At 40.0% G+C, this 72,089-nt stretch overlaps 1 pseudogene; it reads left to right on the top strand.

Moving 5' to 3' along the window:
- The first annotated feature begins 34,644 nt into the window (after positions 1 to 34,644).
- LOC131422937 (cytochrome P450 3A12-like) lies at positions 34,645 to 68,392 on the top strand (annotated as a pseudogene).
- The last annotated feature ends 3,697 nt before the right edge of the window (positions 68,393 to 72,089 follow it).

Below are 72,089 nucleotides of genomic sequence, written 5' to 3'. Positions count from 1 at the left end.
GAATGTTAAAATTGAGGAGGCATTCAGGATAGAATAAGGCAAGGAGAGTACTCTGGGCAAAGGTGTGGAGGTGTGAGCTAGAACGGGGTGTGCAAGAACCTGTAAAGAGTCCAGTCTGAGGCAGCATGAGGTTGAGGATGGGGGCTGGGAACTCAGCTGGGGTGGTCATCTCTCTCTGCATAAAGCACAGGCAGTGCCTGACCTTGGGATGGTCTCGCCTGGGAGGTTCCTGATTAGATGTGCAAACGTGGTCCTCTGATAGGAGATCAGCCAGGAGGCTGTGGGTATTGTCTAGGTCAAAGACCATAAGTGCGTGCCTAGGGCAGTGGCAGTGTGGAGTGAAGTAAAGTCTATTTTGTCTGATATGAGTGTAGCCACCCCTGTTCCCTGTTGGTTTTCATTTGCATGGATAACTTTTTCCATCTTTTCACTTTCAACCAAGTCATGTCCTTAGATATGAAGCAAATCTCCTGTAGACACAACATAGTTGCATTCTGTTTGTTTTCCCCAATCTCACAATCTACGTCTTTTGATTGGGTCATTTAATCCATTTATATTTATATTTAAGGTAGTAAGAGATAGAGAAGGACTTGCTATTACCATTTGATGTCTTCTGTGTGTCTTACAGCTGTTTGCCCCTCAGTTCCTCCCTTACAGCATTCTTTTGAATTTAGTGGACATTTTGTAGTGACATGTTTTGATTCCCTTCTCATTTCCTATTGTCCATATTCTATAGAGATTTCTTTCTGGTTACCATGGGGATTGCATCAAACATCCTAAAGTTTTAACAATCTAGTTTAAGCTAACTTTAGTTGCAAAAAAATCTCTACTTTTTTACAGCTCTAAAACCCCTACTTTTAGTTATTGATGTCATAAATTACATCTTTGTATAGTGTGTACCCATTAACAGAGATTTAGTTACCTTTAATACTTTTGTCTTTTAAAACCTATAACAGAATGAAAAGGGGAGTTCCAAACTAAAATTAAGATAACGCAGGTTTTTATATTTGTCTATATATTTACCTTTACTGGAGATCTATGTATTTTTATATGGTTTTGAGTTATTTGGTAGCGTACACAATAAAAGAAAAAAAGGATAATCCATTTCAACGAGACTGTCAGAGCCCTAAGGGAATGGTACACAGTCCCTGCCTCCTTTCCAAGAGGTATTTGAAATATTTTGGCTCCTGTCATTGCTAAAGTAACTTCCCCAGCTTTGCGTTTTGTGGATGAAAATCCTACAGATAATTGAATGGGTATGAACCTGTTATGTTTCAGTCAGCTTCTGTACAGACTTTTCTTTGGTGATTATAATGTCTGGGCAGGCAAGTAACTGCCTTTTCAGTTCTAAATCAATGGCTACATTCTGTGAGAACTGAAACTGTCAACAAAATCTTGACTTTTAGTGGCAGGCACTAGAGTTGTCCCATACTAGTGTGTTCCTGGGGTAAGCTGAGTTCATATTCTCAACCTGCCTGAACTAGTCTGATTATAGGTGAACTTCTTAAGGTTTCTGTGCCATGTTGAGGCCATTGTTTGGTATTCAACAAGGATTATGCCAGTGAGGCAGCGCTGCAGGAAAACATGAGATGTGTGCCATCACTGGTGACTTGATCTGAGTGCACCTATTCCATCTGGCTGCTGATCTCAGCCACCACCCCTGCCTCCTCCTCTGTCTGCCTCTGCAAACCTTGGACGTTTTGAACTTAGCTCATGGAATCCTAGTACCTGGGCACTGAGAGCATAAAGTACAACCTCCTATGTGACAGACGGAGAGCTGAGAGTGGAAGGATCTTACCTATGGTCAAGTGAGTGAATGACACGTTGTAGTGGGACCCTGGGGTCAAAACTCCCGGGATGGCTTCTTCCCAACAAGACTGTTCCAGTTGTCCCTTCGTTTCCTCCATAATCGCATATCTGGTCTTATCTGGCTGTTTCCTGCTTTCCACTCCCTGCCTTCTCCAATGCCCCCGTCCATAGGTCACTCTGTGACTCAGAGACCCTCTGTGCCCCTTGACCATATTCATAGAAGCAATGCTTAGCCTTAATTTACAAAGCTGTTCTGGGTGAAGCTGGTGGGAGTCCTGGGCTCGTCCACTTGGTAGCATCATCTTCTGACATCTATTTCCACCTCCAGAGGTGGTTCCTGCTTGAAAAGAGCTGATCCAGAAGGTCTGACTTGACCTTCTGGCTGACCTTGAACTGCTCACTCCAGCTGCTGCACCGTTCCTACTTGTTCCATCTTTCATCCCTCTAGACATGTCCTCTGTTCCAACCCAGCAATTCTGTGTGTCATCTCCCTGCATGGACTTTGCCTTACAGGACTGTGCTGGGCTTAGTGGAGAGAGCTGCAGGCCCTCGGCAGTGGCTTGTAGAAGGCTCTGGAACAGGAGGTGAGAACAGCATCAGAAGTTGGCAGGCCAAGTGGGAAGGCTGAGAATAAGAAGACCCACACTGTCATTCAGTTGGACAAGCAAGTCTTCCTAAGCTCTCTTGGCAGGCATGGTGCTGGTGGAGAAATGGAAACAACTTTACTTGTATCAAGTTTTCCAACCTGTTATCTATGAATTTCATTCTCCTGAAAACTTTGAGGATATATGCTTCAGGCAAAAAGGAGAAAGGGGAAGGAAAACTAACATTCAGTTTTGCATGTATTGGAGTAGATACTTTGGTGCCCTCGCATATGCCTGCAGAGTTTCCATGCTGAGTGCTTCCTGTGCTTCAGGGACTGGGGATGCTCTGTGCCCACCGGCATGTGCTTGGCTCACTGAGGGAGATGCAGGAAGTACTGGGTGGTTAATGCTGAAAGGAGCGTGCTGCTGAGCACACAGTAGGCCTTCAGTAAAAATATCTCATGGCCTTCAGTAAAAACATCACGTGGAATCCCACTGGCACCACTCATCTTCCTGTCATGTGGGGATTTCCCAGCACCTGCTGTCACGAGGTTCCTCCAAAACTGAAGTACCCCTGGGAGGTCAGCAGGAAGGTTCTTGTCTGGTCTTCTGTTTTTATCCACTGACATTTCCTGAGCCCCAGTCTGGGTCAGACAAGAGACATCCTAGTTTGCTGGGGGAAAAGTCAGACCTGCCATTCAATATGGCAGGAGGTCAGCCCCAGTGCTGTGGGAGCATGGAGAAGGAGCACTTGTCCCCAAAGTGGGTTGGGAGGAGCTGACACCTGTCTGGGGCTTTTAAAAATTTATTTAAAAACATCAAATTTATTGATGGATATGCTTTATAACATCGAATGGTCCTAGAAGGTTTATAACAAAACTAGGAGTGCCTTGCCTGACCTGATCCCCACTCTGATTTTTTTCTCCGGAATCCACTTTCAACCTGCTTAGCAGTTTCTTCTGGTGTACATTGATGTGTCTTTAAATGACATGCTTATGCTATTGTTTCTTGATTGCTCTGGAAAAGGACAGTTTAGGTTTCTGATTGTCCTCCTTGCGTGTATCCGCTTCCCACCTTCACAAAACCAGGATAGGAGTTAGATTCCTATTCAATGTCTGCAGCAATATGACTGAAGTACTTGTTATTTACAGTTGAGCCAGGCACATTTGTCTGCTTCTGCTTTTGTTGTTGACAACTTCTCATTTCTTTTGGAGTCTGTAATCCAGTTTGTAATTTGATGAATTTTCTATTCGCCATCATACATTTTCCACCAGAAGTGTAACTCTACTCTCTGCAAGGTCAAACCCTCCCTGGCTCTCTCTTTGCTTCAGTCCAGGCTGCTCGCTCTGGTGGCATCTCCAGGGCCATCCTCCCTGGCATTCCTCTTGCTTCTCTGCTTTGTTGAATTACATTTTCTGAATCCTGTGGGTTTTTCCTTTTTGGTTTTCTCCTGGTTTTAGGAGAGGGCATCTTCTTGTAGCTTTCAGAAACGAGGCAGATTTGACTGAAGAACTGCATTTCTGATTTTATCTAATTTTAATTAATTTGTATTTAAATTTAACTAGTCACATGTATCTAGGGTGCTGCCATATTGGACGATGCAGTGTATTGACCTTTGGTTCTCAGAAATTTTCTTGAATTACATCTTTCATTTTTTTCTGTTCTGTGTTCTGAAACCCTATTGGTCAGATGATGGAACTCCTGGGATGATTGTCTAATTTTCTTATTTTTTCTTTCCCATTTTACATTTCTTAATTTTTCTTTTGGCTTGAATTACTTAACTTCACCTTCCTACTACAGAATAATGTATGTCTTCTGTGATATATATTTTTTTATTTCCAAGAGTTCCTTTCTGCTCTCTGTTCTGTTTTCACATGAGCACAGCTCTCTGGCTGTTGTGACTGTTTTCAAAGATTCCTTCCTCCTCCCACATTGCTACTGTTCCTTTGAGCTCCTTTCTCTGTTTGTTTTGATCTTTCCCTTGAATGCAGGCTGGTCCTTGCATTCTGCTTATATTTGAGAGTGTGTTGGATTTGTCAATGGTGGGCTTCAGCATAGAGCCACCTGGCTGGAGTCCCCCTACATATCACAATCTGCAAATCATTTGGACTACTCAGCTTCCCAAGGAGGAATTCTCTGGTTTTCTGCCCAGAAGGTGGAGGTTGATGGACATCTCATGGTTTCTGCTGCTTTCAGTCCAACATCCAGTCCTGCTCTCTGCCAGGAGTCCCCAAGTCCAGAGTTTGTCCAGTTCAACAAGTGCAGAGAATTGTCCCCCAGCCTTCTGTCGGGTACATGATGTGGCCATGATATAATAGTGTACCACAGACTGAGTGGCTTAAAACCACAGAAATTTATTGCCTCACTGTTCTGGAGGACAGAAGACAGAGATGAAGGCGTTGGCAGAGTTGGTTCCTATTGGAGTTTCTGGGGAGAATCTGCTCCATGCCTCTCCCAAGCTTCTAGTGGTTACCAGCAATCGTTGGTGTTCCTTGGCTTATGACAGCATCAGTCCAGTCTCTGTCTCTATCTTTACACAGCTGCCTTCCTTCTGTGTGTCTCTGTGTGTCTTCTTATAAGGACACCAGTCATTGATTTAGGGCTGACTACTACAGTGTGACGACAACTTAACTACTTAGATCTGCAAAGACCGTATTTCCAAATAGGGCCACACTCTGAGATTGCTGGTGGACATGAATTTTAGAGGGAACACTATTCAATGCAGTGCAAGAGAGAATCTGGAAGTCTAACTCTTTCTTATACAGACTTAGAACAGCCCCCTGTTTTCAGCCTCACTTACGCCTTCTGATTTCAGACATACGTGGTTGATTAAGTTCCTGAGTCTTTCTGGGCCTTTGCCACTTGGTTCTGCTGGCTTCTGGTCTCTGCAGTGCTGCAGGCTTCAGCTTCAGCTCTCTCTGCTCTGCCAAGTGAGTGAGCTTTCACAGCAGAGATAAAGTTATTGGTGGCATAGACTTTGTGCGAAAGTCTGCATTGACATCCTGGCTCTGTGACCATGTGGACTTGTCTAAGTGACTTAACCTCTCTCTACCTCACTTTGCTCATTTGTAAAATGGGGTGATAATAAGAGCACCTACTGCATACAGTTATTCTGAGGACTAAGGAAAATGCCTAGACAGAAGTCTGTCATGAAGAGCTTGTGATGACTCTTGGCTCCTTCTACTTCCTAGGTTTAAACTTTTGGTTGCTCTTGTCTCCTCTCTGGTTGCTTTTGTCCCGGTTGATTTATGAGTTTAAAGAAAGTCTTTTAGTGCATTTTACTGTGACTTCTGGTCGCTTCAGAGGTAAAAGCATGTGTTGAATCCACCATGTTTAAGTTTCTGAAGGAATCTTAAAGTTGAGTAGGCGTTCAGGGGAGATTAAGACAAGCGGAGCAGTCTGAGCAAAGGTGCAGAGCACTGGGTGTGCAGGGCCCTGCATGGACTCCAGTCTGATGCAGTATGAGGTTGAAGAGGGGCACTGGGAACCCTACTGGGTGTGGCCGCCTCTCTCCTGTAGGAGTCACAGACAGTATGGGGCTGAGGGAGGGTTCAAATTCGGGAGCACCCTGATCAGATGTGCAAAGGTGGCCCTTGGAAAGGAGATCAGCCAGGAGGCTGTGGTTATTGTTTAGGTCAGAGAAGATGAGGGTCTGACTAGGGCAGGGTGAAGGGGAGTGAGGAGAAGGGGAAAGTTTGAAAGAGGTTTAAGCTCTTAAAAGATACTGCTAGTTATCGCTTCCAAAATTTTTTATAATGGCTATTCTTTGAATACACAAAATTTGAACAAAAAGATGCAAATAATTGTTTTGTTACAACCACGTGCCCACCACCTAGATTGAACCATTATTATTTTTCTTTATGTTTTATCACCTATCTATCCACCCCTCTATCCAACCATTGACCCATTTTACTTTTGATTGATTTTGGTGTACGTTGCAGAATGATAACACTTTGCTCCTAAACATTGCAGCTCGTGTGTCATTAACTGAGTGAATCCCAGTGTGTAAGTGAAAATAACCTACTGATCCCATATTTATTTAAAATTTTGAGGGCCGGCCCCGTGGCTTAGCGGTTAAGTGTGCACGATCCACTACTGGCGTCCCAGGTTCTGATGTCAGGCGTGCACTGATGCACCGCTTTTCCGGCTACATTGAGGCCGTGTCCCACATACAGCAACTAGAAGGATGTGCAACTATGACATACAACTATCTACTGGGGCTTTAGGGAAAAAAAGGAGGAGGATTGGCAATAGATGTTAGCTCAGAGCCAGTCTTCCTCAGCAAAAAGAGAAGGATTAGCATGGATGTTAGCTCAGGGCTGATCTTCCTCACCAAAAAAAAAAAAAAATTGATATTTAGTTCCTCATGATTGTTTTGCCTTAATATTGATTTTTAAAACTATTGGTTAGAGTATAATTTATCCTGATTACTGAGATTTTTGTCAATTTCACCCTCAAGTGGTATGCCTCACTGTCCTTGCTCAAGTCCTGGCCCTGTCTGGAGGTTCTGACTGAGTTTTATAATCACACTGTGTCTGTAAGGTGGGAATGAGTTCTCCCTATTCCTTTTTATGGTTTCTTTGAAATTTGCCTTTTTTCTGCCTGCAACTCACTCAACTTTGGGAACTGTGTAGAAACAGATTCTGCTCCAGTCTACGAGAAGGAGAGTGGGAGGGATTTCAATCAAGGGGGTCTTTGAGATCCTATAGGGGTGAGTAAAGGTGTTCTTACTCTGAGCCTTGTGCTCACACAGCTGGACATGCACCACCAGCCCCGACTAGAATCTAGGAAATTAAGTTTCTGGACATTTGTGACCTCAGTGCTCCTAAACAGCAAGGGGTAAAAAGAGCCATTTAAACACAATCAGTAAGAAAGAAAAAGGTAAATGTTCCACACAGCAAATTCCCAACCTTTTAGTTAGTTATTCAACTAAAACTTAAACTCACATTTCCTCTTCTTGCTAAAAAATCATTACACAATTTGTGGTTACTCTATGACTCTTGTCCTCTCTCAGCCACTAGTTGAACAGTTCATGAGTTCATATTGGGTGAACATTTTTGGAGGGCCTACTGAGGGTCAGTTATTTGGCTGAGCAACATCACATGTTCTCTTCAAAGCCACCAGGTGCCATACTTGGATATCTAGGCCTCAAGCTCCTGCAGATCATGTTCCAGGTTCTGGTCTGACCTAGGCTCCTTTGAGAAGGAAAGACATAATTAGTAACACTCAGTTTATAGATTAGGCAACTGAGGCTGAGAGTGTTTATAAAACTCACACAAGGCCTACATATCAGTCACATTCTGTGGATCCCTACCTGCCTGCTGTCTATACAACAGAGAGCACAGATATCCCTGGAGTCCATAGAGAGCTCAGGGGACACCTGGGCCAGGTTCTCAGCCACACCCTTTCTTTGTCCTTCTCTATCTCTGGCATGTTCTTACAGATTCTTACTCATTGTGGTTGCACAAAGTCAAATTCTCAGGCATTTTACTAATTCACAACCACTAAGATGGCTATTAAAAAGAAGCAGAAGAAGAAAATAGCAAGTGTTGGTGAGAATGTGGAGAAATTGGAGTACTCAAGAGATTGCTACTGGGAATGCAAAATGGTACACCCACTGTAGAAAACCGTTTGGCACTTCCTCAAAAAGTTAATCATAGAATTACCATATGACTGAGCAGTTCCACTGTTGGGAATATGCCTAAGAGAAGTGAACACAGTTTCACACACAAAAAAATACATCTATCTTCATGTTCACGACAACACTAATGGCAATAGTCAAAAAGCGGAAACAACACAAATCATTGGATGAATGGCTGTAGAAATTGTGGTATGGACTGTTAACCAAGAGCAGCGGCTTTACAAGGCAGAGATAAATTTTAAAGAAAGGAGAGGCTTTATTAAAATGTTTGCAAGCAGGGGCAGTACACCTCAATGCACGAGTAGGTAGGTGAACACCCCTCAGTGTTTTGGTGGCTAGTTTTCAACGGCAAAAAGTGGAGGGTTTGCAAGGCTAAGGCTAAGTCCAGTTCTGGTTGGTTCCCCTTCTCGGCTACAGTATATCTTGTCTCCGGGGCTTTCTAAATGTCCTAACTCTAGGGAAAGACTATTGCCAGACTCTCTGGCCGTTGGGTGACACTCAAGTTTAAAACGTAATTTTCTATTTCTGCCCATAGTTCAGATTTGTGATGTTCATAGTAACCATGACGTCAATTCTGGCCTCATTCTTATCTCTTTCTTTAATCATTTCCCCCTCTTGATCATAGGTTCATCAGGTTGGCGTCTTTGATAATTTGGGGAGTACTTAGGTCCCTCAATGCCCAAGTGCCTCCCTGGCTGTTAGGTTTCCATCCAGCCCCACATAGGAGGCATCAGAGCACAGCTTGGGCTGAACATAGGTGGAGGCTTGACCCAGCGTCATGTGGGTTGCCAGTGGTGGGGTGGCGTCCAGACAGCACTGTGCAATGTTTATTCAGGGTGGCAGGTGCTGTCAGCAAGTTGCTGTCTTGTCAAGGGTCCTCCTGTTGCTCTACAAAACAAGTTCAGAAACTTTGGTTACTTTGTTTCCCATGTCAACCTTCTGAATATGAGGCACAGTTTTACCCTAATCCAGGGAAAATTTTAATTGCTTCATTATCAGTTTAAATCCCATTGTCTTATGATCATTCCTCATTCTTGGAGAATGGGAACAAAGACTGTTCGAGCTACTTCCTGCTGTGAAAGGGTAAAGATCAGGGTGAGAGGAATGAAACTGTTCTGCCTTTATTTTAAAATATTTTGGGTACCAGGTGGGGAGAATGAGGAATGCTTTGTATGACTAATATTTTGGTACTGTGATCAATGATTTTGGAACAACACTTAAGTCCCTATTTCATAATGACATAGACAACCACATATATTAGCAAAATAGACAGCCCAAATTTTAGAATCCCCTCCATAATGGACCTCCATCCTTGGGGAATCCAGCAGAAGAGACCTGTAAAACAATCAATGTTAGGGCCTAGAGACTCAATGAAATCTGATGAAACAAAAAGAAAAGCAAGGTTAATGGTTGGAGCAAATTATAAAATAATTTTTGAGCCCAGATAATGGCCAATCAGGAAGATTTCTAGATGTTAGGATTGAAGCATCCTTTGCAGTTCAAAATGTCTTATGATGATGTCGTAGGGTGTTCAGGTAAATTTTCAAATGGCTTATACAGCAACAGGCATGAAGAGTGTCTAAACATGGGCCATCATGGTGATGTCTCTTAAGTTTACACCAAGCTATCCAGTTTCAGTTTGCAGGGCCTCAGGTACAAAGGGTGGCCTCAGTTCTCAATGATTCCAAATGAAAAGGATGGAAAATATTGAAAACATTAGTTTAGAGATCTGTACCAGATATTTGATGAAACCAGAAGAATTCAGGATCCAGTCTAGTTTACAGATGAGAAATAAAACCTCAAAGACAATTAACAGAACTCAAATTTTATATCAACAAATGTATATTTTCCTTTTTACTGAAACATAATTTTTTTGTCTAAAATCATCCTTTTTTTTTTGCGACGTGTATTTTTAATATTATTTTTACAAAGCATATTGCTATTTATACTCTATCCTAAAAATTAGCTCAAGTTGTCCTGGGGCAGATAGTGGCAGACAATTGGGCATAAATATTAACCATTCCAGTATTATATAAATGACAGTCTCTTCGCTCAAGTGGTAGAAATGTCTCTGGCAAAGAGAAAAAATTGCTTGGGTGGCACATTTTCTTCCGGTGTGTGTCTTCAACAGATTAAAAGGTGAAGGAAAAACAAACTCTCAATGATAGTCCTGTTCTTCATGTTATTTAGTGGATTTCTCGGATACCCAAGTCTAAAGACCCTCAGCTGTTTCTAATCTAGATGCAAAGCCAGTTGATTAAAATCCAATCTTCCTTACCAGGGCAATATTTCGGGCCTGTGGGAAATCAAACAGCTTCACACCTATTGCTGGGGTGTGGGTTCCCTACTGGAAAAGCATATGATTTGACATCAGAAAATCTTATTTCAAGTCCCAATTCTGCCACTTGCCAGTTGTGTGAATTTTGGAAATTCATTTAACTTTTCTGCACCTCAGTTTTCTCATCTGTAAATTGGGATAATAATGTCTATGCAGACCATAAAGCATGATGTTAATGTAAAGTTAGGTAAAGTGTAAGCTGGTCTCATTCCTATGTTCATGTGGTTGTCATTCTTGGCCGTATTTTTGTTCTTCTCCTCACACTTTCCTCAAACCTGTTTGAGGGAAGTCTCTGACTGTCATGTGCTCTTGCTGGGGGTTATCCTGGATATTTTTCAGTTGTCCCTTCTAAATCTTTTCAGTCTTCACCCTTCTCCACCCTGCACTGCCCCATCACAGTCTAACCTTCACTGGCTGCATTGAGGGATGCTGTTGCCCTCTGGCTTCTGATTGGGCTCGGCCAATGGGAGGCGTTGGTAGAGTTGGGAGCAGGAGAGTGAGGTCAGAGGATTCTTTTATGCCAGGAACAGGAGGACAAGCACCTGGGCCCCTGGCCACAGCTCTCTCTCAGGGGTCCAGTGATATACTTAGTATTTTAATATATGTCTGCTGCTTAATAAGAATTGGGTATCTATGTTGCTCCTTCATGACTATAGTAAGACTTAATAGAATCAAACCACAATTTAAGATTGAGTAATGACCAACAAGATATTTAACACGTGTAATCCCCAGGCAAATGACATGTATGTCCTGGAATTTCAATAGGTGACCTTCCTCATAGGTTGGAGAAGAAAGAAGTTTCCACAATGATGCTTCCATCAAAAGTACTACAAAATACCAATTATATTCATTTTCCTTCAAAAGAGCTTCTAATTAAGATTATATGGACTGATCACAAAGTGATAAACAAGTTCATTTCATATGAGTGTTTTCCTTATGACAAGGAACATGAGGGCTCCCTCCATTACTGTCAGGACTTTTCCTGGTGGCAGATGCCTGCTTCTTGTTTTCTGGGTCTCCCTAGTTCATGAGTACTCCTTTTGTGGAACTCTCCTGCGTTACCTGTGATCATGTCCCATCTTTCTAGACAGACGCTGATCCATTGAGAGAAAGGGCAGGGTGACCCTGCAGCTGTCTCCTTAGACTCCACAGGCATTGTACCTACAGAAAATCTGTTCTGATAGCTGTTCCAAATTCTCAAATTTAGTACAGAGTTGAACAGCCTAGAACTGTGGAGGAATCTGTTTTCTGAGATCTCAGTGAAGTTGCATAGATTTATTTATTTCTGGAAAGTTTGTCTAGAAATTTAATGAGAACATTTAATCTAACATTTAATTAAAAATTTAATCTATAACATTTTGTTACCAAGAAGTCAGTTATTAAAGGCAAAAACAACACAGAACCAGAACTGGTAGAAAAATGGAAGTGCCCTGATAAATTTTTGTATGTGACTGCCAAGATGGACAGCGATATATCTAATTCATTTATTTCAGTTGTCTTCTTGGAATATAGTAATTTTTATAGTAAAATGGATCACTTAGTAACCTTTACTTATCAACAAATATTCCTCCAGGTATTCCATTTATTATTCTGTACTTGGGCAATTTTGGTCACATGTATTAAATTCAATAATGAAGAAAATACACCCAAATTAATGAAATCTAAGAAACAAAGAGTTTTTTTACTGTTCAGTCCAAAACTCGCCTCTATCTACAACTGATTTAAAATTTAAATATTAACTGAGAGAAGTTACAAGTTCAATCCAAATATTTTGTCTCATCACACATCTGTTAGGTATTTTCAGAATATTTCATATTAAGATTAAAGTTAGTATATAGTTCCTGATAATACACCAACTAATGCTTATGGAATTGAGCAGCTAGTATGATACTAAAAACTTATCACTATTAATCCACCAAACACAAAGTCTTCACTGAACTGATTTTAATTATAGCAGAGTAAAAACTGATCCCCACTGAGTGTCGTGGCAGGGTGAAATTCTCTTCTCTTGAACCAACACTGGTTGTGCTTCTTACTAGCCCTCTGACCTTGGGCAAGTGACTCAAATTTTTAGGCCTCAGTTTCCTCATCTGCAAAATAGTGAAATGATAACCGGTTATGCTGTTCAGTTATATTGTACAGGGTTACTTTAAGATTTAACTGAGCTAGTGCTTTGAAAAGTATAGAATGTTAACCTTGAGGGCCTACATTTTTTTTTTAATTTTTTGTTTATTACAGTAACATTGGTTTACAACATTGTATAAATTTCAAGTGTACATCATTATACTTCTATTTCTGCATGGATTACATCATGTTCTCATGTTCACCATCCAAATCATCCTCATTTTTACCAAAGATAGCCAAATTAAGACTCATTGGTTTGTAAAATAAGTCTAGTTTTAATAAACTCGGCCCAGTTATTTACATAAGTACAGCAAGAATAGGAATTGATTATATGGGCTATTTTAAATCTGCTTGCTGGAACTTTTTATAAGGAATCTTAGATTGAACTATAAAAGCCTCTTGAGGCCAGGAAAGCCAAGCCAAGGACTTGTCATCAGACTCTGCCTGCAATACCTACAGATTTGGGTGAATTCCTCTCTTTTCAAGGTCCCCAAAATATCCTGAGGTTCTTGCACCTGCCAGGGAAGTGATCTTCTTTACTCACCTAGTAGAGTTGCTGGGGAACCCTGTAAGAAAAATACCAGGCCAATATTTTTAAATGGCTTTATTTGCTTCATAAAGTCAACCCTTGTTCCTCAAAGCTGTTTGGTCATATTGAGTGTATGTATGTTTTTCTCACACATGACATTCCTCACATACGACATTCAAAGCCTTGGTAACATAACCAGTGTTTCCAACTGTGTCCTGCTAAAAAGAGAACAGATTTTTATTGAACTTATGCAAACATCTATATGGTCATGAAAATTAGACTACTCATATATAAAGACTTTCTAAATTTTGGAGGGATCAGGTAGGGAGAAAAAGATAAATGCCCCAGTTTGGTTACAAATTGCTATAAGTCATAGTTGGCTGAAGAGAAAAGATTTCTTTAAATCTTGAAAGACAAAACATTAGAGCATCTTCCTCAGTTCATGAGTCCCATGTAATTTAATACTTTTTTGCTTGAATCCAGTTTTTCCATTAGTTTTCTTAACTTTGCCTGATGATTGTGGATGATAGGAACCAAGAAGTTTAAAAGTCTAAGAAGTTTAAGAGGTGTTCATTAAGGTTCATATGATTTGCCCAGTGATGTGGGTACCTCGATCACTGGAGACTGTGGAAGGTATACCCCAAGTGGAAAATACATTTTTTAATAATTTCTCTGCCATTATGAGATTATCAGCTTTGTGACAAGGGAGGGCTTTAACCCATCTGGAAAACACAAAATATAGTAACAGGAACATGATGACAACCCATACTAAGTAGCATTTGAATGACATCCACCTTCAGGAGTTCAAAGGACCCAGAGGGAGGAGTTCTGAGGTCTCTGGGAACAGAAAGAGTTTTTTTTTAAAGTACCATGGTGGCTGAAACAATGTAAAAACAAAAAATGGGGTTTACCAGGGAGCCAGGAATAACCAATCAGCTGTCTTGGGTTTTCCATAGCCCTGACTGTTTGTTTAAGTTCCCATAGCCCCAACTGTTTGTTTAATTTACAGCCACTGTTCACCCATCTTAATTTCTCCGATTTAGGAGCAGACTGTTGCTGTGTTACAAGGACATCAGGATGGCAAAATCTGGCAATGAGGGGTCAATTTATTTTTTGTTTTTTTGCAAGGAAAGCAGAATAGACTTCATCCACATGTGTCATAACCTTTATAGATATTTTTGTTGCTGCCTTTGCATGAAAGCAGCTATGGGCACTTGCCTGATGTTTAGTGTGAGCCTCAATTTTGATGACAGATAACATTTGTGGGAGATCAGGATTTGGCAACCCTGAAATCTATCTCTTTACCTTGGTTGTTTTCTCTGAGGGACATTTGACCTCCCTCACTACCTGCCTAAAGAATTTGACATAGTAACTCCTTCCTGGAACAGATCACCTTTCTGATGGCTGTAATATAGTGTAAAATAGATGTTACCATAGAAAAGGCATCAACAAGCCCATCTTATGTCTCTCTGGCCACATTCTCCAGATGGCCCTGCAAGGAGTTGCCAGACAGACATTTACATTTATAAGGGAAATCTCCATTTGTAAATGTATCTCCTTCTCTGTTTTGGGAAGAGGGGGGATGGCCTCACTTCTAGAGGCTTATCAATGTGGAAGGTGAGGCCTTAAATCTGCATAATAACCTTACTCTTGTTTACTGTGCTTTAGTGGTAATCTCCTGTAACTGACTCCCCCCACCCCCAACATCCTCCTTTGTCATTGGCTGAACATGGTATTTAAGATGAGAATTTCTGCTATTGTGTTGAGAAACGCAGTGTCCCTGCTTTCTCCCATGTATACATGTTATTAAACTTGGTATTATTTTCTCCTGCTAACCTGTCCTGTTAATTATTTGGCCAGCCATAAGAACCTTAAGGAAAAGGGCAGAGGGAGATTCTCCCCCTCTCCTGACAATGTCATACATGTGTTTTATTTTGCATTTTATGAAATTATTTTCTTTTATTTATATATATAAATTTTATAATAAATTTATCTATGTATTATAGATAAAATTGAAGATATATATTATTCATTTATCTATATTGATAAATGTAGCTGCCATGTACATTTTCTATTGACATAAATGTAACTCATACCTTATCAATGGTCTGTGACCATAATTTAAAAACTGAGAAGTTACAGTAAATCCTTCCATAGTAGGAGAAAGCTCCCATGAGGGTTCCATTGTTTCTTAACTTTCAAAGGCTCTCATGTTGCTTTGTCTACACTCTCACAGCATCAATACATTCAATTTGCATACAGTTAATTTACATTTATTACTCTAAGTGTTCTGACATTTTCTCTTTGATTCCTTTTGTATTTTCAGTTCTTTTTCCAACTTTTAAAAAAAATTATTTGTAATCTTTGCTTTCCAGTGAAAACTAGGACGCAGGCAATTGTGAACTGTCTATCATATATTAGCATCCTATAGTAGATTAGCAAAGCCATAAACACATTTCATAATTTCCAGAAGCATATTTCTCTTCACAGAAAACTTTTCAATGTGGCACAAAACATGTCTATTGATAGACTGAAATATTGTTTGTAAAAAAATATTAGAAAACCCAAACTAGGCAAAATTATGTTTAGCAATCAATGTCTCAGTATACCATCGTATCCAGAAATGATTTAGATATTTAATGAATATTCATTATTCAGTTCAACTTAGTATAAGCTTTTATCTTATTTATATTTATTTAAACATTTGTTTTCTAACAATTATGTTTGGATTAGACGTTAAATAGTTACCCATCATCCCAAGTCATTTTCCCTGCTGACAGATTCCACAATAGAAACAGCAGGAGCCCATCTGACCAGTAAACCCAGGGAGAAAAAGTTGTATGTTGCATTATATTCAATATTGATAACTCTGAAGACATGCCTGTTTCTATTAAACCAGCAAACTTAAATAAGCTCTTATTTACCAAAGATCATTTTTATATCATGTGAATTTGAAAGACATCTCGGCTAGTTTCTATTACTTTTAGAAATAATTTATATGAGCACTTACTTCGAGCCGATTAAATAGAGCTCCTTTAGAAATTTTACCATCCGTAGGCAGAGAAATATAGGTATATATATGTAGAGAGAGACTTGCATAAACATACACATACAGAGAGACACATATAGAGGTCTTTAAAAGTTTAGCCATGTCTCAGGCACAAAACTCAAAAGAATAGTTGGATCCAAATTGTTCCCTGGCACATGGACCTGCCAGATAGCCAAAGACTTCTACTAAAATGTCTTTTGTTTGTGCTGTAAGGATCCTTTTTAGAGCTGTTTTGAAGTCATTTTCTCTTTTATAAGCTTCTGCAGATTAGTCAAAGAATGTATTCCATTGTTTCTGATAGGTTTTGAATCCTCTCTTTTAAGAGTGACCCTTAAGTGGACTTATCTGAAACAGAGGTTTCCTTGAATGGCCATTAGCATTTTAAATTATCTCAAAAGTTTACCCATTTTCACCGCTTAATTTTAGAGCAGAGATTTCGAGGGACTTGAAGTAGGGGAGCTCAGTGAGAGAGGAGAGGAGCAGCGGATTCTGTTTTGTTTCGGAGGCGTGGTCACTGGTACAGCTGATACCATCCAATCTGGCAGGTTTCTTACCTAATTATTTTATTTTAAAGAGGCAATGAGAGATTCCTGATTTTGTTTAGAAGCCTCAAAAAAATGAAAATAGGCTTCCCATTGTCTTTGAGAGGTGCGATATCCTCTCTTTTCCAATTGAGTGTGCAAATAAACCAATTTGGGAAGATCACAGGAGCTCCACTGTGGCCAATGTAATTTTAGATCACCTCTAGTAATGTGGACCCAGGTGATAAGGAACTTGCAAGTATTTGGTTCATAATTTTTGTCCATAAAAGCTGCAGAAGTGGTGGCAAGTGGCTGGCCATTTGCTGTTTCTCTAGAGCAATCTTTAGAACAATAAGCGCTCATCCTGAATGGAGAAACCTCCCTGGATTGGAGAAGCTTCCCCATAGAAACCTCCCTGTAAACCAGCTGCAGCTGAACCTTATGAAGGATTGCCCTCCTTAGAAATGGAGGGATTCTCCTCCTTAAAGAGCCTTTAGATCTCTTCCAAAGCATGGGAGGTCAAGGATGTGAGAGGGCCTTACCTTGATCGTCCTCCTGAGGCCATTGGTGATGCGGAGGAGCAGTCAAGGGGCTCCAGGTTGTGCTGGCATGCAGTGTCCAGTCGACCCCCAGGAAGAGATCAGGCAGCTGCTTCACATTCCATCCTCATCACCGGAAATGTTAACTGAAATGATCAGCTTTATGAAGCAAAGATAAGTTTTAAAGAAAAGAGAGGCTTTATTAAAAGGTTTTCAATCAAGGGAAGTACACCTAACCCACAAGTTGATAGGTGAGCCTCCTCTCAGTCTTTGGGTGGCTGGCTTTTGTGCAGAGTGTGCAAGGCTAAGGCTGAGTCCAGTTCTGATTGATCGCCATTCCCAGCTACAGTGTATCTTGTGTCCGGGGCTTTCTAAATGTCCTAACTGCAGGGCAAGACTACTGCATTGTTCTCAGGCCATCTGGTGACAGTCGAGGTTAAAATGTAGTTTTTTATTTCTGCCCATAATGTGGCCTTGAGTAGCTGTCATGGTGACTCTGGCCTCATTCTTATCTCTTTCTTTTTATCAGTATATAAAGTAGAATTTTATTCAGCCATAAAAGGAATGAAGAACTGACACGTGCTCCAACATTGGCAAACCTATAAAGCATTAGCCTAAATGAAAGAACCCAGACACAAAGGCCATTTATTCCATGGTTCCATTTATATGAAACATCTAGAATGGGTAAATCCAAGAAGATAGAATGTAGACTGGGGGTTCCCAGAGGCTGGGGCGAGGAAAGGGAGGGGAGAAACTGCTTAATGCAGACGGGATTTTATTTGGTGGAATGGAAATGCTTTGGAACTAGACAGAGGTGTTGGTCGCACAGCATTGTGAATGTACTAAATGACACTGAATTGTTCACTTTGAAATGGTTAATTTTATGTTATGTGAATTTTACCTCAATAAATAGTTTACATCCCAGAAATGTACCCTAACAAGTACAAGACAGGCCACTCTGGTGCTTGCTAAGCCCAGTGTCTTGTTCTAGAGGCCCTGCACAGCATCCAGCCCAATTATGACTGGTTGAGGGCAGAGCCTTGGCTCTAGAAGCAGAGGACCCCAGCCTTGCCTGTGATCTGGTTACTTTTCATTAGCAGTTAAAAGTTGGCTCGATTTAGACATTGTGTTTGCAACCAAAAAATGACAAACCTACTCAGCAGTGATAATGATGGTAAGCTGGGCCACTCTCACAGCCTGAAACGCCCTCTCTCCTTGTCTTCTTCTGGCAGAACACTCCTGTTTCCATGGTGTGCAAGCAGAGTGTCTCTTCCTCTGAGAAGCTCACTCCCCACATGGTTCCAGATCCAACTCATCTCTGCCTTCCCCAAGCTCCTGATGCCTTTGGAGGTGTCTTCTCATAGTGGAGCACTCCACCTGGGTCCTCTGCATAAGCACCGTTTGTGATGATCTTGGTCACACTTTGCCCCCATTGGTGCGTCATAGCAGTGGGCACATTGAAGACTCAATTCACACTGACAGAGAGGGCCCCATGCCCCTGGGGATCACCGTGTGATGGGTCAGAACAGGGCATTCTGTGCTGGCGTTCAGAGTGGGCTGAACTTGGCTGCACTGGATCCCTGGAAAAGTCACTGGGCTTGGCAGTCACCAATGTGATATGTTGTCTTAGGAGCCGCTTGGGTCTGCATGCAGATGATGAGGGTTTATTTTCTGGGGAGATGGTTCATTACCTCCATCTGACTATCACAGGAGCTGGTGTTCTAACTAAAGGTCAAGAACTCCAGCCTCTGAACCTAGGCGATCTCGGCTGAGTGAATGGCTGTCCTCGCCTTTCCCCCTTGCCTCTTGCTGGTCAGTTCAAGCAGCCTCACAAGGGATGAAAATATTTAATGTTTTCAGTGAATTGTTCACCCTGAGATCCACAAGATGGATTCTTGATAATAACTAGTAATAACATTCTTTCCATTTATAAAAATGTTAAGTTAACTGATGGGATTTTCTTTATTTAAAAGAAGTTATTATTTTTGCAAAGGGTATATGTGCACATAGTAAAACATTAAAATGGAAGTATAAGAGGGTAATGCTTTTGTACCTTGGAGATTGATGTTTTCTTAAGTTTTCTGGTAGATACTTCGACCAGATTAAGCAACTTACCCACTACTGGTAGTTTAAGGTGATTTTGTATCATAATTTGGAGTTAAATATTATCAAATGCTTTCGCTGAAACTATTGAGATGATGTGACTTTTATTATTTTAATCAGTTAATGTGATAACTGATATTTATATTTTTTCTCTGTTAACCACACTTGAGTTCCAGGATCAAATCCACCTTGGACATGGTGTATCATCACTGCTGCATTTGGTTTGCTACTCATTTGTTTAGTTTTTTTTGTGTTGATGCTCATGAGTGAGACACACACACAATCGTCTCCTCTTGTCTTGTTTTCATCTGATTTGGAGCAAGTGGCTATGCCCTCATAGAATGAGCTTTGCATGGTGTGTTCTTTTGCAATTCTCTGGATTGATTTTACATGACACTTCAGGTTCTCTTGGCTTCACCTCTGTGGTCACAGCCTCTAAGACTGCTGTCAATGGTCCCTACTTCCTGGTAGCTATGTCCCTGTGTAAACCCGTCTCCTTGTGTGGGCTGGATCATGTGCTTTGAGTGAATAGAATATGGCAGAATAGATGGGATGCCATGTCTGAGATTAGGTTATAAAAATACTATGGCTTCGGGGCTGGTCCCGTGGCACAGTGGTTAAGTGCACACACTCTGCTTCGGCGGCCCGGGATTCACGTGTTTGGATTCTGGGCACAGACCTACGCCCTGCTCATCTGGCCACACTGTGGTGGCATCCCACGTGGAAAGCAGAGGATGAGTGGACTGATGTTAGCTCAGGACCAATCTCCCTCACACACACACACAAAAAAACACTGTGGCTTCTTTCTTGGGCGTCCCTCCTTACTCACTCTGAGGGAAGCCAGCTGCCATGTTGTGAGCTGCCCCATGGAGAAGCCCAGGTGGAGGGATAACTGAGGGAGGCACCTGGCCAACAGCCAGTGAGGAATTGAGTCCTGCCAATGACCACCTAAGTGGAATTGAAAGTAGATCCTTCTCCAGTCAAGACTTTGGATGGGACTGCAGCCCAGCTGGACACCAGGACTGTAACCTCACGAGAGCACTTGAGCCAGAGGTACCCAGCTAAGCCATACCTGGGTTCTTAGCCCAAGAAACTGTGACATAATAAATGTTTGTTGTTTTAAGTTGTTACATTTTGGGATAATTTGGTATCTAGCATTAATAACTAATTTACCTATCCTACTCTTTGGCCACTTATTTGGTTTCAGCCACCACAGTAGAGACTACCTTTGCATGGATCCAACTTAATGTATGTAGGTGTAGCCTGGAAGTGCCCAGCAACTTACTAAATCATCTGTAATACAAAAGTTTAGGAAAATTAATGCTCCAGGGAAATAACATGTGACCAAAGGGAAAATGAAACCAGTAGAACCTTCTTTCCCCTTCCTTTCCTTGTATGGACTGTCCTGGAAAGGAATGCTTGCTTTGGATATCAAATATTGGCTGGGTTGATAACGAATGCTCATATAGGTTCTCCTTCCTTCCATGCTTTCTTCCCATTTTCCTTCACTCTGGTCACGTGGGATCATATTTGAAAATAAATTAGTAGCACTAATGCCTGTCTCTTAGGCTCTGTTTTTGGAAACTGGGCTAAGACATGTTTGTCCTTGACATTTACTGTAAAACTCTCTGGACATGATGTTTTCTTTTTGGGAAGATTTTGACTTCTGCTTAATTTTTTAAGGAGTTTTTGGACTATTTAGCTTTCAATTTCTTCTTGGGTTGGTTTTGGCCAATTATGTTTTCCTAGGAACTAGCCTATTGATCTAATAATTCAACTAATGTTTTTCACAATTCTTAGCAACAATCAAATTAATAGATACGAGTTTTGTTGAGTTTAGGTCTTCATCCCACAAATTTAAAAAAATTACCAATATGTGCTACTAGTTAACTGCTAGTAAGTTCTTGCCTTTGAGAAAGTGAATGTGCAAGCAGCAAATGAATATTAACTGAACAACTGAGAAGTGGCTGATTATGCCTATTTCCTCATAGACATGTGCACTTGTGAATGTGACTTTATAATCCAAGTCATATGTCACAGTGATATAATTTGTTTAGTAGTATATCTCATATTCAGTAAGATAAAATTAAAAATATCAACATTTTGGGCCAGGCCCATTGGTCTAGTCATTAAGTTCGGCATGCCCCACTTTGGCAGCCTGTGTTTGGTTCCTGGGCATGGACCTACATCACTCTTCTGTCAGTGGCCATGCTGTGATGGCAGCTCACATACAAAAAAGAGGGAGATTGGCAACAGGTATTAGCTCAGGGCGAATCTTCCTCAGAAAAGAGGAAGATTTGCAATATCTGTTAGCTCAGGGTGAATCTTAGCCAAAAAAAAAAAAATATATATATATATATATATGTATGTGTGTGTATATATATATGTGTATGTATGTATGTATCTATATATATCAATATTTCATGAAAATAGACTCATGGCCTCTAGAAGCCTTTGCCTCCTAAGAAGGATCAAGCACTACTGCCTTTGCTCTGATAGTGGCCAGGATTGGAACTAGCCATGTCTTCCACCTTCTTTACAAGTCCCTGCTTTGAATCTGGTACACTGGGGAGCAGTGACAACAGACACCTCCAGAGACTCTCAAATGACAAGGATGATAAGTTTATTTCACATGGGAAACTGTTTGGTTTTTCCCACCTCTAAAGCAAACATCCCCTTAAATAAACCGTCTTCCCTAAGTGGTGTTTGCATTTATTTTACTGTAACTTAGTTGGCTGCTACATATGATCAGTCAGATCCTTCTTGGTCATTGTTCTCATTACTGGACTGTTTCTCAAATTTATCTCCCTTGGTTAGTAGCTTACTAGCTAGTGACCAGCTTTGGAGAGGTTCACTGTCTGGCTTGCTACTATTTCTTATTTGGGATTTCCAGGCTGTTCTTTGCTATCTCCTTGTTTCTTATTAACTTCATATGTTTATTCATTCAATAAATCATTCATTTATTTAGCAAACATTTGGAAAGTGTCCCTGATGTGCAGACAGTGTGCTGGGCTGGAGATTCAGAATCAATAAGACAAACTTCCTACCTTTAAATCTTAAGAAGAAAACCCACACGATGTGCACTTCATCTCCATCAGCGATTATCATCTGCATGTTAGCATGGCTTGGGAGAGAATGTCTGTAATTTTGTTGTTGTTTTGTTTTTTAATGCCGATTCTTTCCTCCTACTTCAAATTTTTGGGTGGGCTCAGGGTCCACATTTTTTAAAGCTCCCCATGGACACGGATTTTAAGGAGTATCCTGGGCTGAGAGTCACTATGTGTTCCTCCATAAGAATTGTGAACATGTTGTTTCCCATCATCTACCTGCTGGGGAGTGGACAAGGCTTGTTGGAGGTAATTGATGCTCTAGCTGTCTCTTGGAGGATGCCTAGGAATTCTCCAGTTGGAAAATAATTTGGGCCCATTCCAGGCACAAGAACAGCCTGTGCAGACATGAGGAGATAGAGATATATCTGACTTGGAGAGCTTGGAAAGTGGTGACTCATACCATTTGCTTAAAATATCTTGTACACATGGGGAAGTGAACCCAGACAAGACTGAAGATCAAGCCTTGGCCAGATGAACAAGACTCCTGCATTCCTACCCTGAGGTGTTTGGATTTTGTCCCGGGGATGATGGGAGTCGTTAGAGGAATTTGAGCAATGGAGGAATGTTACAAGATCTGTGTTTCCTAGACTCTGTCTGGTGGCTGAGTAGGGGATTCTCTGGATGTGGCAAGCCGAGGGTCAGGCCAAACATGTTAGGAGGTTACTGCAACAATTAGGAGAGACTGCCACGGCTTTGCTCCCTTTTGCAACATACCCTGTGACACTCATATTTCCTTCATCTTATGTTTCCTGTTTTGTTAATTCCCTTCCACATGGTCTTCGGAAATTTGCCTTGCATTCTCTGATTCCCCTTCTGCTCATCACTTGGTTCGTTGTCTTTTACTCTTTGCTTTCCTGGAAACCCAAATGATTCTGATTGTGACACATCAGAACTGTTTGCAACATCACCTATCTGCTGTCACCTCGAGATCAGTGAATATGTAATTCAGTAATGGGCAGAAGGGTGTGCAGTCATTTTTGTGGTCAGGTCCATCTCTAGCATTTTTGCAACTACAGTGGAAGTGTGCTGGGAGGTGTGGAAGGAAACGTTTATGTGGAGTGAGGCTGACACAACCTGACAAGTTATTTCAGGAGGACCCTTGTAATCCAAGCAAACATGCCACTGGCACAACCATGCATTGGATTTATTTAATTGCTTGGGCAAGACTCTTCCCCACCCTGACTTTCTGTTCCACATTTGTAAAGTAGGAATTAAGGTAATCCCAGCACTGCTTATCTCACACAGTTGTCTTGAGGATCAATTAAGTGAGACACGAAAGATCTTCATAAGCTGCGTAGTGCAGTAGATGTTAGTGGTTAGTTTATCAGGATTGAGACACTCTGGGTGGAGTAGAATGTGAGTACCCATGAGGAAGTCCTCCTCCTCCTCTTCCCTTTGATGTAAAGTCTACAGAAGTGCTTCTACTTCAGAGCAGGGGGGCTTTCTGCCTGGTGCAATGTGTGTGGATAAGAAAGGACATCCCCTTGTGTCACCTCATGCCTCATCGATAGGCTTGCTAGGGTGTCTCACCTTGTCTCTGTGTACGGGCAGAGCACTGGTCACTACCCTCTCTGAAGGCCTGGGCTCTAGTGCTAGTCGTCCCACTAATTCTCTGTGGTCTTGGGCAAGCCTGAACCTGGTTAAAGTTAAGACCTTGGGCTCTAAAGCTAGACGTTCTAAATTTGAATCCAAGCTCTGCTATGAATTAGTGGTGAGAACTTGGATTCTCACTTCACCTTTCTGTGCCTCCGTTTGATTGTCAATAAAGTAGGGATCATAACAATACCTATCTCATGGGGTTGTTGGCTGGATTGAATCAGCGCATGGAAGCCAAGTACTCAGAACAGTAAATATTAGCTCTCACTGCCTTAGTTTATGTCTTGCTCTGTGTGTGTGTATGCATGTGTGTGTATGTGTGTGTGGTGTGCTGTGCCTCTTTCTCTGCAGTCTCAGTTGAGAAGTCACTCTAGAATTTAGAGCTCAGAGCTTAAATGGGTGGTTGTCTTCTCCCAGGTCTATCCTATTTCATCTTTGCTCTTCATCTTGCCCTCAGGGCACTTGGTTCTGGACTGGGCTGGGGGATCTGGGGGACCTTAAATGACAATAAGGAGAATAAAGAAGGAGGAAGGAGGCTTTAGAAAATGCTCAAGAGACAGAGATGTTGAGAGAGTCAAGCAGTGAAGGGATCCTGTGGTTGGGTTAAGGTCCTCTTAGGTTGATTCTGGTCAATTTCCTTCACAGACAGAGGAGGAAACAAGCCCAGGCATGTCCAAGTTCCCATATGTACAATGCCTCAAGTCCTGTTGATTCCGTTTTCTTCATATCTTTCAAAGGAGGAGAGGGTTTAAGGAAAGATGAAAGGTCCACTGTGTCCAATACTGCTACTTCATAGCACGTGTCCAGATTTATAACTCAATATTTATTTGTGTGGTTATTTGTGTAGTATGTCTCTCCATTGTGCCTTCATGAAGGCAAAGATCCTGACTCTTTCATATACAGGTTTGACCCATAGCTGAGAACAGCAGGCATAGAACCCAACCAACATACAATGACACTTGGGATAGGTGCCCCCTCCTCCAATGCCAAGAGGCAATGTCCATGGACCTGCCACTTTGCTCACCACTCCTCCAACAAGAACGAGGCCCACCTATCAATACAAAGATTCCACCTGCTTACCTCAAGCTGGCAAGGTCAATGTTTGTCCTACTGAGAAGTGTCAGGGCTTGAGAGCTGAGTTACAGACATTCAATCTTGCTTTCATGTTTTCCACACTCTAGATTGTGACCTGAGAAATTGGAATCTAATGCACAAATACTTCCAGAGCAACACTGCCTCCCCATACCAGGAACAATTCTCTTGGCCAGTGGAAATCAGGACAGGCTTCCCAGAAGAGGAGCCACTTGGGCTAAGAGTATAAAAGATGAGGAATATCAGACTGATGGTTCTCCTTGTATCACTGAGTCCCTGACAACCTCCAACTGTCTTGATATCTGAGCCTAATGCTTCCCTGAATGTTATTTGAGATTCACCATTGACTGATTGCCAATGAGAACAGGAAAGCAGAAAAGCCACTCTCTGTTGATGAGAACACTATATTTCTCATACCTGTATGATTACTTTAACTTGACTCTTCTATACTTATCTATTAATTTTTCTCTATCTTCAACCTGAATAATGTCTGGGTCTTATTTATATTTGTACCCTAAGCATTTAGAACTGAGTTTTGAAAGTACATGATGAGCCCATTAGTACACAAACAAGTAGATGTGAGACAGGGTATGTGGGGTGTTCTTCCACCACACAGTGTCTTCCTTCACACATGAAGCACAACTGTTATCTGAGTCTCTTCATGTTACGTGTTCCCTTCTGTTGAATAAAGGGGCACAAAGATCATGCCTATTATTACCCCTTGCAGAGCAAGGTCATTTGCATGAGTTAGAACATGGTGCTGGCTACATTTTAGTCCCAAACAACGACTAGCCTATCACCCTTGGGATAGATCCCAACCAGCTGGACCAGGCCCTGAGGTGACTAGGGCAGGTAGATGGTCATATTATTCTTAGTTACTAAATCACTGTCTCTGAGTATGCATTTTGGAGGAAGATGAACACGTATTAGTTTCCACGAGGTTTTGTTTCCAAGAAAGATAAGACAGACTTTGCTTTTAGGTGAGAGAATTAAGTTGTCAATAGTTATCAGATGACACTCTAGTCTTTCCTTGTTTGGATGTATTCTGTGTCCCTCTCTGGTTGCAAGCATAGAGGAGAGATCCTACCCAACAATGCCCTTAATATCTTCCTGACTTGCATCTGTGTTTGTTCCTGCTGAGATGAGGTGGAATCTCTGTTCTGGAAGATCCATGGGATAGCTATTGTGAGGGTCTCCATGGAGATAGGCACCGGAATTTTAAACAGTTTGCTCTTTAAGCCTTGGGTCTGACTAGTTCCTGAAGTGGCCCTTACCTGGAAATGGCAAACACCGGATATTGGTGTTTCAGGGCAGCAGCAGCCTTTTCAGTCTCCCTTCCTTTTAGCTTATTTATTCTATGTTGTGATCAATTGCTGTTGGGAAGCCACTTGCTGTCACTGAGCCTCAGTTTCTACATCTGTAAACTGGGATGGTAGCATGACCCTATGTACCTGTGCCCAGAGAAGGCACAAAAAGGGGGCAGAAGCATATTGGAATTCCTGAGACTTTCTTTCTTTCTTTTTAATTTTTTTAAATTGATGTAATAATAGTTTATAACATTGTGAGATTCCAGTTGTACATTATTAATTGTCAGTCCCTATATAAACATATCCCTTCACCCCTCATGCCCACCCTCCATCTCCCTTGTCCCTGGTAACTACCAAATTATTATCTCTGTCTATGTGTTAGTGTATAGTCCACATAAGAGTGAAGTCATACAGTGTTTGCCTTTCTCTGTCTTGCTCATTTCACTTAACATAATACCCTCCTGGGCCATCCATGTTGTTGCAAATGGGACAATTTTGTCTTTTATTTTTTACGGCTGAGTAGTATTCCATTGTACATATATACCACATCTTCTTTATCCAATCATCTGTCGATGGACATTTGGGTTGCTCCACTTCTTGGCTATAGTGAATAATGCTGCAATAAACATAGGGATGCATAAGCCTCTTTGGCTTGTTGATTTCAAATTCCTTGGATAAATACCCAGAAGTGGGTTAGCTGATCATAAGGTATTTCTATTTTTAATTTTTTGTGGAATCTCCACACTGTTTTCCATAGAGGCTGCACCAGTTTGCATTCCAACTAGCAGTGAATGAGCGTTCCCTTTTCTCCACAACATCTCCAACATTTGTTATTTTTTGTCTTGTTGATTATAGCCATTCTCACTGTTGTAAGTTGATATCTTAGTGTTGTTTTGATTTGCATTTTCCTGATGGTTAGTGATGAACATCTCTTCATATCCCTATTGGCCATCTGTATATCTTCCTTGGAGAAATGTCTGTTCAAATCCTCTGCCCATTTTTTTGATCGGGTTGATTGTTTTTTTGTTGTTCAGTTGTGTGATTTATTTATATATTAAGGAGATTAACCCCTTGTCGGATATATGATTAGCAAATATTTTCTCCCAACTGGTGGGTTGTATTTTCAGTTTGATCTTGGTTTCCTTTGCTTTGCAGAAGCTCTTTAGTTTGATGAGGTCCCACTTGTTTATTTTTTCTTTTGTTTACCTTATCCAGGTAGACGTGGAATTCGAAAAGATCCCTCTAAGACCGATGTCAAAGAGCATTCTGCCTATATTTTCTTTTAGGAGTTTTATAGTTTCAGGTCTTACCTTCAAGTCTTTGATCTATTTTAAGTTCTGTGTATGGCAAAAGATAACGGTCTACTTCCATTTTTTGCATGTGGCTGTCCAGTTTCTCCAGCACCATTTATTGAAGAGACTTTTCTTTCTCCATTGTATGTTATTAGCTCTTTTGTTGAAGATTAGGCTGTCCATATATACGTGGTTTTATTCCTGGACTTTCAGTTCTGTTCCATTGATCTGTATGTCTTTTTTTGTACCAGTACCATGCTGTTTTGATTATTACAGCTTTGTAGTATATTTTGAAGTCAGGGATTGTGATGCCTCCAGCTTTGTTCTTTTGTTTCAGGATTGCTTTACCTATTTGGGGTCTTTTGTTGCCCCATATGAATTTTAGTATTCTTTGTTCTATTTCTGTGAAGAATGTCATTGGGATTCGGATTGGGATTGCATTGAATCTGTAGATTGCATTAGGTAGTATGGACATTTTAACTATGTTTATTCTTCCAATCCATGTGCATGGGATATCTTTCCGTTTCTCTATGTCATCATTGATTTCTTTCAATAATGTCCTACAGTTTTCATTGTATAGGTCTTACACTCCTTGGTTAAATTTATTCCTAGATATTTTATTCTTTTTGGTTCAATTGTAAATGGGATTGTATTGTTGAGTTCTCTTTCTGTTAGTTCGTTGTTAGAGTATAGACATGCAACTGATTTTTGTAAGTTGCTTTTGTACCCTGCAACTTTGCTGTAGCTGTTGATTGTTTCTAACTATTTCCCAATGACTTCTTTAGGGTTTTCTATATATAAATTCGCATCACTTGCAAACAGCAAGAGTTTCACTTGATTGCCTATTTGGATTACTTTTATTCCTTTTTCTTGCCTAATTTCTCTGGCCAGAACCTCCAGTAATATGATGAATAAGAGTAGCAAGAGTGGGCACCCTTGTCTTGTTCCTGTTCTCAGAGGGATGGTTTTCAGTTTTGCCTTGTTGAGTATGATGTTGGCTATGGGTTTGTCACATATGGCCTTTATTATGTTGAGGTACTTTCCTTCTATATCTATTTTGTTGAGAGTTTTTATCATAAATGGATGTTGGATCTTGTCAAATGCTTTCTCTGCATCTATTGAGACAATCATGTGGTTTTTATTCCTCATTTGGTTAATGTGGTGTATCACATTGATTGATTTGTGGATGTTGAACCATTCCTGTGTCCCTGGTATAAATCCTACTTGATCATGGTGTATGATCTTTTTAATGTATTGCTGTATTCAGTTTGCCTATATTTTGCTGAGGATTTTTGCATCTATGTTCATCAGCGATATTGTCCTGTAATATTCCTTCCTTGTATTGTCCTTGTCTTGTTTTGGTATCAGAGTGATGTTGGCCTCGTAGAATGTGTTAGGAAGAGTTACATCTTCCTCTATTTTTTGGAATAGTTTAAGAAGGATAGGTTTTAAATCTTCTTTGAATGTTTAATAAAATTCTCCAGAGAAGCCATCTGGTCCTGGGCTTTTATTTTTGGGGAGGCTTTTGATTACTGTTTCAGTCTCTTTACTTGTGATTGGTCTGTTCAGATTCTTTATTTTGTCTTTTTTTTTTTTTTGGTGCGGAAGATTAGCCCTGAGCTAACATTCGTGCTAATCCTCCTCTTTTTGCTGAGGAAGACCGGCTCTAAGCTAACATCTATTGCCAATCCTCCTCCTTTTTTTCCCCAAAGCCCCAGTAGATAGTTGTATGTCATAGTTGCACATTCTTCTAGTTGCTGTATGTGGGGCACGGCCTCAGTGTGGCCGGAGCAGCAGTGCGTCGGTGTGTGCCCAGAATCTGAACCCAGGCTGCCAGTAGTGGAGTGCACGCACTTAACCACTAAGCCACAGGGCCAGCCCCTCTCTATTTCTTCTTGATTCAGTTTTGTGAGGTTGTATGAGTCTAAGAACTTATCCTTGTATTTTAGATTGTCCAATTTGTTGGCATATAGTGTTTCATAGTATTCTCTTATAATCCTTTGTATTTCTGTGGTATCTGTTGTGATTTCTCCTTTTTCATGTCTTATTATTTGTTTGAGCCTTCTCTCTTTTTTCCTTGGTGAGTCTGGCTAAGTGTTTGTCAATTTTGTTTATCTTCTTGAAGAACCAGCTTTTTGTTTCATTGATCCTTTCTACTGTTTTTTTAGTTTCAATTTTGTTTATTTCTGCTCTAATTTTTATTATTTCCCTCCTTCTGCTGACTTTGGGTTTTGTTTTTTCTTCTTTTTCTAATTCTGTTAGGAGTAGTATGATGACTTATTTGCGATTTTTCTTGTTTGTTAAAGTAGGCCTGTGTTGCTATGAATTTCTCTCTCAGGACCACTTTTGCTGCATCCCATATGATTTGGTATGATGCATTTTCATTTGTCACCAGATATTCTTTGATTTCTTCTTTAATTTCTTCAATGATCTATTGGTTGTTCAGTAGCATGTTGTTTAATCTCCACATCTTTCTCACTTTCCCAGATTTTTTCTTATAGTTGATTTCTAGTTATATGGCATTATGGTCAGCAAAGTTGCTTGTTATGATTTCAATCTTCTTAAGTTTATAAAGGTTTGCCTTGTTTCCCAAAATATGGTCTATCCTTGAGAATGTTCCTTGTATGTTTGAGAAGAATGTGTAATCCGCTGTGTTTGGATGGAGTGCTCTATATATATCTATTAAGTCCATCTGGTCTAGTTTTTCATTTAAGTCCACTATTTCCTTATTGACTTTCTCTCTGGATGATCTATCTATTGATGTAAGTGGAGTGTTAAGGTCTCCTACTATTTTTGTGTTGTTGTTGATATCTCCTCTTAGGTTTGTTAATAGTTGCTATATGTACTTTGGTGTTCCTGTGTCGGGTGCATATATGTTTATAGATGACATGACTTTTGGTGGAGTGTCCCTTTCATCATTATATACTGCCCCTCTTTGTCTCTCATTACCATTTTTATCTTGAAGTCTACGTTGTCTGACACAAGTATGGCAACACCTGCTTTATTTTGTTTGCCATTAGCTTGCAGTATCATCTTCCATCCCTTCACTCTAAGCCTGTGTTTGTGTTTATATCTGAGATGTGTTTCCTGGAGGCAGTAAATTGTTAGGTCTTGTTTTTTAATCCATACAGCTACTCTGTGTCTTTTGATTGGGGAATTCAATCCATTTACATTTAGAGTGTTTATTCATATATAAGGGCTTAATGCTGCCATTTTATAGCTTGTTTTTCAGTTGTAATGTATTTGCCTTGTTTCTTGTCTTGTGTATTTTTGACTTGTAATTCAGTTTGGTGGCTCTCTAGGATGGTTTTCTCAGTTTTCTATTTTTTTATCATTTGTGTCTTTCTTCTGATTTTTTTTCTACTGGTTACTGTATGGTTTGTATAAAAGATCTTGTAGATGAGATAGTTCACTCCCTGATAGCCTCTTGTTCTCTTAGTCTAAGTACATTTCATCCCTTTCCTCTTCCCTTTCTAAGTTGTTGTTATCACAACTTACTCCATTATGTGTTGTGAATTTGTTGTTAAAATGAAGTGATGATATTTATTTTTGATGTTTTCCTTCCCTTTATGTTTAGAGTTATAATTGAGTGTTTGCTAATCTGTTCTGATAGAGAGTTGTAATTTTCTGATTTTCTCAGCCTATTTATCCCTGTGCTTTGTAAACCCTTTCTTTCTTTCTTTTTTTTTTTTTTCCAGGTATGAGGTTCTTCTTGATCAAATCTTGTAGGAGGGTCTTGTGCCAATGAACTCCCTCAGCTTTTGTTTATCTTGGAATGTTTTTATTTCTCCACCATATCTGAAGGATATTTTTGCTGGATATAGTATTCTTGGCTGAAAGTTTTTTCTTTCAAAATTTTGAATATATCATTCCATTCTCTCCTAGCCTGTAAGGCTTCTGTTGAAAAATCTGCTGAAAGCTGGATAGGGCTTCCTTTGTAGCTTATTTTCTTTTGTCTTGCTGCTCTTAATATTTTTTCTTTGTCATTGACTTTTGCCATCTTTATTACCGTATGTCCTGGAGAAAGTATTTTTACATTGATTTAATTAGGAGTTCTGTTGGCTTCTTTTACATGTAATTCTAGTTCCTTCTCCAGGGTTGGGACGTTCTCGGTTATCATTTCTTTCAACAAGCTCTCTGATTCTTTTCCCCTCACTTCTCCCTCTATAATCCTTACGTTGTATTTCCTAATTGAATTGGATATTTCTTGGAGAATTTCTTCACTTCTTTTTAGCCTAAGTTCTCTCTCCTCCTCGATGTGAAGCATTTCTGTGTTTCTATCCTCCAGATTGCTAATACTATCCTCCATATTGTCAGCTCTGTTGTTTAAGGACTCCAGATTTTTCTTCATCTCATCCATTGTGGTTTTCATCTCAACAATTCTGTTTGGTCTTTCTTTATAGTTTTGATCTCTTTTGTGAAGAATTCCCTCTGTTCAGTAATTTGATTCCTGATTTCATTGAACTATCTTTCAGAATTCTCTTGTAGCTCGTTGAGTTTTCTTATGATGGCTGTCTTGAATTCTTTGTCATTAAGATTGTAGATTACCGTGCCTTCAGGATTGATTTATGGGTGTTTGTCTTTTTCTTCTTCTCTGGAGTATTAATATATTTCTTTATACCATTTGACAGAGTGGATTTGTACTGGTGTGTTGTGATAGTTCCCAGATGCAGGTTCAACCTGCCACCACTTGGGGGGTGTGGTCAGGGGCTGTGTAATCTGAGTCTGCAGCCATGATCTCTGTCAGCTGTGCCTGTCCGAGCCAGGGTCACTCCTTGGCATCGCAGCAGTCCTGTGGGGTCTCCCACAGAATAAGGAAGTAGTCACACTGGGGGTTTAAGGCTGCTGTCACCTGCTGCCACAGTTCCAGGGACTTTCTACATTACTTTTCCAGGGGATCATCTTCCAGCTTCCCGTGTCTGTCCTTTGTTAGTATTCCAGCTTGCAGCCATTTCTTTCCTTAATTACCTCTCTGTAGGGCTCCATTATCCCACAGAATCCAGAGGTAATCCATATTCTGAGCACCGTCTTGTGTCTCTCTCCCTCCAGTGGGATGCTGCTCATGAAGAAGTGGACTGTATGTCATCTAGCCCACAGCCTGCAGGATACCTACACATAATATTAACCCACCTACCCTGGGGTCAATGCATGAATGAGTAGATGCATTCATGCAGTACACTTTCCAGTGGCAGCTATGGATCTTACCAGGTGCCTCCTTGAGAAAGCCTTAAGCCAAAGGTGACAAAGTGTGATGGTATAAATTTAAGGTTGCATGACAAGGTACCAAGTAAATAAAAGGAGGCCATGAGCTAGTTTAACAATGAGATGTCCACCTACTCAGGCCAGTGACAGGCAGCCCTGGGGACTTTCGGGTCAGAGAGTTGGAAAGAGTTGGTGAGGGGAGAGTATCACTTTCTGCAGAAGGGCTGAAGGTGAGAAAGAATAAAGAGAGAAGGAACTACACACACACGGGTTAAATGTGTCTGTTTCTGTCAAGTTTAGAATTTTGTTTTCCACACAACCCAAAGTTTTTTAGGCCAAGTAGACACAGAACATGGGTCAGAGTGATGATAATGAGCTCATGTAACTTCCAGATACTCAGCCCTTAGATCGTTCCCATCAGGTATATGGGGAGAGGGGCTCACAGGTGACAATGACTGCTACTACAGGCTTTCTCCTTACCAGCTCCTCACCACCAATTAGAAATTCCCCCACTGGTCAAAAAGCAGGAAGCCATCTTCTCTGACTCCTTTGCCCTGGAGAAAAACTCGTGTCATCTTTTTGGAGTCCTGGGTGCTATGTGTGCTGCCCCTGGTGTCATGTTTGGTGCCTAAAGTTGTTGGGGTCCACTTGGCCACCCAAGCTGCTTTCTCCTCTTCACTCCTGTCACACCCATTGTTCTTGGACATTGATCTTGGCAGACATAGGGGGCCATTCTTTGGTCAAGGATCTGTCTAACTGGCTGTCTACTACAGGACCCTTTGAGGGGCTGGACTGGAAGCAGCTTGAATTGCTACTGCTTTGTGCAGCCATAACCATCTTGTCCCTATCCTGATTCTCCTTCAGGTGCCCCCTTGAAGACAGAATGTGATGGATCAGCCTGAATGTGTAGTGATGGTGGTCCAGGCACAGCTAGGCCCTCCTATTGTATTAACTATCCAGGAAGATGGTGTGGTCACCCATGAGCCACAGGGAAAGGACGTGCAGGGGGCCCAGAAATTCTCACCTCTACCAATTCAACTCCAATAACCTTTCTGGATGTCCTCTCTGCATAAGGCACTCTGCTAGGAACTAGGGACATAACGGTGACTAATACCCAGACTGCCTTTGAGAAGGTCTCATTCTGATAAGGGAACTAGGTGTGGAAACCAACAATGGTTCTGGAGGGCAGAGAGGACAATAATCAAATTGGAGGGTGATAGAAGATGCCCAGAGGAAGAAGTGCTTATATCTTTTCAGGACGTTGGTGAGGAAAGACTCTAACAGAGGGAGTTCTGTCTGAGTTTGGTTTTGAAGGATGAGTACGAGCTTTCTAGGGGGCACAGGTATATTTCTGGGCAGAGGAAAGTGCATGGGTAAAGATCTGTAGACCTAGCCAGTTTGAAGGATCTCAAGTATTTTGGAGTGCATGCAGTCATGGAGTCAAGGGCAGGTTAGAGATTGAAGGTCAGTAGCTTTATTTGAGTTTCAGTTAGCTTTAGGCTTACTTGTAACACTGATTGAGTTGTTTATTGATTTACCACAGAATATGAACTCAAAGGAGGTCAAACTGGATTGTCCATGATGCTGTGCCAACTGTCAGAGGGGAGAGGGCACCCGCAGGTGGAGCACAGGTGTCCCTTCTACTGGCTGCAGCTGCTGCACCACCCCATTTCCCAGCACATAAACCATCCAGCATCACTGAATCTCTCCTGGCTGGAAGAGTCACTCTGCATCCACAGGTCTGCAAACAGTAGCACTGATTGCTGAAAGGAAAACTCAGAGTAGAGGGTCTCATAAGGAAAGTGGGCATGGACCTGATCCCAAGCTTTTCCACAGAAACCTGGGTTCTCCTGGCTGCCAGCCTGGTGCTCCTCTATCTGTGAGATCCAGGCTTATGTCCTCTGTAACCCTGGACTTGGGGTGCTAATCAGCCCCCATTTCCCTTATCTGTCCTGGGATTACAAGAATTAACAAAGGGGAAGTTGCTTAATCGTTGGGTAGTAGAAACATGTGAGAGGTTATTATGGATCTGACCCAGATGTGTTGAAGGAGCACCTCCCTCCTCCAAAAATTTCTATAGCTGGGAGAGTTTAGTGAATTTATTTGCTCCTGGGGTTGATCTTCTGATTGACTACCAGTGTGGACCTAGACTAACCAACCAGAGTTCATCAGAGGCTCTTTATTACTGACAGGACCCTTGGCAGTGGGGTTCTCACCCCCTTCCCAAACTTTGGGGATCCTGGAGGCAGGACGAAGTGGCCTGGGTTTTTGTCTCATTATCTTCACCTTCCAGGCTCTGTGTTTACTAGAAGAGACACGTGGAAGGACTGGCCCCTGTGTCACTCAGGTGGCTCCTGCTTCCCTCCCTCCTACCACCGGGCATCATTTACACAATTCTCCTTGTGCGCTTAGAATTTGCTAAGGCTAGAGACTGCTGTGCCCTTCTCCTCAGACTCAACTCATCTTCTTTGCTATTCCCCTCCTCTGTGTATCCCCTCCTAAGAATCAATTCCCCCATCATGTAACATGCAGAACTACTTATCCTTAAATGAGAAATCTTTAGAGCAGAGGAGACCTGGCAGAAATCTTGAAAATGTGTTATTTTCGTTCATATTTTCCTTCTTGTCTCTGGGAGGGTTAGCATCAGTATAGAGATTTCTTTTTCCCCTGATGAAATCTGCTAACAGCTTGCAAAGACACGAGCCCAAAAAGTGAATTTGGATTTTAAATATGTTTTCCCTTTAAGTTGAAGTACGGGAATATGAATCAAAACCATCCAGCAAAGGAATTCTTCAATGGTGGGATCCTGGTGTCATAGTGCAGGTTGCAAGAGGAGTGACTTAGACATGTGGGTAGTGAAGGCCCCTCCATGTCACAGTTGACCTCTGCTTCCATCTCACTTTTCTGAGAGTAGGAAATCATGAACACAGCTACAAACACAGGAAATAGAAATCTGGTTTTAATTCACTGGAAGACATGTTAGGATATCCGGGTATTTTGGCAACGTATTTCCTGACTGATGACATTTTAAAGTTAATTGTGTGGTTTAATTTCATTGTATTTAATACTACATTTTTTACTGAGATAAGACTCTTTTCAGCATGTACTTTCTGAAGGATAAGAGGGCTGTCGTTTCAGTATTTGTGGTTAGAAAAGTGCATAAATAACCTCACCTTTGTAGAATAAAGTGAGGAATATGAATCTAGGCTACACATATATGATGTAGATTGTATACGTGTTTTTAAATATCGCTGTCCAGCAGGTTCTTTTAATCTCTCAGTGCAGGTGAGTAAGGGAGACTGTGAGCCAGTGACGATATGAGAGGCATCCCGGTAGGAGTCAGGATGAAGAGGAAGAATATTCCTCATCCCTCGGAGCAGAGATCATCCTCAGTCCTGGTCCCAGGACTAGGGAAGCAGGGTTAGCATCTCATCTGCTTGAAGCCTGTAGATCAGGACACTATCTAAGTCATTCTGTGTGTGGTCTGTCTGGTAGAAGGATTGTCACTAGATAGTGTCACCACTGGGCAAGCAAACTGTAGCCTTACAGACACTCTTGGAGCCAAGAGTCAGTAGCTGTAGAGTAGAAAATGTCCTCCTTATGCCAAAACGATGTAAACATAATAAAAAAGATTGGCTTTATTGTTAGCACCCTCACTTGTACCTAAAGCCTCATTACTCTACCCAAAAGAGGGAAGCTGGAAAGAAACTGAGGAATTCACCCAGCCCACCGTCTGCCTTAATATGGAACCATGTAACTTTAGATACTAGACCAGATTTTTCCTTGTGGATCAGTGTTGCTGACACATTTACTCAATTGCTTGCCCTCACTTGAGAGTTCATGTAGCACATTGAAAATTCAGAAGCAGAAATTGGTTTAATTGATTTTCCGTGGTTGTGGTGGCAAAGGAAGGATCTGGGTGGGATTAACTGAGGCCAACTGTGTTTCTGGCAGTCAGTGCTCGTGCTTCCATCAACTGTTCTGGAGGAAGGATCCAAATGCCCAGCTGGGCCTGGTCAAGGGTCCTCTGCTGGGTCCTTCAAACACAGGTCCTTTCATGCAATTTTTTGGTTTTATTTTATCACATAAGATTTGCTGGATTTATACAGAATGTTTGTAACTAGTACAGCCTTAAAGGGTAACCTCCAAAGAGGAAGAGACAAGGTCTTAATTCCACTCTCTGGAACATTTAATGGTTACTAATTTTATTTTGCATTATGCATCAGTTGTCAAGTATGCACTCTAGGATTGGGACCATGGGGACTTCAGCTGCTTTTAACTACTCATCATTACTGTTTGTGGGTCTTACAGCGAAGCTGGGAAAGGAGATGATGAGTGAATGTAATTATTGCTGTTGGAGTTGCTGTTATTTATTGCCTCCACGTTACCTCCTTCTCTTGAGTGTTTCAGTTCTGAGTCAGGGACTGGCCAGCCCCAGCACCTATTCCACAATCCCTGTGACCTGATCTCTCTTTCACTTTATAGATATGGGAGCTACACTCAAGGACATTTTAAGAAGCTGGGAATTCCAGGGCCGACACCTCTGCATTTTTTTGGAAATGTTTTGAGCTACCATAAAGTGAGTGTCATTTGTGCTTCTTCTTTTTCATCTTCTTCTTTTTTTTATTTTTGGTGAAGAAGACTGGTCCTGAGCTAACATCTGTTTCCAATCTTCCTCTTTTTGCTTGAGGAAGATTGTCACTGAGTTAACATCTGTGGCAATCCTTCTCAATTTTGTATGTGGGACACTGCCACAGCATGGCTTGATGAGCAGTGAGTAGGTCCATGCCCGGGATCTGAACACGTGAACCCTAGGGCTGCCGAAGCAGGGTGTGCGAACTTAACTACTACAACACTGGTCAGCCCCCTCTTTTGTTTCTTATGGTTTCAAATCCCAGCTTATTTCCACAGTAACAATGCCACTGCTCAGGAAGAATTTTTGAGCTTTCCCTCTTTCCAGAAATGGTGTCATAGACCCCACCCAGCACATGGCCAGATTTATCACAGGGCTCTATTGTCAGCTGTTAGGAGTCTCAGGTTTTGCCTCAGTTGGACAGCCCAGCTCTCTGGCTTATTAAGCACAGGACTTGATGGTCCAACTTGTGAGCCTTGTGAAGAGGATTTTCTTTCTGCCAGGTGCAGACTCCCAGGAAGGCACAGTCGAACTTAGTATTAGGAGAAAATAATGAATGGAGTTCTCAGTAGTAGCTCATTAAGTGCGTACACTAGAGTCAGACTTCTCTGTTTGTAACATAAGGTAGCTTTTTTTTCTCCTTCCTCCTGGTTATTTATTTATTTATTTTTCTGAAGAGTATTCTCCCTGAGCTAACATCTATTACCAATCTTCCTCTTTTTGTATGTGAGTCACCACCACAGCATGGCCACTGACAGACGAGGGGTGTAGGTCCGCTCCTGGGAACTGATTCCGGGCCGCTGAAGTGGAGTGGACTGAATTTAACCACTAGGCCACCGGGACTCCCTGCTGGGTAGTTTTTAAACTTCAGTTCAAAGGTAGCCCAAGTATTCACTGTCAGGTATTTCACAAAAACTTGAATTCTCTCAGGAACTGCTAAAGCCCTGCAGTTATACCCATTGCTTTATTCCCCATTTTGCTACCCGTGACGTCTTTTGGGATTTGAGAGATGGAACAAGAGCTTTCTGCTTTACTTCTCTTCCTTCAGAGGAGGCGCCCTATGGGTGAGTCTGAGCAGTGAGTGCGTATGCTGAGACAAGATGGTGGCTGTCAATGGACTTCAGATATTTAACCACTAGTTGAGTTGTGTGTGTTTTTTTAAATAAATGCAGACTCACTTATACAACATCACTAGAAGGGAGGTGATTGGACAATATTATTAAAAATTAAATATAACTGAGCGGAATATACTAGGTGACACATGGACTGTGAGTTTCAGTGGAGACATTGTGGTTAACTCAGCTCTGATGTCTCTCAGCACCTGGTCCCTGAGTGGAAGGTTTCAAGTTCATGTCCAGACTCTTAACAGGCAGCACCTTGCATGCCAGCTGGTCTCTGTCTAGATTTCCTCTCCCACAGACCTGAGGCTTGTTTCTTAGAACCCAATTCTCCCAACTGAGGCCTTCAGTGCCTAACTACTGCCTCAGAACTTTTGTACATCTTTCCCTCTGAAAAAGCAATAATTTCCTTTCTAACTTTCTCAGATCAGTGCATTAGTGGATACACCACAAGATCCTCCTTTTGGGACCTTTTTTTCATAGTCAAATCATCACAACTCTTAGTGATGGGGAGATTTCTTTTTAAGTTATAGAAATGAAAACTCAGAGCAAGTGTTTTAAATTGCTCTGTCCTGTGTTGAGTGGTAGCTTCTCCCCTTCTTTTCCAGGTGGAGCTGGAAAATTGGAAGGCAGGTCCACTTTGTTATTCAATCATTCACTCACTCACTTTATCACTCAACAAACATGGCTTAGACTTACTTAAATCTGCTGGACTAAAAGAGGCCCCTGGTGTCTTAACTTCCTAATTCTGCTAGAATTCTAGAGAGGGCTCATGAGATAAATGAAAACATGCTTAACAAGTAGATGTAAGACTGTCCAGGGCACTCTCACTTTCCTTCAGCTTCAGTTTTATCATGTGTTTTTGGAGGTCATAATTTAGAGAATTATTTAATTTCAGAGACAAGCATGTACAAGGGAAAACACTTTAGAAAGAGAAGGAGTTACTTAGTTTTCATGACATGGGTAAGTCATTTAGCTTCTACGATACTTGGAGAACATTCAAACTTTAATTCTCCATTTCAGATATCTGCTCTATTTTCTCTTCTTTTCTCTAAGATGTCTCTGAATAAGAGCTCCCTCTCATTACCAGTGAAAGATAGTAAGACTGATTCATGGGATTCGAGTAATTTTTGTGCCAATTATAGGTAGGGTTCAATACATTTAGATTACTAATATAATTTTGATTCTCCTTACAGGGAGTTTGGGATTTTGACAAGAAATGTTTTAAAAAGTATAGAAAAATGTGGGGGTGAGTATTCTGGAAACTATCATCAGATAGACTTGTTGTTATGATGGTGCCCTCGCCGTATGGAAGGTAATCTCAGTCCAGAGCCTCTTTTAGAAATTTTAGAAATAGGGCAGTGAAATCATTCATAATCCTACTATCACTTTTTGAGAATTCCAAATCTTTCTCCATCTGTAGACACATTTTTACATATTTGTGATCAGTATTTCTACAGTTTTTATCTAATATTATGTCATATGCATTTGTCATGTTTTTGATATAATTTTTCATGACTGAGTGGGTGGGCTTTCCTAATTAATTATTGTTTTGGTTCTTAGACAATTTACTTACCTTCGGTTATTTACTAACCTAACTTTCTTTTTATAATGAAATACTTGAAACAGAAAAAAATTATAGAGAATGGTACAGGAAATACTCATGTACATACCACCTAGACTTCTCCAATGTTCTATTGTTATTTCCACCATCATCTCTAGGAGTATGGATTCTGTAACGTCAGGATGAAAGTCTGGACTTTCAGGTTTGGCTCCAGCTGTAGAATCCAGCTTATTCAATGTAATCAGCTCTGTTTTCCCAACAGGTTTTATGATGGCGGATGGCCTGTGTTTTCTATCACAGATCCAGACATGATCAAAACAGTACTAGTGAAAGAATGTTATTTTGTTTTCACAAACCAGCAGGTAGGCATCCATTTTTTTAATGTAAAATTTTATTTATTTATTAAATTTTTATTTAGAAATAATTATAGATTCACAGGGAGTTTCCAAAAAAAAAAAAAAAGTACGGGTAGGTGCCACATCAGGTGCCCTTTACCCTGTTTCCCCCGGTGGTAATAACTTGCATAACTATAGTACAGTATCAAAGCAGGACATTTCATTGGTACTGTCCAGTGAACTGATTCAGATTGCATTAGTTTTATGTGCACTCATTTGTGTGCGCGCGTGTGTGTGTATGTTGCTCCATGAAAATTTGTCACATAAGTAGATTTGTATAACGACCACCACAATCAAGATACAAAACTGTTCCATCACCACAAAGCTCTCTCTTACTATTCTTTTATTATCATGGGCTGTAGCTTGTCTTTTCCTCTCATCAGGGTCTTTAGCAGAGCAAATATTTTTTATTCTGATGAGGCCAATTGATCCATTTTTCCCTTTATGGGTTGTACCTTTGGTGTCAAGTCTGAAAACTCTTCATCAAGCCCTAGGTCTCAAAAATTTTCTCCTATTTTTTTCCCAAACATTACATAATTTTATGTGTTATGTTAAATCCGTGATACATTTTTTGTTAATTTTTGTATAAGGTGTGAAGTTTAGATCAAGGTTCATTTTTTTTTTTTTTTTTTTTTGCCTATGAATGTCTAATTGCTCTAGCACCATTTGTGGAAAGGCTGTGTTTCCTCAGTTGAATAGGTTTTTCCCTATTGTCAAAAAACGGTTGGACCTATTCGTGTGGGTCTATTTCTCATTCTCTATTGATTGATGTGTGGGTCTTTCCCTCCACTAGTACCACACAATCTTGATTTCTATAGCTACAGAGTAAACCTTAACATCATGTAGAATGATTCCTCTCACTTTATTTTGTTTTTCAGATTGGTTTTAGCTATTCTATGTCCTTTGCCTTTCCATACAAATTTAGAATAAGCTTATCCACGTTTACAAGAAAATCGCTGAGATTCTCATAATATCTACAGATCAATTTGAGGAAGATCTATATCATTACTAGGTCAAGACTTTCAATCTATGAACACAGAATGTCTATTTATTTAGGTTTTCTTTGATTCCTTTCATCAACATTTTGTAGTTCTCAGCATAGAGATTCTATACATGTTTTGTTAGATTTACTCGTACAGTGTTTCATTTTTTTTGGAGTGATTGTAAATGTTATTGTGTTTTTAATGTGTTTTCACATATCCATTGTTATTATATAGAAATGTGGTTGATTCTTGTGTGTTGATCTTGTATCCTAGAACCTTGCTGAGCTCATTTATTACTTCTAGAGTGTTTCTTTTTATATTCCTTGAGATTTTCTTCATTGACAATGATGTCATCTGAAAATTGGGACACTTCTATTTTTTCATTTTCAATCTGTATGCTTTTTATTTTTTTTTCTTGTTTTACTGCACTAGCTAGGACTTCCAGTATGATGTTGAATAAGAATGGTGAGAGTGGATATTTTTCCATTGCTCCTTATCTTAGCAGGAAGCATCTATTCTTTCATCATTTTAAAATTTTTAAAATTTATTTTGGACAAATAAAAAATGTATATGTTTAAGGTGTACACTGTGATATTTTGATATATGAATACACTGTGAAATGATTACCACTAATGAATTAACATATCCTTCACTTCCCATGGTTACATTTCCTTGTGTGTGTGGTAAGAACACTTAAGATCCACTCTTCTCAAATTTCAAGTATACAGTACAGTGTTATTTACGATAGTCACCATGCTGTACATTAGGTCTTCAGAACTTATTTATCTTATAAAGGAAAGTTCGTACCCTTTGAACCATACCTCCTATTCTCCCTTCTCTAGCCTCTGATAACCACCCTTCTACTCTCTGCTACTATCAGTTTGACTTTTCTCTTTTAGATTCCACACACAAGTGAGATCATGTGGTATTTGTCCTTCTGTGTCTGACAATTTTCTTAGCATGTTGTCCTCCAAGTTCATCCATGTTGTCACAAATGGAAGAATTTCTTTCTTTTTTAAGGCTGCATAATATTCCACTGTATGTTTGTGTATATATATACTTATATATATATTTATATATATTTAATATAAATATATATTTATATATATACTTAATATAAATATATATTTTATATATGTTTTAAACATACATATATTTAAATATGTATGTATACACACATTTTCTTTATCCATTCATCTATCCATTTACATTTAAAGTAATTATTGATTGAAAGGACTTATTATTGCCATTTTTTAAATCTGTGTGTTTCATAGATTGTTCCTTCTTCATCACTTCTTGCTGTTTTCTTTGTGATTTGATGATTTTCTGTAGTGCTGTGCTTTGATTTCCTTCTCTTTATCTTTCCTGTATCTACTATAGGTTTTTGCTTTGTGGTTACCATCAGGCTTCCATAAAAAAGCTTGTAGATATAACAGTCTATTTTAAACTGACAAAAATTTAACTTTGTTTTCCCTCAAAAACTCAATGCTTTTACTCCCCACTGACATTTTATGTTTTCAATGTCACAATTTACATCTTTTTATATTGTGTATCCATTAAAAATTATTTTAGCTATAGTTATCTTTTTTTTTTAATTTTTTGTTTATTGCAGTAACCTTGGTTTATAATATTGTATAAATTTCAGGTGTACATCATTATACTTCTATTTCTGCATAGATTACATCATGTTCACCACTCAAATACTAATTACAACCCATCACCACACATATGTGCCAAATTATCCCTTTCGCCCTCCTCCCTCCCCCCTTCCCGTCTGATAACCACCAATCCAATCTCTGTCTCTATGTGTTTGTTTATTGTTGTTGTTATCTACTACTTAATATCTTTAATTCTTTTGTCTTTTAACCTTTACTCCAGAGTTGTAAGTGATTTGCATCCCACCATTACAATATTAGTGTATTCTGAATTTGAGTGTATATTTACTTTTACCAGTGAGTTTTGTGCCTTCATATGATTTCATGTTACAAGTTAGTGTCTTTTCTTTTCACCTTGAAGTTTTCCCCTTTAGCCTTTCTTGTGGAGCAGGTCTAGTGGTGAGGAACTCTTTCAGGTTTTGTTTGTCTGGAAATGTCTTTATCTCTCCCTCATTTCTGCAGGATCGCTTTTCCAGGTAAAGTATTCTTGTTTGGTAATTGTTTTCTTTCAGCACTCTGAATATACCATTTTAGCCTCTCCTGGGCTTCTTGGTTTCTGCTGAGAAATCCACTGATAGCCTTATGGGGGTTCCCTAGTAACTCTCTGTTGCATTTTATTTCAGTCTTTGTATTCTTCAACTTCAAAAAATTTTTTTGGTTCTTTTTTATGTTTTATATCTCTCTGTTGAACTTGTCATTTGCTTTTGCAATTTTTTTCTAATTTTGTTAAATTGCTTATCTGTGTTCCCTTGTAGCTCTCTGTGCTCCTTTAGAACAATTATTTCAGGTTCTTTGTCAGGAAATTTGTGGATCTCCATTTCTTTTGGGTCAGTTAGGGGAAGTTTGCTGTGTTCCTTTGTTGTTGTCATATTTCCCTGATTCTTTGTGATCCCTGTAGTCTTTCATTGGTGTCTGTGCATTTGAAGAAGCAGTCACCTCTTCCAGACTTTATGAACTAACTTCAGTAAGGAACGACCTTTGCTTGTGTGTTGGGACACACTGTAGTGTGTTGTGACCCTCAGTCTAGTGGTTCTGAGAGCCAAGTGTGGGGCTGTGTGCTGGCTCCATATGCAGGGAGGCGTGGTTAGATCGGGAAGCTTGGGTTCAGAACATCACCAACTGTATGATCCTTGGCAGCAAGAGCTGTGGAGGGTCCACAGTGGGTGCAATGGCTGTTGAGGTGTTTAGCTGCGCCTCCAGGTCTAGTAGCAATGGACAGAGGCAGGTGGCAGTGGTGGCCAGAGTTGGTGGTATGCACATACTCGTCTGTGGGGGCTGAGTGCAGGTGCGTGCACTGCAGTGGGGGCGGTGACTGGGGTTGAGACTGGCAGTGTGCAGGTGGGTGGCTGCAGGGGTTAGCTGTGGGCACATGCAGTGAAGTCCAGTGACAGGGATCAGGGATGGCTCCAGGCACCTGAGCAGCTGCAGGGCACTGGGCTGTTGTCATACACACGCTCAGACACAGATGCTGGGACTGCTGCTGGTGTGGATCTCAGGGCTCAGGGAGTCATTGATGGCACTGGCTAGGGCAGCTCTGGCAGGGGAGGAGTGGGACAGGGCAGGACTCAGGAAGTTGGAGTCTGTGAATGTAAAAACCTGTGGGGCTATCAGCAGCAAAATCTGCAGAGTATCTGCAGCATCTATGCTGGCTGTTGGTTTCCTCAGCAGCAACAGCTTCTGGAGTCTTCTGCAGAGCAGGCCATAGAGAACCATGGTCACTCCCACCACATGGCTGTTACCGGCAGTCCCTGCCCTTCTTTGTTTCTAGCTGTCTTAAGATGTGTCAGCTATGCCAGTCTCTGGGTGGGGTGAAACCAAAGCAGTTCATTAGTGCAGTGCCCTGAAATGCTGGGGAATCTGATCACTTGCCCTCCTGTCCTTTCCCAGCAGGTAGAAATCTCTCAGGCTGGGAGTTCCCTCTTTGCCCTGAGCAGTGCTGGCCTGGGGGATGGGATGATGCAGGCAAAATTAAACTATTCTCCCTACTCATTTTGCACAGTTATGCTCAGGTTTTTTCCTCCACTGTGTTGCCAAACCATTTTAAGTAGACTCCTGAGCGCCCCTAGATCTGTTTTCATCTGTGGATAGCTGCCTAACTGATGTTGTTTGAGGGGTGATGGAGGCTGGAGTCCTACTCAGCTAGCTTAGTGAAGTCACTCCAGTGACTTAGTGAAGTCACTTTCATCATTAAGTGTGATGTTAGCTGTGGGTTTTTTTTTTAGGTGGTCCCTATGAAGTTGAGGAAGCTTCCCTCTCTTCCTGGTTTTTGAGTTGTTATCATGAAACAGTGTTGGGAGATAGTCATTTTAAAACAAAATTTAGTTTTGAAAGAAGAATGAAAGTCTCGATGAGGTTGACTTTGTAGGCCAGTCTCAAGCTGAGAAATAGGATGATCTTCTTTTCCTTTCTATCCCTGGAGGAAAAATGTAATGCCAAAAGATTTCCAAGTGATTGTACAATTTCTTCAGAATAGCAAATAGACTACTAGTCTTTTAACTACTATTTGTTTAAGAAGTTTCCATATCAGGACATCCTTTTTTCAAGTTGCTTTTGCCATAGATATATGTAAAGATAGAACTGGCCTGAGGCAACATACAGTTTTCCAAGGCTATCTGGCTGTCTGGCTATCTGTTGCCAACCCCTTTCTAGTCTGAGAAGCCCTGGAAGATGCATTAGGTCTTATTCCTGTCTATTTCCCCTGAAAGACCAGTTTCCCTACCACATGGGTCATTTGCATTGAAAAGAAGTTTGGAATATAAAGGCTGGAAACCACATCAATTGGCTGGATGTCTCCTCCACCCTCAATGGAACCTAGGCATTTGGAATAAATATTTATCGAGCATCTATCATAAGGTCTGCTACTAAGTAGACAGTCATTAAATATTTGTTGAATATTTGAAGACAATTTCACAAATTTTCCACAATTGTTGAGACCTCCAAAACTCATGTAGGGTAAATTGTCTTTGCTTTTGAGTGTAGCGTGTTGGTCCAGTGGGATTTATGAAAACTGCCATCCCTCTGTCTGAGGATGAACAATAGAAGAGAATACGTACGTTGCTGTCTCCAACCTTCACCAGTGGAAAGCTTAAGGAGGTAAGAAATTAATAGGACTTTTAATTAGAAACTTAAGGAAAGCATCTGGGGTCAGGTAGAAAATAAGGTCATAGTCTCTTTTCAAGGATTATTTTGCTGGATTTGAGGATCTTAGAAATGGTGTTTTATCTTGATGTACTAGAAAAGACCCTACAAGATTCATTATAAAATGTCACTTACTGCTCCATGCTTGCTAAAGCCAAGTCTTTATAGGACTCGAGTCTCTGCATTTCACTTTGGGTGGTGGTGTATTTTGTGTCTCGATGTTCCCTATCATTGGCCAGTATGGAGACGTGTTGGTGAGTAACCTGAGGAAGGCAGCAGAGAAAGGCAATCCCATCACCTTGAAAGAGTAAGTAGGAGTGCACCTGCTGGGATTCTGAGCTCTGTCATGAGATCCTCCAGCTGCCTGACATGGAGCTGAAATTCCCACTGTTGAGTTACTCTAGTGACCAAACAGAAGTAGGCCTGTGGTGTTACAACTCCCATAGTCACCCAAGAAGAGATGGCCTACCCAAAAAGGCAGGGCAGCCAGGAGAAAAAGGGTCTTCTCACCTTTGTACATGGGCCAGGATTGATTTATCTGCTTAATCGTCACCTTGGATATTCTGGAAGACAAAAATACATAGTTTAGAAAGAAGAAACATTATTGTACTGAAGATTTCAATTTAGAGTGTATGGAAATGTGGGAGGGGAAGGCATTTGGTACATATTGGTTGGCAGCGGGTGGGGCAGGAAAGTTTACACGGTAGAACTTGGAATAACTTAAACCCCTTCATGATTTTGCTGAGGACATCAACAAAATTACCACTACTTCTCCTCCCTTCAGTCTCAAAGAGAGAAGGCCCTGTGCAGGCTATGGGTAGGGTGACCATATCATCTGTTGTCTAAAGTGGGATATTTTTATTTATGCAGGAACAACAAGTGTGAACTGGGATTATCCTGGGAAAACTGGGAACATATGATCACTTAGCTATAGGATCACCTAAGTCAACGTTGGAGTGCTCTATTATTATTTTCTAACTAGGGAAGATTCTTAGTTTTTACATTTACAGAAATGAGTCAGCCCTCAGGGCAACCTGAGATCACTGGAGTTGAGGAGGACTGGGTCTTTCAGGAGCCTTAGCAGGGGTGTAGAGAAGGAGGGATGACATTCCTGGCAACCCAGAACAGGGTGCTGATGTTCTGTAATGTGCTAAAGAGGAATCAGCTCTGAGCATAGATACTGTGGTGAGGCAAGACCCAGATCAATGTCACCTTTCTTGACTTCCCTAGAATGAGTTAGCTATTCCACCCTCTGTCCTGCTGAAACACAGTGCTCATATAGGTACTATTGCCCATACTCAAAACACACTATTTTAATTTTTCTGATTATGGGTCTGTCTTCCTCTATGACTCACCTTCTTCAGCTCAGAGGAGGGTCTAACACACCTTAGTGTCCCCATCTCCCCTAATACAGTGCCGAGTGCCTCATTGGAACACGAAAAACACCTCATGAGTGATAGTGATGGTAGTATAGACTCTTCAGATGATGTGGCAGAAGGTTCTGATGGTGTTGGCTCTTTACATGTGTTGCCTGGGCATATGAATTACATGCACTTCTTGCTGCATGTGTTGGATAAGGAGAGTAGAGAGGTGCGGATGTTAATTTTCCTTGTCTTTCTTTTTCTACTCAGCATCTTTGGGGCCTACAGCATGGATGTGATTACTAGCACATCATTTGGAGGGAGCATTGATTCCCTACCAACCCACAAGATCCCTTTGTGGAAAATGCCAAGAAGCTCTTTAGATTTGATTTCTTCAAGCCATTCATTCTCTTAATAAGTATGTGGACTAGTATTTACTGTTCCTTCCTTCCTTCCTTCTTTCCTTCTCTCACCCTCCTTCCCTCATTTTTTTTCTTTCTTCTTTCTTTCCTTCCTTCTTTATTTGTGTAACAGCTTTTTTGATTTATAATTCACATACCATATATTTCACCCATTTACAATGTACAATTCAATTGTCTTTACATCCTAAGTCTCCATCTACAGATGAATGGATAAAGAAAATGTGTTATAAATGTATAATGGAATGCAATTCAGCCATAAAAGGGGTGGAAATCCTGCCATTGCAACAATATGGATGGACCTTGATGGCATTATGCTACGTGAAATAAGTTATATAGAGAAAGAAAAATACTGCATGATCTCACTAATATGTGGACTGTAAAAAAAAAATAAGAACCAGACTCATAGAGAAAATAAATCAGATTTGTGGTTACCAGAGGCATGGATTGGAAGGGGGAAAATGGAGGAAGGTGGTTAAAAGGTAGAAATTTTTGATTATAAGATAAATAAGTACTGGAAATGTAATGTACAACATAATGTCTGTAGGTAACACTGATGTATGGTATGTTTGTAAGATGCTAGAGACTAGATCCCAATAGTTCCGTCGCAGGGGAAATTTTTTTGTGACTATAAGAGGTGATCGATGTTAAGGAAATATATTGTGCTAATCTTTTTGCAATATATGTCTGTCAAGTCATTATCCTGTACTTTTGAAACTTATACAGTACTGTATGTCAATTATAATTCAATTAAACTCAAAAAAAGATTTTTATTACACTCATATGTTCAATTATCACTACCGTCAATCGTTAGAACATTTTTGTCAACACAGATACCCTGTACATTTTAACCAACTCCTCTACTCCCCTTAGTCCTAAGGGACTACCAATTTACTTTCTGTCTCTATAGATTTATCTACCTTGGACACTTTATACAGATGGAATCATACAATATGTGGTCTTTTGTGGCTGGCTTTCTTTATTTGGCATAATATTTTCAAGGTTCATCCACGTTGTAGCATGTATCAGTGCTTCATTTCTTTTTACGTCTGAATAGTTCTTTAGGATTTTTTATATACAAGATCATGTTATCTAGTAATAAAGATTGTTTTACTTCTTCATTTCCTATATGGATACCTTTTATTTCTTTTTCTTGCCTAATTCCCCTGGCTAGAACCTCTAGTACAATGCCAAATAGAAGTGGTGAGAGAGGCATCCTTCTTTTGCTCTTGATAGTAGAGGAGAGCACCCAGTATTTCGCTATTTAGTACGGTGTTAGCTATGTTTGTTTTAGATGCCCTATATCAGGTTGAGGAAATTCCCTTCTACTCTTAGTTGGGTGCTGGATTTTGTGAAATGCTTTTTCTGCATCCATTGAGATGATCATGTGGTTGTTGTTTTTTATTTTATTGATATGGTGTATTACACAACCTTGCATTCCTGGAATAAACCCCGTTGTTTATGGTGTATACTTCATTTTATATGTTGCTGGATTCATTTTGCTAGTATTTTGTTGAGGATTTGTGCAGTCATGTTCATAAAATATGTTGGTCTGTAGCATTTTTTTTTCCCGTGATGTCTTTGTCTGGTTTTAGTGTCAGGGTGATACTGTCCTTGTAGAATGAGTTTGGAAGTGTTCACTCCTATTTTATGGAAGAGTTTGTGAAAAATTGGTGTTAATTCTTTTTTAAATATTTTGTAGAATTCCCCATTAATGCATTTGGATCTGAGCTTTTCTTTGCAGGTAGGATCTTGATTACTAACTCAATCTTTTTACTTATTATAGGCTTATTCAGATTGTCTTTTCTTTAACTGAAGTCACATTGGTTTATAACATTATATAAATTTCAGGTGGACCTCCTTATATTTTGACTTCTGTGTAGACTGCATTGTTCTCACCACCAAAAGTCTAGTTGCCATCCGTCAGCATGCACATGTGCCCTTTTACCCCTTTTGCCTTCCCCCTGCCCCATTACCATCTGGAAACGACCACAGATTGTACTTCTTTTTGAGTCAATTCCTGTAGTTTGTGTCCTTCTAGGAAATTGTCTATTTCATCTAAGTTATTGAAATTCTAGGCTTACAGTTGTTCATAGCATTCCATTATAGTTCCTGCTATTTTATTTTATTTATTTATTATTTTGCTGAGGAAGATTAGCCCTGAGCTAACATCTGTTGCCAATCTTGCAGTTTTTTTATGGTTAAGGAAGATTATCCCTGAGCTAACATTTGTGCTAATCTTCCTCCACTTTATATGTGGTTCACCACCACAGCATGGCTGATGAGTGGTGTAGGTCTGGGCCCAGGATCTGAACTCACAAACCCGGGCCACCATAGTGGAGTGTACAGAACTTAATCACCATGCTACAGGGCCAACTCCCTCTTTTTATTTTTTTAATGTCAGTAGTAATGTCCCCTATTTTCTTCCTGAAACTAGTAAGTTGAATCTTCTCTGATTTTTCCTTGTCAATCTAGCTAAAGGTCTTTTGAAAGAACCAGCTTTTGGTTTCATTAATTTTCTCTATTGTTTTTTTATTCTCTATTTCGTTAGTTTGTGCTCTTGTCTTTATTATTTCCCTCTGTTTGCTTTCGGTTTGTTTGCTCTTCTTTTTTCTGTATACTAAGGTGGAAAGTTAGGTTATTGGTTTGAGACCTTTGTTTTTTTAAATGTGAAAATTTATAGCCATAATTTTCTCTTCGAGCACTCCTTTTGCTACATCCTGTAAGTTTTGGGTTATTGTGTCTTCATTTTTATTTACCTCCAAGTAATTTCTATTGCCATTTTAATTTCTTCTTTGACCCATTGGTTATTTAGGAGTGTATTGTTTCATTGCCACATATTTGTGACTTTCCCAATTTTCTTTCTGTTATTGATTTCTGATTGCAGTTTATTGTGGTGAAAAGACATCATGTATTATTTCTATCCAGAGTTGTATTTCTTGAACTGCACAATTAATTAAAGTAGCATACTATGGTCTGGTTTATCCAAAGAGATTCTAGTCCAGTGCATAAAAGGCTAAGAGGTCAAGAAATTCAATCCTTTTCTTTGGTCACTCCAAAGATGCAGAGGGCCAGTGACCTCATTGCTGTAGTGATGGCCCGTATTATGGACTTACTGTTGCTCAACCACTGGCTTGGAAGTCTGAGCAAAGGTGATAGAGGGAATGGCTCCTGGTTGAGAAGCCTGTTGTCTTTCATTCTTCTGCCTGGTAGTGGAAATTATAATTTCTCCAGGTAAAATTTACATTTTCATTGTGCTTTCGTTTTTCTTTTTCCCTACAGTGCTCTTTCCATTTCTTAAGCCATTTTTTTTTACTAAGACTTTAATTCCTGTATTCACTCTCATTCTCTCACAAGTACATAGTGGAGTTTTCCAGAAGCTGCATAAAGTGTGATATCACAACAGGTTAAAGTAGAAGCAGTTGTGACGAGCTAGGTATCTTCTATAAGACAAGAATTAAAGACATCTTCAAAATGAAAACAATGCCATTCTTCTTGCTGGTACTTTTTATTTTGGAAAACATAGTCGTTTTCTAAAAAAAAAATATTTATCTTATATAATGGATTTATTATCATTATATTTAAATAAATTACATAATTAATGATTTTGATATTTTTCTCAGTATTATTAAGCCAGTTTTTGAAGTATTAAATATCTCTCTATTTCCAAAAAGTGTTACTGATTTTTTCACAAATATATGTAAAGATGATGAAAGAGAGTAACCTCAAAGATAAGGAAAAGGTAAAATCTGGTAGTGGTTACATGATGGTGTTGACCTTTCATAATTCATTGAGCTGTATACATATGATTTGTATATTTCACTGTAATGATTTTTGGGTGGTAGAGATCTCTAGGGTTTAGAGCAGGAGACTTCTAACATTTTGGGGAAAGGAAGAAGGTAGAAATTGGAGAGGGAGATAAAAAAATGAGTCAGAGGACCATGTTTAAAATTTAATAATAGGCACGACAAATACTATGTAACTGTATAAATATTGTTGAGGCAAAACTTTAACATTTCCCTTCAATCAATTGTCAAAGGATAAACATTTATATTTAAAAATTATGTTACTGGTATTATAATTTCATCATATCTTACAGTGTCAAGGAGTCATTTCAATTCCAAGCCTCTTATTTTTCATGTTTCCCAATGGAAGCCCCAATTAGGCTACCTGTAGAGTATAGTCTGTGTTAAATTGGTGCCCTCTCATAGTCTGGAGTAGGCAGGAGCCTTCTCTGGCATTGAGACTGCAAGTTGGCTAACCCAGCTTTGCCTTCATGAAGTCTGGAGACGAGCACAAGGATGTCTGCAGTTAAGGAGACAGGGATGAGTACTCCCAGAAAGTTACTGAAGATAGTGTAGAGTTCTGCGAGTTTGGGGCCTTTGAGGATGTTCAGAGAAAAGCTGCTGATGAACTCTGCAAATGTCAGGGTATTAATCTATGTGGCCATTCATTAAAAATTAAGGCTGAAGGAAAAAAGGGATTGAAGTCAGGGACTTCTTCCTGAGCAAGAAGGCATAACAGGAGAGGGAACAGGCAACTCTTTGGCCAAGAAGCTGCGTTCAAAAGCCAGAGAAGTGGAAGATCAGAGAGAATTTGGACCAAAAAAAAGTTGGACATGATGGCTGGATTTCTCTTAGGGAAGCATCTTGCTCTTCAACATTTGTAGCTGGATGTTTCTGTTCACTGATGACTCAGCCAACACTAGTCAGACTTCTGGACTTAAAGGGGCCATATTTTCAGGAAAGAAGTTAAATACTGCACTCCTCATTTATGTGTGACTTCACAAGTAAGTGTCTATCACTGAAATGTGTCTCTCTTCTTCCAGCAGGGAGTGGATTTTCTTCAGCTGATGATTAACTCCCAGAATTCCAAAGAACTGGACAAGCATAGAGGTAACCAAGGAGTGTGTCAGAGGGCCACTGTGGGGAAGCTCAGAGGAAGGGTATGCTTCTGAAAACCTGCAGAAAGTTTTTCCAGATAGATGAGAATTGAAGCCAAATTGAAGAAAGACACATGTTCCTATCTAAATGGTAGGCAGGGGCACTTTCTAGAAAGGTACCGGTACATTTTTTTCAAATCTTGAAGAGCAACCATAAACAAGTATTTCATGCCCCAAAGTCAGTCAGTGGTCTGTGGATCACCTACATCAGAACCTCTGGGGAGCTTGTTTCCATGTTGATTCTCAGACCTTATCCAGATCCAGTGAATTAGAACCTCTGCCTGGAAATGTGCATCAAGGCTTCATCACAGAAGGCACATTGCCCCAGTGTTGGTGACCTTGCATGGAAAATTGTTTAAAATTGTGTTCATTTGCTTAATCTAGTGTCAAGTTTTATTTTTCCCTTTCTATTAATATGTAACCTCTGAGGGAATCCTTTGAGACTGTGAACATTCTGTACCTCTTCAAATTTCATCTACTAGTTTTATCACCCATTGATGGTTTTAGATTGAAGCCATTATTTCTATGATGGTTGCAAAATGATGACTTTCCATTTCCATCATTTCTTCTACATTTATGAGTTGATGTTCCATTGTAAGGAGAGCTCTCCATTCTCATTTATTTGTTTACGTATTTATATCAATGTGACCTCATATGTTACTAATTTGCTCTCTTATATAGTTCTTTATTTTGACGCTCAAATTCTCTCAGGTTTGTCCACTGGAAGCCCTTTCAAGTGGGCTCCCGTGTCCTTTTATTTTTCTTCTTCCTTTTTACATTTTATTTTTTCAGTAGACTTAGAGCAGTTTTAGACTCACGGCAATATTGAGTGCAAGGTACAGAGATTTCCTGTATACCTCTTTCCCCTAACTATATATAGACTCCCCCACTGTAGAAATCCCTACCAGAGTGGTACATTTGTCACAAACAGTGAGCCTACCTTGAGACATTATCACCCAACATCCATCGTTCACTTTAGGTTTCACTCCTGGTGGTCTACTTTCTATATTTTTTAAACAAATGTATAATGATATATATCCACCATTATAGTATGCAGATTACACTGTATCTTTTCACATATTATTTTCTGAGCACTTCCTTGCTTTCTGATGGAAGACATTCCAGGTTTCTCTTCTATTTCCCTTGACAAGCCCTGGAATCCACCATTTCTCCAAGGAGCTCTGGTTCCTTTTATTGAGAAATGGTATTTAGAAAACAAAATCTGGCATGTAGGCGTCCTCATTGCTAGCAGCATTTATGTGCTTCTAGGTCCTCTCTGTGGACAAAGCTAAGAACATCAAATATATTTACACAGAACTGATAAATATAAATCTTTCCATATCTACTCATAACCAGTGATGTAAACATGCTCTGTATCTCTCTCTCTAAAAGAGGTTCTGATTTGGAGTTTATTTCCTTGAAGTGAATAGACCCATTTGGTTAATTTCAAGCTACCAATGGTTTAACAACCATCTCACAGCATCCCCAAATATTTAGCAATTGGTCTTAGAGAGCAGGGATGATCTGAATGTAGCACACCACTATAATTATATCTATATTTATGTTTACTTCTATCTATCTATTAGCTATCTATCTATCTATCTATCTATCTATCTATCTATCTATCTATCTAACTGTATAGTCCAGTACAACTTTCTGTGATGAAGGTAATATTCTGTATCTGCCCTGTTCAATATAGTAAGCACTAGACACATGTGGCTATTGAACATTTGACATGTGGCCAGTGACACTGAAAAACTGAATCTTCTAATGTATTTAAATTTAAGTAACTTAAATTTAAATTTAAGCATCCATATGTGGCTACCATATTGTACATCACAGCTCTAAACTTTTGGTATCAAGAGATTCATGCTGACCAGGGGGAGCATTTGATATTTGAATTTACCCACAACAGCATAGCAGAAGTCATCGTTGGGATGTCAGAACTCTGTAGACCTTTCTTACACTGGTTTTGCAGTGTTTTAGTTGTGAATTATGTGGTTGGAGAAGATACCAACCACGGCTATTTCAGTTCTCTAATTATCTAAAGGTCCTAGTCTAGTCCCAAGCAAATAGATTGTGACTATGCTTTAGTTTCTTCCAGGAGAAATTCAAAATTGAGGCCACCTTATAAACACAAGGGCTATTTGCTGACCACAAAGCAGGGCAAAGAAAGGCTGCATATGCTGAAGAAGATGACATTCAGGCCATGATTGAATAAACATTGCTGTTACTCTCACTGGGCCCTATTTTTCTACATTTCTTGCTGGTCAATGCCATTCTTTCTTCTGCTATTTTAATGCCACTGATGAGACTAGGGTCAATCACCACTCTTCTAGCATTTTATCTGCCTCTGTAGTTTCTGTACATATCTGGGATCTTCCATTTGAAGACTTGTGCCTCAAGTCTTCCAGTACCTAATGCCTCTCAAGGCACAATCCATGCTTCTTAAACTAGATTGTGCACACCAACCACCATGTGTTGTGAAATTTCAGATTCTGATTTGATAGTTCTAGAGTGGGGGTTGAGGTTGGCATTTCAATTGAAGTCCCAGATGCTGGTCATGTTGCTGGTCCATGGACCACACTTTAAGTAGCAAGAGTTTATATCAGTAGCCCAATATTATTCTCTTAAATTCTCTTAAAGATGTTAGAGGAAAGTTCCTTTAATTTTCTCTACAATTAAACCTTAGTATTGCACACTCTCTTAAAAAATTTCAAGCCATATTTTAGCTAGAGTAATTGAAGTTTTTCCTGGCGGTATGCTATTCCACATTACTTGTAGCTAAAGTACTTTTGTGATTCTCCAAGGGACATACTGATAACACCATATATGTTAGACAGGAACATTATCTTTTAAATTACCCAACTGTGTTGGTGAGGACAGTGGCATCACCAGGAGAAGATGTCCAAGAATAGTATAGACATCAGGAAAAACTGAATTAAGACAATTCTTGCCTTTTTCTGTTCTCTCAGGTAGACATCAGAATTCAAACCACTCTCAGTTTGACTCTGAACTGCTTTTCTATATTTCTGTAGGGGTTTGGGAGTTTCTTTTGGGTTTCTTATCATCTAAAATGCGATGATGTACATTGACTTGCTTTACCTACAAAGCCTTTCCTTTGGTCTTAGCTCTATCAGATCTGGAGCTCGTGGCCCAATCTACTATCTTTATTTTTGCTGTCTACGGGACCACTAGCAGTTCTCTTTCCTTCCTTATGTATCTTTTGGCCTCTCACTCTGATGTCCAGCAGAAGCTGCAGGAGGAGATTGATGCGACTTTTCCCAATAAAGTGAGTGGATGATACCTGGAGAGGGAGGGAGAAGGTGAAGTCTTAGCAAGAGTGTCTCTTCACCACTGCCTATGAGAATTTTTCAAAATGCATAAACCTCAATTCTTTTGCCTACTATATTTAAGATGGATGTGAAGAGACAAAAACGAAAGAAGAAACCTAGGCAATGTATGCTACTCACATAAATATGAGATCTTTGAAAAAAGTGTTGGTCCTGATATATCGTTTAACTATTATCACAATATTGCCAGGTAAAAATCACAAAACCTCAGTGGGCATCTAACAGTAAGCATTTATTGCTCAAGTATCTGGATAGTTATCTCTGTTGATAATGGCTGGACTTGCTTTGGTCTGGCTATTGGCTGATCTAGGCTGGTCTTGGCTGACTAAGCTCCATACGTCTCTCATGCTCCCGAAAACTAGGCTAGGTGTGCCATTCTCAGTGCAATGGCAGAGGGCAAGAGCAAGAATCCCAGTCATACGGGTGCCTTTCAAAACTGTGCTTGCATCACACTTAGCCAATATTCCATTGGTCCAAAGTAAGCCACATGGCCAAACCCAGAGTCAGAATAGAAGGATACCACAAGGTTAGATAACAAAGGGCATGGACACAGGTGTACAGGGAAGAGCATAGGGTAGGAAATGGAAGATATGATTTTGAGTCTTGACTGTGGTTTTGGACAAGTCTTAGGTCCTTCAGATATAAGGCAAGAAAACATTTTAGGGCTTACGCAAATTAGAGATTATCTTTTTTTCTCTGGTAAAGCCCCTTTTGCAATATGATGAAAAGGTCACTTAGAGAGTAGCTAACATTTGCTTATTACTAAATGTGTCTCTTCTAAATGCTTTCCATTTATAAATGAATTAATCTTCATAAAACTGTATATTAGTCAGGATAGGGTAGGTTTAGCCTCAATAACAGCTTATACCTCAAATTTCAGAGGCTTTACATAGCAAAGATTTACTTCTAACTGACATTTACATGTTCAAGTGGATGTTGTGGAGGATGAGAGTGGAAGACTCTGTTCCACGTAGTTACTAGGGATACAGGCTATGATGCTCCACAATCTTGTAGCTGATTACCTGGAACAGGATGCCTTCCTCTTGGCTGGAGAATAAAGAACTAGAGTGTTGGTCCCTGGCTTTTCAAATGTTTTGTCCCCAAATTGACATACAATACCTCAGCTCACAGACCATTGCCAAAGCTGATTTCCTCTAAGTTCATGGGGATGGGAAATGTGTGAGTCTATGAAGTGTCAACTCTGATTATCTCCATGGACCAAATCAGGAAACTGAGCTACACAGAGAGAAAATGCTTTCATACACTAATCATGTAACTAGTGGTGAAGAATCCAAGCTATGATCCAGGGTGTCTGGCTCCAGGCCAAAATCTTAACCTCTATAACATTGCCTCTTTAATATAATACCACATAATGTCTACAGAGTTTCCAGATATCTCCCCAAACTGGATTTCTTTGTGATAAGAAGAGACCTGGCCTCTGTGGCTGGAGTGGCTTATTTAGATCTATAGAGCTTACAGTCAAATTCTGAAGCTCCAACTAGGAGACTTCCAGCAACAGAGATTGTGGCTGAGAGTGGGGTTCTGATCCTCTTTATAACTTTCACTAGAAATGAAATTGAAAGTGCCAAGGTAGCATCCAGTCTCACCTTTCTTTTGTCATATTTGGTTTAGAAAGGGACTAGTTTCTCCCCGTCATTTATAGAGTTTTATTTATAATACAGTGTTTCTCTACAAATTACATATATATAAACTAAAGAGTTAGCAAGTAGGATTTTCCAAGTAAAAAACTTTATGTTGAATAGGGGATTTGCTCTTTTATACATTCTCTTTCCTTGTTACTGATGTGTGGCCTCTGTTTTGAGAGGAAACAGTGACTTGGGCATATTTCACTTAAGAGTAAGAGTCATAGTCTATTAGTCACATTTGTTCACATGAGAAAGAATATCCACTACATGGTAGTGTGAGGGATTTCAGACCCTGTTTAGAGGATTCTCCCAACGGTCTTCTATAGTCCTGGGAGTCCATGCTACTCCATGCATCTCAATGGGCCATTGAGCAGGTCAAAGGACATGGTAGATATTAAAATGTCCATAAATGCTAAGGTCCTTTATCAATATGAATTTGATCTTTCATACTGCTAACATTTCAATAGTACTGCAGAGACTGAGTGAAAAGTTGATCGCAAATCGCAGTTTATCAAAACCTGTTTCTTTCTTCCCAGGCACTTCCCACCTACGACGCTCTGGTACAGATGGAGTATCTTGACATGGTGTTGAATGAATCTCTCAGATTATTCCCCATTGCTACTAGACTTCGGAGAGTCTGTAAGAAAGATGTGGAAATCAATGGGGTGTTTATTCCCAAAGGGACAGCGGTGATGGTGCCAACCTTTACTCTTCACTGAGCCTCGGAGTTCTGTCCAGAGCCTGAGGAGTTCCATCCTGAAAGGTACAGGGCACCTGGGAAAGAGAACCCACCCTGATAATGGCAGATTAGGGCATATTTTGACATCTCTTAGTATAGATGACAAATGTGTAATTATACAACCCTTTATTTGTACATCTTTTTATTTTTGGCATTTTTTTTTCTTAATAGAAGAGTGGTCATTGTTGTCAAAATTTTAACAACTGTAGACTAGAAAAAAGAAAATTATAGCTGTCTACATTGCCAATACCTTAATATATGCCTCATTAACAACGTGATATATATCTTCATGCACATTTTTCTATGCGTATTTAGATTTTAAAAAATTAGAATGCGGGGCTGGCTCCGTGGTGTAGTAGTTAAGTTTGGCATGCTCTGCTTTGATGGCCTGGGTTCGTGGGTTCACATCCCAGGTGCAAACCTACACCACTCACCAGCCGTGCTGTGATGGTGACCCACATATACTGTGGAGGAAGATTGGCACCGATTTTAGCTCAGGGCTAATCTTCCTCAACAAAAAAAAACAAACAAAAAAAACAAATTAGAATAGTATTATATTTTATTTGGTTTTGAACAGCTTACTTTATTTACCAGTAATCTATAAACAACATCTTATGTTACTATATACATATACATATATACGCACATATATTTATATATGTAATATACATATAAAGATAGTATATATTTTTGTGTGGGATTGCATGCATTTGCCATAATTTACTGAACCACTATGTGATTTAGGGAATAGAGGCTCATTTTTCCTTTATATTTTTCTATGCTGTTCCCTTTAGCTCTCCTAATTTATCACCCACATTCCCACATTCCATTTTTTCAAACATTGCTGCTGTTTCCTCTAGCGTTACTGTGTGGGTGCTGGTGATGACCTGAGAGGTCCTCATCCTGATAGTTTAAGCAGCTTCATTGAGGACAAATGTGGGCACATGTCCCCGAGTGCTGTCTCTGGCTGCAGTCTTGTGCCAGCTCCCTTCCACTCTCAGTATTGGGTGACCCTTCCAAAGATAATTCCTCTGATGTCTAGACTCTGAGACATCCTCCTTGGAGAGTTATTGGGCATGTTCTTCTGGGAACTCAGAACCAAAGTCTGACTTTGGGCACAGCTTGAACTCTGGAAAGAGTTGATGCTTTTGCATTTATTGTATTGGTGAGTACAATTTGGAATGAACTTTTTAGGGCACAGGCTGAGATCTAGACTTTTATTAGCTCCTGACTATAAGCTCCCTGATGGCAGGGACCTTGACTTGTTGGCATAACATCATTAATGCTGGCATACCTTCTACACATAGTACTTGTTGAAAGAAGAGGTTAGAGTTGACCCCGTGTACTCTGTTTTCTGGACCAGAGGACCTCTGTGGTTCCTCCATGCTTAGCAGTTCTCCTCCTGTAGTTTTACAAGCATAAAACCAGAGAACACTCACTATACTTCTATTTTATGCATTCAGTCATCAAACAGAGAATAAGTGCTCACTGTGTGTCAGGGACTTGGCCAGGCAATGAGAAATCCAAATGTTAAAAAATGCCTATTATGAAGAATTTTTGATATATATGCAAGTATATATGTTTTGACCTATATACAAGCATATTCTATAGACATAAGTGGATGGAATAGTTTTAATGTGTCTATATGTATCCTCCACCTGCTCAACAACCATCAGCCCATGTCAGCTGCATCATTCTCACACCACTGCTACCCTTCTCCTGATTCGCATATAATTTTAAGGCATATCATGTATAACTGTCCTAGAATGTTCTCCAAATTATAAGGACTCTTAATTTAAAAGTCCATAGCCACAATGCCATTATTGCTTTCCCCAAATCCACAATTTTTCTTCATGTAATCACATATTGAGGAGTCAAATGGAATAAAGCATAGGTCTATCCTTCAAGGAATTTATAGTGGTGGAACAGAAAGAGAAGGAAATCAGTGATTATACTATAGTAGAGTAGCATCATATGCTCATGTAAATCATCTGATGTAAGCTATTCTATGGGGGAGGGAAGAAGAGAGAGGCAGAGAGAGAGGGATGGTGAGCTGGAGTGGAGGGGAGAAAAAGAGAGAGAGTTGGGAGAGGAAGAGAAGAGAAGGGAAAATAAGAATTTAAATAATGGGAGGCGTTTCTCTTTTTTCAATAATGGCTTATAGTTTTCAGTGTATAGGTATTTCACCTCCTTGGTTGAATTTATTCCCAGCCATTTTATTCTTTTTATTGTGATTATGAATGGGATTGTATTCTTGATTTCTCTTTCTGCTAGTTCCTTATTAGTGTATAGAATACAACTGATTTTTGTATGTTGATTTTGTACTCTGCAACTTTGCTGTACTCATTGATTATTCCTAATAGTTTTTGGGTGGATTCTTTAGGATTTTCTACATATAGAATTATGTGATCTGCAAATAGTGAGAGTTTTACTTCTTCCTTTCCAATTTGGATCCCTTTTATTTCTTTTTCTTGCCTAATTGCTCTGGCTAAACCTTCCAGTACTATGTTGAATAAGAGTGGTGAGAGTGGGTATCCTTGTCTTGTTCCTGTTCTCTGAGGAATATCTTTCAGGTTTTCACCATGGAGTATGATGTTGGCTGTGGGTTTGTCATGTATGGCCCTTATTATGTTGAGGTAGTTTCCTTCTATACCCATTTTATTGAGAGTTTTTAAAATCATAAATGGATGTTGGACCTTTTCGAATGCTTTCTGCATCTATTGAGATGATCATGTGACTTTTATTCTTCATTTTGTTAATGTGGTGTATCACCTTGATTGATTTGTGGATGGTGAACCATCCCTGCACTCCTGGAATAAATCCCACTTGATCATGGTGCATGATCCTTTTAATGTATGGTTGTATTCAATTTGCTAATATTGTGTTGAGGATCTTTGCATCTATGTTCATCAGTGATATTGGCCTTTAATTTTTGTTTTTTTATGTTGTCCTTGTCTGGTTTTGGTATCAGGGTAATGTTGGCCTTGTAAAATGAGTTAGGAAGCATTCTGTCTTCTTCAATTTTTTGGAAGAGTTTGAGAAGATAGGTATTAAATATTCTTTGAATGTTGGTAGAATTCTCCAGAGAGGCCATCTGGTCCTGGAGTTTTGTTTTTTGAGAGGTGTTTGATGACTGTTTCAATCTCTTTACTTGTGATTGGTATATTCAGATTTCTCTATTTCTTCTTGATTCAGTTTCGGAAGGTCGTGTGATGCCAGGAATTTATCCATTTCTTCTAGGTTATCCGATTTACAGGCATATAGTTTTTCATAGTGTTCTTTTATAATCCTTTGTATTTCTGTGGTGTCTGTTGTAATTTCTCCTCTTTCATTTCTGATTTTATTTATTTGCAGCTTCTCTTTTCTTTTCCCTTGGTGTGTCTGGGTCAAAGTTTGTCAATTTTGTTTATCTTTTCAAAGAACCAGCTCTTAGTTTCATTGCACCTTTCTATAGTTTTTAATCTCTATTTCGTTTATTTCTGCTCTGATTTATATTATTTCCTTCCTTCTACTGACTTTGGGCTTTGTTTGTTCTTTTTCTAGTACTTTTAGGTATAGAGTAAACTTCTTTATTTGAGATTTTTCTTGTTTCTACAGGTAGGCCTGTATTGCTACAAACATGCCTCTTTGTACCGCTTTTACTGTGTCTCATAATTTTTGGAATGTTGTGTTTTCATTTTCATTTGTCTTCACGGATTTCTTGATTTCTCCTTTGATTTCTTCATTGATCCAAGAGTTCTTCTGTAGCATGTTGTTTAGTCTCCATATGTCTGTGGCTTTCCCAGCTTTTTTCTTGTAGTTGACTTCCAGTTTCATAGCAGTGTGGTTGATAAAGATGCTGGATATGATTTCAATCTTCTTAAATTTACAGTTGCTTGCTTTTTTTCCCAACAGATGGTCTATCTTTGAGAATGTTCCATGTGCACTTGAGAAGAATATGTCTTCCACTGTTTTTGGATGGAATGTTCTTTATATATCTGTTAAGTTCATCTCACATAATGTTTACTTCAATACTGCTGTTTCCTTCTTGACTTTGGATGTACTATACATTGATGTAAGTGGGTATTATAGTCTGCTACTAATATTGTGTTGCTGTCAATTTCTCCCTTTAGGTTTGTTAAAAATGGCTTTATATAGTTTGATGTTCCTATCTTGGGCATATATGTTAATAGATATTATACTTTTTGATGGTTTATTCCATTTATTACTATATAATGCCTGTCTCTGTCTCTTGTTATCTTTTTTGGCATGAAGTCTATTTTGTCTGATATAAGTATGTCTACACCCACTTTTTTTGGTTGTCATTTGTTTGGAATATCATCTTCCATTCCTTCACTCTGAGCCTATTTTGTCTTTAGAGCTGAGATGTGTTTCCTGGAGGAAGCGTATTGTTGGGTCTTGGTTGTTAATCTATCCAGCCACTCTCTGTCTTTTAATTGGTGAATTCAATCCATTTACATTTAGAGTGATTATTGATATATGAGGGCTTCATACTGCCATTTTATCTTTTATTTTCTGTTTGTTCTATATTTCCACTGTTTCTTTTTCCTTGTATTTCTGTCTGCCATTTCAGTTTGGTGTTTTTCTGTGATGTTTTTCTCAGTTTTCTCTTTGTTTATGATTTGTGACTCTGCTCAGATTTTTTGTTTTGTGTTTATCATGAGGTTTGTATAAAAGATCCCATAGATTAGGTAGTCCTTTTTCTGATAGCCTCTTATCTCCATTAGCCTGTGCAGGTTCTGTCCTTTTCCTCTTTCTTGTCTAGGTTATTGTTGTCACAAATTATTCTTTTTTGTTTGTGAGTTTGTGACCAAATCGAAGTGGTTATAATTATTTTTGATTTCTTTCCCTTAAGCCCTATGTTATAATTAAGTGTTTACTAACCTATTCTGATATACAGTTGCAATTTTCTGATTCTGTTTATTTATCAGCTTGCTCAAAGCTTTTGTAAACCTTTGCTTTTTTGTTTCAGGTAGGTGTGGTCCTTTTAACATTTCTTATGAGCCAGATCTAGTGGTGATATTCTCCCTCAGCTTCTGTTTGTCTGCAAAAACTTTTATTTCTTTGTCATACTGAAGGATAATTTCACTGGGTGTGGTATTCTTGGCTGATAACTTTTGTGTTTCAGTATGTTGAATATATCTTTCCACTGTCTCATAGCCTGTAGAGTTTCTGCTGAGAAATGCACCAAAAATCTAATGGGAATTTCTTTGTGGGTCGTTTTCATCTTTCTTGCTGCCCTAAATACTTTTTCTTTGTCATTGACTTTTGGTAGTTTTAATATTATATTCCTTGATGAAGGTCTTTTTGGATTGATGTAATTAAGAGTTCTATTAGCTTCGTGTACTTGCATGTCCAGTTCCTTTCCCAGGTTTGGGAAGTTCTCAGCTATTATTTCTTTGAATAAGCTCTCTGCTCCTTTCTCCCTCTCTTTCTGGGATACCTATTATCCTTATGTTATTGTTCCTAAATGAGTCAGATATTTCTTGAAGAATTTCTTCATTTAAAAAAAAATCTTTGTTCTCTCTCCTCCTCCATCCAAATCATTTCTCAGTTTCAATCTTAGAGCTCACTTATTCACTCCTCCATATGGTCTGCTCTATTTTTAATGCTTTTTACTTTATTTTTCATTTCATTAATTGTGTGTTTTATCTCCAGAAGTTCTGTTTGTTTGTTTTTTAGTTTCCATCTCTTTGGTGAACTACTCCTTCTGTTAATTAATTTTATTCCAAAGCTTATTGAGCTGTCTCCCTGAGTTTTCTTGTAAGTCATTTAGTTTCTTTATGACAGCTCTTTTGAATTGTGTGTCACTTAGATGGTAATCTTCTGAGACTTCAAGATTGGTTTCTGGAGAGTTGTCATTCTCTTTCTGTTGTGCCATGTTACTGTAGTTCTTCATGGTGTTTGATGAATTGATCATCTGCCAGTGCATTTGTGGTGGTAATATCATTTCTTATTTGGGTAAGGCTTTGGGTACTATGGTTCTGAGCTACTTCTAGTTGTATTTGAGAGCCTGCAATTTCCTCCCTCCGCTGCCTCAGCTAGAGGCATTGGCAGTGCCCTCCTTGTGTAGTGTCTGCCTCTGAGGTTGCTGGTATCTTGCTGCTTGTGATGTCACTTCCATCTCAGGTGTCATCACCCATGTCACCAGGCTGCAAGTACATCTGTTGCTTCCAGGGTCACCTGGGTCTTGTGTTCCTTCACTGGCTCTCCACAGGTTCTCTGTAGATCTGGATGCTGCTGCCCTGTGCGCCACCTGCAGTGCTGCTCCTGGGTTGTCTGTTGGTGCTGATTGCATTGGTGTCAAGGGTGCCAGGTTCACAGGTGTTGCTGTTGCTGCCATGGGTCTAGGGTCCAGAGGACTGGTATGCTGCTCCTGCAACTGATGGAGCTGGTGTTGAGGATGCTACCAGTGAGTGCTGTTTCACTGGTTCTGCTGTGGTTCCTGATGCTTTGGTCACAGGTTCACCCTGCCACCATGGGTGGGGAGCAGGGCCTATGCCAGGAGAGGTTGTTTTTGTTGCTCCTTCATGCAACTTCTGTTCTCTGATGCTACCTGGTGTGTTTGAAAACTCAGCTCAAGGTACCCCACTCTAGCTAGGAAAATCCAAGTTTTGTATACTATCCCTACTGTTAGAAAGACCTGGCCAATGCCAGGAGAGGGGCAAAAGGCACACATGCTGGATCCCCTGGGAGACAGGAAAGACTGCTTATTGGTTTTGCTTCTACTACATCTGCTTCCAGTCATGTGAGGCATGGTTCTCACTTCCTCAACTCCCGCTGCACCTGCTGTTTCTGCTCTGTTTGCAGTTGCACAAGCTATGGTGCCTGCTGTGTCTGCTCCACTCACAGTCATGAGAGCCACAGCACCTGCTGTTTCCTCTCCACTCTCAGTGACTCTTTGCAGGCACATGCACTGGCATGTGGATCCACATCCTTGATGGCTGCTGCTGGCAGAAGGCCAGGTGGCTTCTCCCTAGTTCCACTGCCTCCAGTGGTTCCAGTCCACCCACCTTCAGATGTACAGCTGTATGGATCTCTTATGCATCCTGTTGTGCTGTGTAGGGATCCTCTGTTGCTCAACGGATGTCTGATTGGTTGTAACGTTGAGGGGAGAGGCAAAAGGAACAACTCACTCCACCATGACTGTGACATCACTCTCCTAGATCTTGTGGTTTTTATGTTTAATTAACTTGTTTTCATCTACTATTGTTGAACCAGGTTCAGTAAGAAGAACAAGGACAGCATAAATCCTTATCTATACCTTCCCTTTGGAAGTTGACCTAGCAACTGTATTGGCATGAGGTTTGCTATCGTAAACATGGGGTCGGCGGAATACTGCAGAACCTCTCCTTCAAACCTTGTAAAGAAACACAGGTCAGACAGTTAACGTTCTACATAAATAATGTCTTATTGGGAGTTTTTTAAACTTTGCGGTCTCTCTCTATATATATGAAAGAATGCATTCTATTCAAAGAATAATTTACTATTGGCAGGGAACCTATTTGGAGCCATCTGTGACCTTAGACCCTTCAGCTCTGGACTGCTAAGTCTGTGGCGTTATAAAGACCCAAGCATAAAAGTCATCTAGAGTCTATTCAGTTAGCATGGCAGTAATATGAGCAGTCCTTTGAAGTTGAGAAAAGTTGTAAATTCGATTTCAAGTCAATGGGAAGAAAGGGGAAGTGTTATGCACAGCCTTGAAATGCAGCGATTACCATGTCATGACTTTTGAAGGATGCTCTTCTCCACCAGAACTTATAGAAGCTTTGTGACAGCAGTTCTCAACCACTGTCTATATCATGAAATCAATGAGGAGCTTTAAAAAATCCTGATGACTAGATCATCTCAGTAATTCTAAAATAATTCACAAGAGTTGAGCTTAAAAGCACCCCTGTTATATCTCACATGTAGCCAAAGTCAAGAAGCACTGATTTAAAGGTTTTCTGCCAGACGTGAAGGACTCCCTCAGTCTTGGGCCATCCTGGCTATTTGACCTCACATTCCAATCGCGCTCTTCCAGTCAAGTGGGCTCTTTTTACATCCTAGTACAAACTTTATGAATGTTCTTCCTGCCCTCCTCCATGTTCTGTTCTCATCTTTCAAATCCAAGTTCAATCTCCAAGCCGCTCTCTGGAACCTTCCCCATGTAGTACAGAGCCCATTCTCTCCTCTGCTCTGTTATCCATTTCTGCAGGCTGGTATCATCAGTCAGACCACCTAAGTTAATAGCGTGTCATTAAACCATCCAGTTTCATGCTCTATGTTTTCTTTGCACCTAAGAATGTCTTTAACTCTAGCTGGTGCCTTGCAGACATCCAGTAGATGCTTAAGGAGTGATTTGAGATGATTTAGAGCTCTTGGATTCAAATTTTGAACAATTTTAACTATAAAAACTTAAATGACATTTGTGTATGTGCATGTTGTGTGTGTGTCTCTGCAGGGGACATATATGTATGCTATTTTAAATTATAAAATAACAACATTTTATATTTATAGAAAAACCTGGAATCTCTCCTAAGATGAACATAATGAATGGTTGCTATTGACTCATATCGAAAAAGATGCTATAATAAGGATTATTTGTAGGACCCGTGTTATTAATATGTGGCTCCTCCCCTTAAATAGGCTCTCTTCAGGGGAGAGGAGGATAGAGATTGTTTCCATCACATTTTTCACTTTAGGGCAAATGTGTGGCAGTCCTGTAAATGTGTACAAGCAGGGGGCTCAGTCCTGATAGAAAGCAGGTCTCTGGCACACCTGGGGTGGACAGACACATCCTCTAGCTCCCAGTCATCCACAGGCTGGCGCTTCTTACCCTCCATGACAATTTGCTTGCCTTTCAGTCAACTGAGTCCCGAAGATGAATCTGCTGCTAGTCACCCTACACTGAAGGAGTGACTGGGTGAGAATGGAGTTAAAACTATCAGTTAAAAGACTGTAGGTCAGAAATTCACCATTTGCTGTACACATGGGATCCAAGAGATGTTAGAAAACAGGCATAATGCTTCACAAACACCTTTTCCCATCATGAAACAGGATGGGTTCCACTGGGAGAAATGACTGGACTCTTTAGAAGTTGAGGATGGTTCATACAATTAAAACATGTAATAACTACTCAGGATTACCTCGCAAGTTCCAACATACACAAAATTAATTCTATATGGCTTTTCAAAAGAATTTTCCATAATCCCTAAGAATCTGGTTTAAATTTTAATAGTTCATTCTTTTTACTTAAAATTGAAGCAAGGAACACAAGCCAACATGATTTTGTCTCTGACCTGGTCCAAAATGCTGCTGCATACATATTTTGTTGAATGCCTGGATGGATGAAAGCTTTACTGTTCAGTCTGACACAGCTTATAGATTAAGTATACAGAATCAAAGATATATGATGTTAAAAGTAGTTAATATGTTTTTAAGAGTTATTGCCCTTAACGTATCTCATCTTCTTTGCTTCTTTTGTTGGGGGAGCTTATCGGTCAGTTCTCATTTGCTTGTTTAACTGTTGCAGATCCCCCTGAAACTAGGCAGGCAAGGAGTTCTTCAACTGCAAAAACCCATTGTTCTAAAGGTTGAGTCCAGAGATGGGACCGTGAGTGGAGCCTGACTCTCCCTTTGTTGTTCAAGGAAGCTGTATCCCAGAACACCAGAGATCTCAATTTACTTTGTGAATAAAACCCAGAATGAATATGGGCTTAACCTGCTGTGCTTGATGGATGCCCAGGGATTCTTACATTCATTGCGCTTTCTCAGTGTCTGTGTTGAGTTTTATATGTTGTTCAATATAAAGGAAGGGCCTAGTAAGTGCCAGATATGTGGACTCAGCTTATCTGGTTCTCACAGGACAATCTCCATCCACCCCAGCTATTACCGTCTACTCTTCCTGAGCACTGATCAAAAATGAAAGTTTCTCAACAATTGTATCAACAAACTTTAATGAAACCAAGAATTATTGTACTGATTTTAGTAGTGACATTGCTATCACATGTTCATTTTGAATCTTCTATGAAATAGTATACTGAGAAAGTCAATAAATATCTCTTTGCAAAAGTATTATTTGATGACTTTGTGCACATTAGGGGGACTCTAGAGACCTGAATCAGTGAGAGCCAGTGAGTAAATGTTTTGGACCATCACAATCACTGGTTGGGTGGACCTTTTTGAGAACTCTCATTTAATACATTAAGATAGATGAGAGTTAACCCACTGTGACTTTGCCCGTTGCTTAGAAAGTACATTCATAGCATAATTCTCCCTGTTTTGGAGCACATATTTTTTGTAACACTTAACTGAGGGACTTATTATTACATTATTAGTTTTGATTTAATCTTTTCATCCCATCTCCCCTGACATTTCTGAAAGGCAGGAAACATGTTTTCTTATACCTCTTTGTACTCCATCCTCAACTCCCAACTGTCTTAACACAATGAAGATCAAATAAAAAACGATTGGTTGATCAATTGATTGGGCAGAAAGACTACCAGCTTTCATCAATCTCAGTTGGTATCAGAAACTGCACACGTTCTTCCTTTTCCTTTTCTGTACCTCTTCTCTCTTTCCCTCCTTTTCCCTTCCTGGACAATTTACTCCTAAAGCCAGAGGGCAGGGCACAGCAAGGTGGGCAGCCACACATTGTGGGTCAAGCTCAGGTATGGGAGTCACAGTGGCTCCAAGTCAGAGCAGAGTAGGTTGGGGAGGATGTGTACAGGGAGGGGCAGCATGGCATGGGTGTGGGAGATGAGCAGGGTGAGAAGGGGGTCCACGCAGAAGGGTGACCTGGTGAAAGCAGCAAGAGCCTAAATAGGGTGTGAAGAACCCAAACAGGGTGTGGAGTGCATCCATGAGTGCAAAGTGATGGAGTGGGGATTGGCCACATAAAGGCGGATTGATCAAATAAGTTAATATATTACAGATGATGGAAGCCAGGTTTCCCATTGTTGGATAAAGGAGTCACTGATTCAGAAAGGGAGAAGCCTGGAATGAACCCTGCAGAGTCAGAGATCAGATCATAATGTATTAGAGTAAATTCATGCTTTCTATATAGTAGATGGTTTATAGATAGATAGCTGTAGGGGTGTGTGTGTGTGTGTGTGTGTGTGTGTGTGTGTGTGTGTTTGCATAGATATGAAAACATATTGCTCCTACTTATCTCCACTGGTAGTGCTTAGAAACAGTGACACCTTAATAGCAAGGACATACCTTGTGACCAGATCTTGCCTTATAGATACTATTTTTTGCTAAAAGGAACCAGGGCTCCTTAGAGAAATGGCTGATTTCAGGTCTGGGATTGGGAAAGTACAAGATGAGCCTGAAACATCTTGTTTTGCTAGAACGGAAGACAATGCTAAAAAGTGACGGTGACATGTCAACAGGACCCAGAAGCCAGTCTGAGGGGATTCCCCTGACAAAATCAGAGACAATTTGAGCATCGTAATAAAGAAGGATGGTAAGGGATTATGACCCACTGTATAAAGGGAAAACATGAGTACATACAAATATATATATAAATAAATGGATAAAATGCAATTTGATGAAGATATTTACACAATTTCAAAGTGCTGCTGCTCAAAATACCCATTAATTATAATGGTAAAGGTAGCTTCACAGTGGAGAAACCTGGCAGATACTCCCTTAATCAAATGATGAGAGAGAGCATCATCAGGAGCAGGATGAATTGATCGAGCGTCACCTGATGGGACAAGGTGAGAAGAACTCAGTGTGACCTCTGAAATAGTCCTGCCAAGGAGGGAAACCTGAAAGAAATGCTAAAATCGTCAGAGAACTGAAACTGAGGAATATTCTACTCTTCCTCGTCTGTGACTGGTTTGTAATCTTCAAAAGAGTCAAGGTCATGAAAGCCAAAGACTGAGGAAATGTTCTAGACTGAAGGAGACTAAAGAGAGGTGACATCTAAACAAACACATGGGCTGGGTTCTTCTGCCACAAAGGGCATTGTTGGAACAACTGGGGCGATTCAATGGGGTCTAAGGGTTAGATGGCAGTAATGTAGCAGTGTTAACTTCCTAACTTTGATGGTCATATTTAGGTAATGTAGGAGAACATCCTTGTTTGCAGGAAATACAGGGCAATATGAAGTATTAGGTCAGCAATTTACTCTGAGATAGTTCAGGAAAACAGTTATTTGAATATACTCATCTGTAAGTTTGTGATTATTTCCGGGGAAAGAGCCACAAAGTCACCTTTGTGGCTTATCCTTCTCCCCTACTCTCTCACCTTAGTCTTACTTGTATTATTTTAATGTAAGGAGGCAGCATTGCACAGTGATTGAGAGATGGGAGTCTCTGAAGCAGGATTTCCTGGGTTTTGAATCCCAGCTCAGTCTAGGGCTCAGTCTGGACCAATCAGTGGCTTTGGGCAAATGCTGAAACTCCCAGGTGAAGTGGCTTTAGTTTGGCCAAGGGTGATTCTCCAGAGAATGGGGCAGCTGCGAGCTAGTAACAACCAATACTCCCAGCAACTGGGGAGTGCAGCCCAGTGAAAGTGATCTGGTACCCTCCTACACTATATACACTTACAAGTGCCACCTTGAACAAGTTACTTAATACCTCTGTACATTAGTACTCAGTGTCTCAGAGTCCCCATTTGCAAAAAAGGAGAGTAACACAGCACCTAACTCAAGTGATGATGGAATCAGATGAGGTGTGTGAAGTATTTAGGACACAGACCATGGGGCAGGAAGTGAGCATTTAATAAATGTCAGCTATTATTTTCATAGACATATTATCCTCAATCCTCAGGGAGCTAGTACTAATTTTGAAGTTTGGGGTCCTGCATTATCAACTCCAGCTTCACCTACCATTTTAGAAAATAATTGCATCCATCTTTCACAGAGGTTTAAGTACGAAATCATTAGCGTCACAGCTGACGCTGTTCAATAACTTCCATAAGAACAATATAAACATCCCCATTTCAGGAGTGCCTTTGTATAACAACTAAGTGTATGCAACTTTGTGAGGGATGCATTGAAGTGACTCAGGGGAAATGCTCCCACTGCACTCATGTGGGCCCTCGCCTGCCATCCCTTAGAATTGTTTTTCTTGTCCCAGAGTTCTGACAAGTCTCTCTGGTCATGTCCAGGCTGTGCACTGTCCAAGATATATGAAAAGATAGGATGAGATGGGTTTATTCCTTCAGGGTTCAAAGATAGGCTGGATCAGGGAATTGTTGAGTCGATGCTGGTATATTCAGGGATTCACTTCCTCTCCTTGGATAGACTAGCTGAGAAATTCTGCAGAGTGGGTGATGATCTGTGGATCTTGTAGGCCCATATTTGGGTGTCTGAA

Source organism: Diceros bicornis, chromosome 26, assembly GCF_020826845.1.
Source record: "Diceros bicornis minor isolate mBicDic1 chromosome 26, mDicBic1.mat.cur, whole genome shotgun sequence".
NCBI classification, from domain to species: Eukaryota; Metazoa; Chordata; class Mammalia; order Perissodactyla; family Rhinocerotidae; genus Diceros; species Diceros bicornis.
The sequence above is the reverse complement of the archived record's forward strand: the minus strand, read 5'-3'. Positions and strand labels throughout refer to the sequence as shown.